This window comes from Ictidomys tridecemlineatus, chromosome 7 (assembly GCF_052094955.1).
Source record: "Ictidomys tridecemlineatus isolate mIctTri1 chromosome 7, mIctTri1.hap1, whole genome shotgun sequence".
Classification (NCBI taxonomy): domain Eukaryota; kingdom Metazoa; phylum Chordata; class Mammalia; order Rodentia; family Sciuridae; genus Ictidomys; species Ictidomys tridecemlineatus.
In genome coordinates, this window is record NC_135483.1 from 180,882,077 (window position 1) to 180,952,665 (window position 70,589).

General features: G+C 45.1%; 3 protein-coding genes and 1 long non-coding RNA gene across 4 annotated transcripts; 2 read left to right on the forward strand and 2 right to left on the reverse strand.

Moving 5' to 3' along the window:
* The first annotated feature begins 27,502 nt into the window (after positions 1 to 27,502).
* On the forward strand, positions 27,503 to 30,005 carry Cdk5r2 (cyclin dependent kinase 5 regulatory subunit 2). Its single transcript, XM_005330484.4, has one exon. The coding sequence runs from the start codon at positions 27,682 to 27,684 to the stop codon at positions 28,783 to 28,785; it is 1,104 nt and encodes a 367-aa protein (XP_005330541.1). The 5' UTR covers positions 27,503 to 27,681; the 3' UTR covers positions 28,786 to 30,005.
* Positions 30,006 to 32,467: 2,462 nt separating this feature from the next.
* Positions 32,468 to 37,523, forward strand: LOC144365345 (uncharacterized). Its single transcript, XR_013423660.1, has 5 exons — positions 32,468 to 32,652; positions 35,983 to 36,071; positions 36,230 to 36,332; positions 36,436 to 36,576; positions 37,069 to 37,523. It is a non-coding gene; the product is annotated as an uncharacterized LOC144365345 (long non-coding RNA).
* A 10,286-nt stretch (positions 37,524 to 47,809) lies between these two features.
* Fev (FEV transcription factor, ETS family member) lies at positions 47,810 to 52,431 on the reverse strand. The gene is made up of 3 exons (XM_078018027.1): positions 51,858 to 52,431; positions 51,067 to 51,141; positions 47,810 to 48,960 (listed from the first exon to the last, which is right to left on the reverse strand). Exons 1-3 carry the CDS (start codon positions 51,907 to 51,909, stop codon positions 48,374 to 48,376), a joined length of 714 nt encoding a protein of 237 aa, XP_077874153.1. The 5' UTR covers positions 51,910 to 52,431; the 3' UTR covers positions 47,810 to 48,373.
* A 4,018-nt stretch (positions 52,432 to 56,449) lies between these two features.
* On the reverse strand, positions 56,450 to 59,342 carry Cryba2 (crystallin beta A2). The gene is made up of 4 exons (XM_005330485.5): positions 59,170 to 59,342; positions 58,347 to 58,488; positions 57,064 to 57,206; positions 56,450 to 56,654 (listed from the first exon to the last, which is right to left on the reverse strand). Exons 1-4 carry the CDS (start codon positions 59,328 to 59,330, stop codon positions 56,507 to 56,509), a joined length of 594 nt encoding a protein of 197 aa, XP_005330542.1. The 5' UTR covers positions 59,331 to 59,342; the 3' UTR covers positions 56,450 to 56,506.
* Between the last annotated feature and the right edge of the window lie 11,247 nt (positions 59,343 to 70,589).

Below are 70,589 nucleotides of genomic sequence, written 5' to 3' on the forward strand. Positions count from 1 at the left end.
ATTGTAGGTTCTCTCTTCACATTCCTAATTGTATCCTTTGCTGTGCAGAAGCTTTTTAATTTGATGCTATCCCATTTATTAACTGTTGGCATTATTTCCTGAGTTTCAAAAATCCTATTGAGAAAGTCTTTGCCTGTGCTTAAAAGCTGGAGTGTTAACCCTATACTTTCTTCTAGGAATTGCATAGTTTTTGGTCTAATTCTGAGGTCTTGATCCATTTTGAATTGATTTTTATGCAGGGTGAGAAATAGGTTCATTTTACACATAATTTTGTAAGAGGAGGTCATGATTAGTGTCCTTTATGGAAAGGAGAAATTTGGACACACACATGCACTCAAGAATAGCATGTGAAGACTGGAATTATGCTTGTAGGGGTAAGAAAAGGGTGATCCCTGTTCTCACTGCTCAAAAGGGTTCTTCCATGATGGAAAAGCTAACATCAGGAAAGCATAGCATATTTACTTAATCAGAGTTTTGTGTGACATGGGAGCCTTTAGAATTAAGATCAAAGATACAGGGAAAGAAATTATCTGAATTTATGTTTACTTTGGGTAGAGCAGGGACAACTGTGTAGAAATGTGATTACACAAAAAGGATATGAGCCAGGCATACTAGCACATGCCTGTAATCCCAGCAACATAGGAGGATGAGGCAGAAAGATTGCAAGTTGGAGCCTAGCCTCAGCAACTTAGTGAGGCTCTAAGCAGTTTAGGGAAACCCTGTTTCAATATAAAAAATGAAAAAGGCTGGGGATGTGGCTCAGTTGTAAAGTGCCCCTGGGTTAAATCCCTAGAGACATGAGCTAATGGAAATGGACAAGTGGGAAAGAAATCCAGCAAAGCTTGTTCAGATTCTTCTTGGCTTCTCTGGTGTAACATCTCTTTCATTCTGGTATGAGGTAGGATCTCTATGAGAATAATGATATTAATTTCTTTATCACCAGATGTTATACAGATAAAGGTGGAGTAGGAGGTTAGAGTAATATTTGCAGGTTTTATGGCTTGCTTTGGAGAAGAAGATTCTAGTTTCTCTGACCTGCTTGGGGAAGAGGAATTCTAGTTTCTATGGCTTGCCTTCAAGGAGAAAGTGAGGACAAGAAGCAAGAGGGCACTAGAAGGTCAGAGAGGCACTTCACTTTCTGTGGCTTTTTTGTTTGTTTGTTTAAATACTGGGGATTGAACCTATGGACACTTTACCACTGAACTATATCCCAAGCCCTTTTTATTTTTTGAGACAGGGTCTTGCTAATTTGTTGAGGATGGCCTTAAATTTGAGGACCTCCTGCCTGCACCTCCCAAGTGGCTGGGATCATAGATGTGGACCATCACACCTATACTGAGGCTAATTCTAAGGCCTTCTAGGTTGTTTTAATTTAAAGTATTCTGTATGCCAAAGTGCCATACTTTGGGTATCATTTTCTGAGTATAACAAATGCCACAAGCCAAGGAAATATCAGAATCTGGGAAAGAATACTGAAAATATCCTCCCATAGCCATCTTTGGGGAGCCTCCCTATTGACACTTTGATTTTTGACTTTTCTATTTTTATTTTTCCTAACCAGTTTAAATTTTTTCTAGGTGCTAAGTCAAAAATCAAAGTGTCAATAGGGAGGCTCCCCAAAGTCTTTTCTATTTTTATTTTTCCTAGCCAGTTTAAATTTTTTCTATTTTTATTTTTCTTAGCCAGTTTAAATTTTTCCATTTAAATTCTTTCCCAGCTTCTGATATTTAACTCCTTTAGCAAGTTAATATACTCTCTGATACTTATTATTTTCCATTTTTAAAATTACTACAATTATCCTACTGGATGTGAAGTGGTATTTCATTTGATTTTTATGTGCATTTTCCTGATGCAAATGATGTTGATCATCCTTTCACATGCAGGTTAGCCCATATATCTTCTTTGGCTAAATGTACACTCAAATTCTTTGCTAATTTTAGAAATTGTATTACTTATCTTTTTTTTTTTTTTTTTAAAAACCACGCCACGCCCCGAATCTCATGCAAGAGACTTTTTTTTTTTTTAAGAGAGGAGAGAGGGGGGAGAGATAGAGAGAGAGAATTTATTTATTTATTTTAGTTCTGGGCGGACACAACATCTTTGTATGTGGTGCTGAGAATCGAACCCGGGCCGCACACATGCCAGGCGAGCGCGCTGCCGCTTGAGCCCCATCCCCAGCCAGTACTTATCTTTTATTATTGAATTTTAGGATGTCTTGACAAATTCTAAATAGAAGAAGTCCCTTCTTAGACATATATATTTTGTGGACTTTTCCTCCTTGCTTAGGTAGTCTTTTTACTTTCTTGGTGGAGGTCTTTTTTGTTTGTTTTTCTCCAGTGCTGGGGATGGAACCCCTCATGCATGTTAGGGAAGAGCTCTACCATTGAGTTTCAGCCTCATCCCTTGATGGGTATCTTTTGAAGCAACAAGTTTTTAATTTTGAAAAAGTGCACATTTTGTAATTATTGTTGCTTTTGTGTTTGAGTTTATATCTAGTCCCCTTCCATCTTGGTGTAGTTCAAATGTCTCTTCCTCAGGGGAGATTGCATTCCTATGATACATGTTTTTGCAAAATTATCTTTACTGGACTGGGGATGTAGCTCAGTTGCATAGGGCTTGCTTGGCATGAGTGAGGCCCTGGTCTACCCCCAGCACTGCAAAAACAAAACACAACATCCTACTTTGTGATTGTAAAGTTTTGGGTTTTATTTACCTGATAATCCTTCCCTCCAGACTATAAATTACTGAAGAGTAATTTACATTGTGCAGCAGGTATGCTCAGATTTGCTGAATGAATGGATGCTCCCCTGATCCTGTGGACCATTCCCTCCATGAAGCATTCTTCATGTAGCTTTGAGAACACCCCCAACCTGCTCCTCCTTTAGCTGTTCCTCAACTTGCTCTGCTGCTGCTTCTTCCTTGATCGTCTAGGCACAGGCCCTTGTTTCCTTTCACACTCCTTACTCTTTGCCTCCATTTCCATTAATTGACAGTTTTAGGCTAATGACTCTCAAGTCTGTTTCTTACCTAGATAGCTCTCCTTAACTGCATACCTGCATATCAAACTACCTACTGTATGCCTATATTAGAATGGCCACAGACACTTAACATGCAATATGGCTGTGACCTTATCTTCCTCTATTCTCAACCCCATCCCTGTTTATTCTTTCTCAACCTGTTGCCCCAAACCTGAAATCTGGGCATTGCCTGTTTTTGATCAGATTTCCAAGAAATAGATTTGAGGCAAGGATTAGTATGCAAGTGATTTATTAAGGGAGTGCTCCCAGGAGAGAGCAGGAAGGAAGTAGAAGAATGCCGGTCAGGGAACATGTTAAAAAAAATAAAATAAAGCAAGGGTGTGATTTTAGATCACATCCCAAGGAGGTACTTGAACTTTGTCCCACAGGGAAACAGTTACCCAGCTCCTATCAAGTTATTGTCTGGAAGAGTTTGTGTAGAATTGGTGATATTTCTTCCTTTAAATGTTGGTGGAATTCACTAGTGATGCCATCTGGTCTTGGAGTTGTGGGACGGTTTTTAGCTACATATTCAGTTTCTTGAACAGCAATAGGGCTGCACTGATCTTCTATTTCTTCTTCAGAGAGCTTTGGTGAATGATGTGCTTTAAGGAATATGCCCGTTTTGTCTAAATTGTCAATCTTATTAACATAAAGTTGCTAATCAAATTCCTTCATTAATCTTTTAATATTTTAAAATCTATTTTAATACCATCTCTTTTATTTCTAATGTTTGAAATTTATGTCTTTTCTATTTTTATTTTTCCTAGCCAGTTTGGCTAGGAAGTTTATCAATTTTATTGAAAGAAATAATTTTTAGCTTCATTGCATTTCTCTATTGTTTTTTATTTTTATTTTTCTCTATTTTTAAATTTTTCTATTGAATTTTAAATTGACTGGATCTATTTTGAGTCTATTAAATTTGAATTTTAAAAATTCTTTATTTTTAAACTATATTGATTTCTACTTTGATATTTAATATTTCCTTTTCTATTTTCAGTTTACTTATTCTTTTCATGGTTTCTTAAGCTAGAAGCTTAGATCATCAATTTGAGACCTTTCTTTTTTCCTACTGTAGGTTCTAAGTGCTATGCATTTTTTTTAAGTGTTGCTTTTAGCAGCACCCCAAATGTGTTGATATGTTTTATTTTATTTTATTCAATTTAGAATACTTTTAAACTTAACTTCCTTTTTGATTTATTTAGATGTCCCCCAAGCTATTTAGAAGCATGTTATTTAATTTTCAAATATTTGGGAGATTTCTGAGAGCTTTCTGTTAATGGTATCTAATCTAATTCTGTTGAAAAAAGACTTGAATCATTTTAGTAATAATTTTAACATTCTGGGTGTGGAAGTATATGCCTGTAATCCCAATTACTTGGGAAGCTGAAGCAGAAGGATCACAAGTTCAAGGTCAGCCTTGGCAAGTTAGTGAGATCTTGTCTCAAATAAAAAAGACTGGGGGTATATCTCAGGGGTAGAATGCCCCTGGATTCAACCCCAGTACCACAAAAAATAATTTGAATACAATTTTAATTGTCTTAGGCCCAAAATATGGCCTATATTGGTAATCATTCCATGTGTATTTGAAAAGAATATATATGCTGCTATTTTTTTATAATTAATAAATGTTAATTAGATCAAGTTGGTTGATAGTATTGTTTATATCTTCTGTAGCTTCATTAATTTCTTGCCTGCTTTTCTATCATATATTGAGAGAGGGATATTGAATCTCTGAATATAACTGTGGATTTATCTATTTCCCCTTGAAGTTCTTTCATTCTTTTGCATCATGTGTCTTGAAAATGATTTTAGATGCATAAACATTTGGGACTGTTACATTCTTTTGGTAAATTGACTCCTTTATAATTATAAAATTGTATTCTTTATTCCTATTACATTTTTTTCCTGAAGTCTATTTTATCTAATATAACCATTCTGAATTTCTTTTAGTGTTAGCATGTGTATCTTTGTTTTTTACTTTAACCTGTTTGTTTTTCCTTTAAGTAAAATACAATTGAGTTAATAAAATTCAGAGTGACAATCTATGCCATTTAATTAATTGAATTGCATTTAATGTATACTTAAAAAATAATGTTAGACTTGTTATCACCTTGCTATTTGTTTCCTATTTGTCCTACTTGTTCCCATTTCCTTTTTCTTCCTTCTTTTGGATTGAATTTTTTTATTCTACTTTATTTCCTTTACTGGTTTATTAGCTGTAAGTATTTTTGTCATTTTAGTGGTTCTGTAGGATTTATAGCACATCTTATCACAGTGTGTGTCTTCAAGTTCACTAGTCTTTTCTTTGGTAATATCTAATCTGCTAATTTCATGTGTCTAATTAACTTTTTTTTTTTTTTGGTACTGGGTATTGAGCCCAGTGTCATTTTACCACTAAGCTACATCCCCAGCTCTTTTCATTTTTTATTTTGAGACAGATTCTTGCCAAGTTGCTGAGGGCCTTGCTAAGTTGCTGCAGCTTACCTCAAATTTGTGATCCTTCTGCCTCAGCCTCCCAAGTTGCTGGGTTTACAAGTGTGTATCACCAACCCTGGTCCTAGTTAACTTTTAAACATATGGAATACAATTATAATAGATGTTTTAATATATGTCATAATTATTTAATTATATATTACAGACACACACACAAATACACATATATAATTACCAGGGATTGAACCCAGGGGTGTTTAACCACTGAGCCATATCCCTATCCCTTTTTATATTTTTATTTAGAGACAGGGTCTCACTAAATTGCTTAGGGCCTCACTAAATTTCTGAGGCTAGCTTGAACTCATGATCCTCCTGCCTCAGACTCCCTAGCTTCTGGGATTAGAGGCATGCATCACCCAGCCTGGCTTGTTTTAATATTCTTGTTGGCTAATCTTAACATCTGTGTCAGTCCTGTGTTGGTTTTCACTGATTTTTCTCCTCCTTATAGGTGGTAATTTTCTGCTTCTTTGTAACCCAGATGTGTTAACTTTCCATTGCTGTGACAAAATACCTGAGATAATTAGCTAATAAGGAGGAAAGATATATTTTGGCTCATGGTTTCAGAGGATTCAGCCCATGGTCAGTTGGCACTGTTGTTTTTGGACCTGTGACAAAACAGTAGGTACATCATTAATAGGAGCACGTGGTAGAGCAAAGCTGCTTATCCCATGACATCCAGGAAACAAAGAAAGAAGGCATCAGGGTCATAATATCTCCTTCAAGAGTGTGACCCTAATGACCAGCTTTCTTCCACTAGGCTCTACATCCTGAAGATTTCACCACCTCCCAAAGGCACCACAGGCTGGTGACTAAGCAGTTAGCATATGAGCCTTTGGGGACATTGAAGAATTAAACCATAACACCAGGCGATCTCTAATCAAACATTGTGCCAAACATTGCGAATTTTACTTTTTTGGATGCTGAATGATTTTTTTATTCCTTTAATTATGTTTGATCTTTGTTCTGGGATACAGTCAAGTTGCTTAGAAATAGTTTGATCCTTTTAAGTCTTATTTTAAGATAGACCATGAAGGAAATCTCAACAAGTTTATAGGGATAGAAATTTCTGACAAATTAAGCAAGAAATCAATAACAAAAAATAACCAGAATAATCATCAAATATTTGGAAATTAGGAAATACACTTATTTAAAAAACAACAACAAAAAATAGAACTTCATGGGTCAAAGAAGAAATCACCACAGTACTTCAAGCTAAGTGCTAATATATGGTATATCAAAAGTTGGGTAGAACTTAAAATAGTCTATTTTAATAAATGTTCAATATGCACTTGTAAAGAATATGTAGTTTTTAGCTGTTGGTGTAATAAGCATATGTCATTTAAGTCAGTTTTGTTAATCATATTTTTCAAAATCTCCTTGTGCTAATGGTTTTTATTTGTTTACTGTGTCAGTTTTTGAGAGAGCTGTATTAAAATTTTTCAGTTATAAAAATTTCTCCTTCTAACTCTGTCAGTTTTTACTATATGTGTTTTGAGGTTATGTTTTTAATTGCATATTTGGTTGAGTTTTATATTTTTCTATTAAAATTTCACTTTCATCATTATGAAATGTCTCTAACACTAATAATATATTTTTTCTTAAAGTCTATATCAGTGCAGATACACATTAGCCTGTTTTTGATGCTTTCATGTTTTTCAAAAACACCCTTTTAGTTGGGTGTGGTGGCACATACTTGTAATCTCATTGGCTCTGGATGCTGAGGCAGGAGGATCCAGAGTTCAAAGCCAGCCTCAGCAAAAGGGAGGCACTAAACAACTCAGTGAGACCCTGTCTCTAAAACAAAAAAACAGAATAGTGCTGGGGATGTGGTTCAGTGGTTGAGTGCCCCTGAGTATTCAATCCCTGGTACTACACCCTCTCCACCCCACCCTGCAAAAACCAAACACCCCCCCCTTTTTTTTTCCTTGTGATGCTGGGGATCAAACCCAGGGCCTTGTGCATGGGAGACAAACAGTCTACCAACTTAGCTTTATCCTCAGCCTGAAAAACACCCTTTTACTTTTAACCTTTCTGAATCTCTATAAAGTATGACTCTTACAAGCAGCATGTAGTTATTTTGTTTCTTGTCTAGTCTGATAACCTTTGTGTTTTAGTTGAAGTAGTTATTTGATTTATATTATTGTAATTTCTGATTCTCCAGTGTTTAAAATATTCCATTTTACTATTTGTCTCATTTGTTTTTTCTTTTTACTCTTCCTTGCTTCCTTTTCAATCAATATTTTTTCTGGTTATTTCACTTTTCTCCTTTATAACTTTGGTTATATATTTTATGATTAGTTTATTACCCTAGATACAACATGCATCCTTGACTTAATCTCCTTAAAATTAGTACTTTAGTACTTGTGCTCTTTCTAGACAGTTCAAGTACTTTAATTCTGCTTGGCACACTCCAGGGTTTCATGCTGTTGCTGACAAGTGTTTTTTCTAATATGTTATAAACCTCACAATAGATCATTTCAGTTATTACTAAAAATCACGATTCAATAAAATTTTCCTTCAAAATTTCCCTTTCCAATGCTTTCCATTCTTTCTACATTTTGCTTCTCTCTGGGAATTTGGTCCTACAGATGCTGGTTGCCTTGGTTCCTCTCCAAACATCTGTGTTTTACATTTTGTGTAGCTTTAATATTTGTTTTCAGTGGGATGGTTATTCTTATACTAGCTACTTTATCATAGCCTGAAGCAGAGCTCCATTCCTGGATTTTAAATCTTTCTGCTTAGCATATAAAATCATGTATTCACAGCTTCCTAAACAGTCAGTCATTTCAGAGCTCTGTGCCTTTGCTTATACTCTTCTTTCTTCCTGTTCTCAACATGCTCCTTGTTTCATAACTAAGACTTAATCACCCTGAAGTCTCAGCTCATGCTGACTTCTCTAAGAAGTTTTCTGGGATCCTACCTCTACACTTGCATCTTGGGTCAAGTTGTTTTATCAGTTATTGGGTTGTACTGTAATTGTTTTCCGTGGTCAATATTATCCTTAATATTGTGGATCATTTAGGGATTCCTACACCTAGTGTGTTGCGTAATTCAGTATAGGTAATTTGTCAAGTGAATGACAAGCATATTCTTTGAATGGTCTTCTTTTTAATATTTATTTATTTATTTATTAGTTCTTTGTGGAGACAACATCTTTGTTTGTATGTGGTGCTGAGGATCGAACCTGGGCCACAGGCATGCCAGGCGAGCGCGCTACTGCTTGAGCCACATCCCCAGCCCCGAATGGTCTTCTTTTTTTCTTTTTTTTAGTGCTGGGGATTGAACCCAGGCCCTGTGTATGCAAGGCAAGCACTCTACCAGCTGAGCTATATCCCCAGCCCTGGATGGTCTTCTTAAATCCTGTGTGGGTTAGGGTCCTCAGATTGTAAGGGATGGAGATTCCCCAATCCCATAGTTTTATTCTGATGATAGCAATTTATCATAAGGGTATACTCCAGAAGGAAGGTCAACATACATTTCACAAGAGCAGCTAATCCTTACATGGCCTGGGACATAATTCGAGAACTAAAGTAGTTTTGGACATGAGGTCAAATTTATGATCAGGCTATATTGTCACCCCATCATGTTCAGAGGTGCTTCAGTTCCCTGCCATTATGGTGACTCAGCACTCAGGTATTTCTTTCTTAGATTGTCCTATTCCTCCTGCTGATAGCCAAACCCTTCAGCCTCTTCCCTGAATATTTTTGTTCGTTGATTTTACTTATTCCTGAGCTTCTGTTTCCCTGTGGCCTCAGAACCTATCTCTTTGTGTAGTTAGTTGGTTTCTCGGTCTCTCATCAATTTCAGACTTCTGTGTCTCAATTTAAGCTCTATAAGAGAGCAAATCTGATTGATTCAGATGGAGAAAGCATTTGTCCCAGGCCATCTCATAGTTAGCCATTCATTCCATTCATTTAACCAATATGCATAGGCCACTGGCTCACTTCCAGATTGTTTATTAAGTAGGTGTCCCATCATGATCTAATAGGTGTGGTTGGGGACTGGAGTGGAAGGCAAGGTCACATAGTGGTCACAGCATGGAGATCTATATTTAAGAAACTTAACAAGGAACTGTGGATATGAATTCTAAACCTTTGCCCGTTGGAGGGGGGTCATTTGTTTATGCAAGGCTTTTGCCAGAAATGGTTGAAAATAATTCAAATGGAAAATTTTGGTGCTGTGGAGTGGTACTTTGTGTTGTTGCCTAGTTGCTTAAGGCTCACTGACTTGCTGAGGCTGGCTTTGAACTTGTGATCCTCCTGCCTCAGCCTCCTGAGTTGCTGGTATTATAGGGATGTACGACCGCACCCAGTTCCAGTGGATTCTTAAAGTGCTTCTCCTCTCAGTATTATTTTTAATTTCTTCTTTTAGATATACATGAAAGTAGAGTATATTTTGACATATTACACATACATGGAGTTTAACGTGTTCCAATTGGGATCCCATTCTTGTGGTTGTACATAACATGGAATTTCACTGGTGGTGTATTCATATATGAACATTGGAAAGTTTTGTCTTATTCATTCTACTGTCTTTCCTCTTCCCATCCCTCCTCCCTTCTATTTTTTCCTCTTTGTCCAATCCAATTCCTCTCAGTACTTTGATCTCTGAACCCCCAGGCAGCCAGCCATTCACATGATGCACTTTTGGAGTTTCTGTATAGGGGTGCAATTTGGCAGCTTTCAACCTGTCTGGCAGCTTCTCCTTTTTTGGTACTGGTGATTGAACCCAGGGATGTTCCACCATTGAGCTACATTTCTAGCCCTTTTTATTTTTTATTTTGAAACAGGGTCTCACTAAATTGAGCAGGCTGGCCTCAAATTTGTGATCCTGCCTCAACCTCTTGAGCAACTGGAATCATAGGCAAGTGCCACCACATCTGGGTAGCCATTGCTGCTGCTGCTTTTTTTAATACAAGCTCATCAGAGAAAAAACTAAAAGCTTGGAAGAATGTATTTGCAGTCAGGGAGCAAGAGAGCAATGCAATAGACTGTAGAATCAAGCCTTATAATGTGGAATTCACATAACCCACTCTCTGCCCACAGGAGAACTCAGACAATCCAGACTGACCGTAGAGGCTAGAAAGCTGAGAACTCTCTGGATCAAGCCATGTGGTCTCAGACCTTGTTCACACTGATGAAATTGTTCTGTCAGTGTTATCCAGAAAATTTTAAGGACTATTGTCCATTCATTCAAGAAAAACAAATATTTGTCCCTTACACTCTGTAAGGTGCTAGGGATACAACAGTGAGCAAAGCCTTTATTGACTTATGGTGTAGAGGACAATTAGCTAAGTAAGTACTAAATAGGTGTAAAATTACACTTTAGCCAAGGAAAGATATTACAGAGGAAAGACTTGTGGTGAGTAAGAGTGGTTAAGAAAAATTATCTAGAGTGGGGATCAGAGAAGGCCTACCTGACAAAATGACATTTGAGCTGACATCTGAAGATTGAGTGGGAGTTAACTAGGTGATGTGGGAAAAGAGCATTCCAGGCAGAAGGAACACTTCATACAACTGTGGTTGCAGGGAGCATAGATTATCAGGAGACCAGAATACTCAGGGAAGAAGGCCAATGTGGTTGGAGGACAGTAAGTACAGGGATTCTGGAGAGGGGTGAGGTTGGGGCATAAGCTGGAGCCACAAAGGCTAGGTCAAATATTTTTGTAATTTGTAGTATAGATTGTAATTTGTCCCCTAGTAGTCACTTTTTCTTCTTATTATTATTTTTTTTAGTATTAGAATCCTAGAGTTAGTGTCCTAGCACATGATTACCCAAATAAAGACCATTTCCCAGTTTCTTTTGCATATAGGTTAGCCCATGTGACTAAGTTTTGATCAAAGCGCTGTGAACAGAACTAAGGGCAGCTTTTCATTCCTCCAATTCTCTTCCCATTGGCTGGAATGCAGACATGATGTTAGGGGCTGGAGGGGCCATTCTAGATCATGATGAGAAGGAAGCCATATATTGAGGATGGTGAAGCATCAAGATAGAGAGGAACTGGATCCCTCTCACCATAGAGCAGTGTAGCAGCCCTGAACTATTAAACCATATGTGACACATTGTTAAACTTCTAACTTATTTGAGTCACTATTTTTGGCCTTTTAAATCAACATGTATTCTAATGACATACCATTGAATTGTTCTAGTTGACAGAATCAGATTTCCATCTCACTCTGACTGCTGTATGCAGGGTAAATGCAGCAAGATAAGTCAGAAGCCCTTGAGCCACCCACTGAAGAGGATAGCATCTAGGACATGCAAAGTTGCCATGAAGCTGTGACTAGACCCTGGTAGAACATCTTTTTCATAGTGTAGAGGGAAGAACATGGATTCTTGCCTCAGGGAGAGCTAAGTTTTATTATCAGATCCACTACTTTGTAGCTGTGTGAACTTGGGCAAGTTACTAGATATCTCTAACTTGCGTCTATAAACCCAATTTAACCCCTTTTGTCTGCTTGATCCAGATGTGGAGCAACTAAGAAAACAAATTGAGAAACAGATCTTAACCTATTTCAGTGCATCTGTGACATTGTAATATTTGCAGAATTGAAAACTTGGGACTTAATGGGCTAGAGTTCTTTTTTCGTGTGTCTGGAGTGTGATGATTAATTTTAAGACTGCCTTCAAACCTGAACTGCCAATTGGCTCTTTCCTGAGTCTCCAGCCTAATGGCTTACCCTGGTGATTATGGACTTTTCGGCCTCCATAATTACATGAGTCAATTCACAATAAACCTTTCTCTGTCTCTCCATATATGTGTGTGTGTGTGTGTGTGCGTGTGTGTGTACAGGTAGATAGATAGGCTGGAGAATCCTAAAAGGGGTTTAATTTTCTGTTGATTTATCCTATATAGAGAGCAAAGTGTACAAATGTGAAGGGCACTGCTCAATGGATTTTTACAGAGTGAACACAATTAACCACCATCCACAAGAACATTGGAATTCTGTAAAGACAGTGCATTGCTCTAAATCCCTATGTAAAAATAAACAACAATAAGATAGCAAAACTAAACCCAATGGATAACATTTACAAGCTAATTAGACTGAAAGTATTCCCAGGAACTCCAAAATACAAACAGGCAAGCATAAGGCAAAAAGACCTGCATGGTACTGCTATCTGCAGAAGAAAGCAGAGGGAAGCAGAGGGCTTCTGATGGAACCAAGAACAGGAAAACAGAAGTGACCAATAGATGTTCACGGGTCAAACTGAGAAAGCATCAGAAATCAAGCAAGGTTTGGCCTAATCCAGTTGTGGGCTAATGCAGCATCTTGCAGTAAGAACTAAAAGAAATGCAGCACTCTAGCCCTCGTGAACTCTCAACATTGACTGTCAGGGCTGTCTCCAGGACAGGATTCCATACTGAGAAGAAACTGCAAGGAAGAAAATTAGAATTGAGCAAGACAGAAACAAAAAGACAAAAGACAAGGTCCAAATGGAAATGGAGAGAGGAGCAGAACCAAAAACTTTCAGAAAACATGCTGTCATGATTTTCATTACTACATGAAAATAACAGAAGAGGGAACGCCATGAAGTTAGAAAAGCTACCCAGAACCGCATCTCCCTTTAAAGTTCAAGAAAATTAATTTCACGTAAAAGTAAGCAATAGAAAAGCATGAGGTCTAATCACAGAGTAAATTATTACAAAAGAATAAGAAGCAGAACAGTCAGGTGTAGTGGCGCATGCCTGTAATCACGGGCTTGGGAGGCTGAGGCAGGAGGTTTGCATGTTCAAAGCTAGCCTCAGCGATTTAGTGAAGCCCTAAGCAACTCAGTGAGACTCTGTTTCTAGTAAAATATAAAAAAAACGGGGAGGGGGGGTCTGGGGATGTGGCTCAGTAATTAAGTGCTCTTGGGTTCAATCCCCAGTACCAAAAAATAAAAGAAGCAGAACAATAATACCCCACAGGCACAGAAAGACATGCTCACAGAGCAGATAAAAACTGTAACCTTAACTATTTGAAAAGAAGATAAGAGACATGATAAATAATACAAGACATGAAAAAAACAACAAAAGTCAGAAAAACCTTATAACAAGGTGGACAGAAATCAGAAAACAATTAGAAATGAAAGCAAAAGTGATTCAAAATGGAAAGCCAAATTGGAAGAACATTAGAGTGAATTAGCACAGTAGATAATGTCTTAAGAAGAATAGAAGGTGAGTGAAGGAAGAAAATACTAAAAATGGAAATGAAACTTTTGAAGAGAGGGTTCAAAGAAAGAAAATTATAAATATTGAAGCTAGGCTAGTAAGACCCATCACATGGTAAGTGAAAATTCTTGAAGGAGAAAATCAAAGCAAGGGAACAGAATGGATACCATGGAGGCTTACATATTGAGGATCTGAGTCTTTGGTCCAACCACAGCAAGGCACCAAGGCCTCCTGCCCATAGACACATAATGACCTTGAACTCAAGGGCAATCAGGTCTTCAGAAGACTACAGCCCTTTCATCATAACCATTGTAAACTCACAAGAGACCCTGAAGCAGAACCATCCAGCTAAGCCTTTCTCAGATTCCTCATTTCAGAGACTATCAGATTTTTTTTTAAAATGTGTATTGTTTTAGATTACTTAGTTTCAGAGTGATTTTTATGCCACAGTAGAGAACTAATATAACTTGTATCAGAGTAACTTCTAGTAGGGGCTATTTCAAATATCCCTGCTAAGCACCTCCTAATAGATGTTTTATGGGGAAAATATGTGCATTTCTGTTGGGAATAAACCTACAGGTCACATATGTTCAGCATAAGTGAATACTGAAAAGTTTCCACAGTGCTTGTATTAAATTACACCCCTACCATCAGTGTGGGAGGGTTATTATTGCTCATATTTTCATCAATACTTGATATTTTCTGTCATTTTTATTCTAGCTTTTTTAATAGGTTTTAATTTACATTGTTCCTGATATTTATTGATTTTTACCTTTCCAAAAACTTAATAGTAGATGCTGGGTGTAGCTCAGTGATAGAGCACCTACCTAGCATGTGCAAGGAAGGCCCTGGGTGTAATCCCCGAAAACAAACAAACAAACAAACCTTAATGGCCATTTATACACTCCATCTATAAAATTGTTCGAGTCTCTTACTCATTTTAAAAGTTGAGTTGTCTTCCTGATTTATCCTTTTTATAACTCTGTAATTCTTTTTTATATCCTTAACCTGGAGTGAGTCCATATGTAATATTTCTTCTTCTCCTTTGGGTTTCCTTTTACTCTCTCAATTGTGACTTTTGATAAAGAGAAGTTAATTTTAGTATAGTCAATTTGTCAATCATTATCTCTATTGTTAGTGATTTCATGTCCTATTCAAGTAGTCTTTGCTACCCCAATCATGAAAATATCCTCCATTATCCTCAAGAAGATTTATTCAGAGCTGAGGATGTAGCTCAGTGGTAGCAAGTGTGAGACTCTGATTTTGATCCTAGCACTACAAAAAGCTTTTATCAGTCCATGACCCTTATAAAATTAATTTTTGTGTATGGTATAAGATAGAGATTAAAATTTACATGCTGGGCATGGTGGTGCATGCCTGTTAATCTCAGCAGGAGGGTTGCAAATTTGAGATCACCCTGAGTAATTTAGACATGTCTCAAAATTTAAAAAAAATACAGGAGGGCTGGGGATGTGGCTCAAGCGGTAGCACGCTCGCCTGGCATGTGTGCGGCCCGGTTTCGATCCTCAGGACCACATACCAACAAAGATGTTGTGTCCGCCGAGAACTAAGAAATAAATATTAAAAATTCTCTCTCTCTCTCTCTCTCTCTCTCTCTCTCTCTCTCTCTCTCTCTCTCTCTCTCTCTCCTCTCTCACTCTCTCTTTAAAAAAAATACAGGAAAAAAAATGAAATTTACAATTGCTTCAGCACCATTTGTTGAAAAAGATAAAAATAATCTTTCCCCAACACACTTAAGCAACACCTTTATCATAAACCAAGTCACCATAAATTCTGGGGTCTGTTCGTGGACTCTTTTGTCTCCATTTGTCTGTCTGTGAACCAATATAACACGTGTAAATACTGTGCCTTCTTTTTCTTCAATATCATATTTGTTATTTTCACCCTTGACCCCCAGACAAATTTTAGAATCAGACTGTGAATTTCTATTGAAACATCTACTGGGGCTTTAGTTAGGATTGCATTTAATCTCTGATAAATTTGGGAAAAATAATAGTCTTGAGTTTTAAGGTCCATTAACATATTTTTTTCCTCCATCTATTTAGGGTTCCTTTGATATTTTTCTCAGTAATATTTACTAGCAGCAGCAACACGCCTATGACAATGGACACATCTAACTCCCAGATTTTATTTTCTAAATCCTTCTTTCCTAACAGGAGCCGACTTCTTCAGAGAAACGGTTGGTTCCAGATCTGAGACGGGAAAACCACAAGCCTGGAATACCTTGCTATACCAGAAAATAAAGAAGTACTCAAAGAATTGTATTCATTTTGTCCAAGGGACATGGAAACTAGCTTGAAAGAGCTCCAGTGGTCAAATATGGTACAATTTTGAACACTGAAATAAAGATAGTAACAGATTATAGCACAAAGTATAAAATAGGAATCCATAAATTCATATGATATAAATAAATTAATTTAAACTCAAAATTTTATGGGGAAATGGGATATTACATGTATCAAAGGAAAAAGAGTAATGTTATGGTTGAAAAGCTAGCAGATACCGTCTTCATCAAAGTTAAAATCACCAGAAAAAGCTCATGTAATAGAGCATGCTATAATCCCAGCAACTCAGAAGACTAAGGCAGTAGAGATTTGCAAGTTTGAGACAGCAGGCCTCAGCAACTTAGTGAGACCTTGACTCACATTTTAAAACATTAAAGAGCTGGTTATGTAGTTCAGTGGTAAAAGCATCCTTGGGTTCAATCCCTAGTACCACAAACAACAGAGACCCTGTCTCTAAGTAAAATATTAAGGGAAAACATTCATTTCCTGATTTTTGATGGTTGCCTGGTGATTAGCTTAAAAAAAAAAAAAAAGTCCTTGCAATGAACTAAATGTTTATGTCCCTCCCCAGGATTTACATGTTGAGTTTGTAATAGTGGGTAGTGTCTTTGGGAGATGATTAGGTCATGAGAATGGAGTCTTCACAAATAAGAGGAGTGTTCTTATAAGAGGGGCCTCAGAGAGTTCCCCTGTTCCTTCTGCCATGTGAAGTTACAGTGAAAAATTGAAAGAGGGCCCACTGGGGCTGGAGCTGGGGCTGGGGTTCAGTGGTAGTGTACTTGCCTGGTATGTGTGAGGCACTGGGTTCGATTCTCAGCACCACATGTAAATAAATAAAATAAAGTCTATCAACAGCTAAATAAATAAATAAATAAAAAGAAAGAGGGCCCTCATAGATATGGAATGTGGTGACAGATCATAAGACTTCCCAGCCTCCAGAATAATGAGAAATAAATTTCTGTTATTTATAAGCCATCTAGTTTCTAGTGTTTTACTATAGCGGTCTAAACAGGGTTGGGAAATGTACACTAGAGTATTTGTGGGGTTACTGGGCATCATGTTAGCAACTTACTCTCAAACTGGTCAAATAAAATTTGTACTATAAAAATAAATAATAAGACTAAGGAAGCTGTAATCATTCTGGACTTGGGAGAGTGTTTATTTAGAGTGTGGTTATGTGAATCAAGGAGCACAATCCTCTTCCAGAAGGAATGAAGTCTGACCCACGAGGACCTTCCTTTGCTGTCATCATGCAGGTTCTAGCCATGAATTCCTTGAGGGTGGAGCACTACCTCTTCTTTTTTGCATCCTGGATGATGAGGTGAGTGGTTTTACTCCATCACACACTCTCACCATAGGCCTAGAGTAATGAGTCAATCAGTGTGGACTGGGACCTCCCAAACTGTGAACCATAATAAACCTTTTCTGAGGGGGATTGGGGATACAGCTTGCCTCACATGCACAAGTCCCTAGCACTACCAAAATAGATAGGTAAACAAACATTTTCTCTTTAAAGGTAATTATCTCAGTAATTTTGTTATAGTGAAGGAAAGGTGAGTGACAGATATGCTGTTCTGGTTATCTTTCTGCAGATGAAATTCAGTAGTTCAAAACAACAACCACCTTTTAATTTCTTTATTTCTTTGTGGCACTGGGAATCTAAGCCAGGGCCTCAGGCATTCCAGGTAAGCACTCTACTACTGAACTACAGCCCCAGTCCTTTTCTCCATATTTCTATTGGTACATTATAGTTGTACATAATGGTGGGATTTTGTTACATATTTGTACACAATATAACAATATAAGTTGGCCAATACCAGTCCCCAATATTTCCCTTTTTCCTCCCCTCCTTCCTCTCCCTGGTCTTTTTACTCTACAGATCTCTTTGATTTTCATGAGATCCCCTTAACCCCCACTTTTCCTTTTCTTCTTTAGTTTCCATTTATAAAAGAAAACATAACGACCCTTGACTTTCTAAATTTGGCTTATTAGCTAATGTTCTCAAGTTCCATTGATTTTCCTTCAAATGACAATTTCATTATTCTTTATGACTGAATAAAACCCATGTGTATATACACCACATTTTATTTATCATTTCATCCACTGATGGGCACCAAGGCTGGTCCCATATTTGGCTATTGTGAATTGTGCTGCTATAAATATGAACCACCTTTTTTTTTTTTTTGTCTTACAACTTGTGGCTCAGAATTTGACAGGATTTGACTGAGCAGTTTTTCTCTTCTACTAGCATCAAGTGAGGTCACTTTGTCCTGTTCCACTGGCAGGTGGGTTGGTCTGTAGGGTCCAAAATGCACCCAACAGGGGCTGGGGATGTAGCTCAGTTGGTAGAGTGCTTGCCTTGCATGCAGAAGGCCCTGGGTTCCATCCCCAGCACCAAAAACAAACAAAAAACAAAGTGGACGAACAAAATTTTCACTACCTTTCAATACTCCCACTTTGGGGATCAAGTCTTTAATAAATGGGCCTTTGAGGGACAGTTAAATCCAAATTGGAGCAATTCCCAACTAACTGTAGAGTTCCACAGAGTGGGACAGGATTTGTGGATATTGCAGAATATCCACAAACTACTTGAAAGTAAACAGCCTTGGCATTTTTAAAAAGAAGATAGAAACAAACCATGTTGTATGGGGTAATTGCAATTTGATAGAAACCCAGCAACTCTGCTGAGAAAGCTCCCAAAGGCAGTCCAGACAAGGAGTCCTGGAGTCTTAGACAACAAGAACTCTGGAACAGCTTCAAGTTCAAACCCACCCCTGCCCCTCCCCCAAGAGACGCTGTGCTAATACCCCTGAGAATAACAATGGCCACTGTGTTACCACAGTCGCCTCTTCCAGTGGTTGTGGGCAAATGTGATTCAGAAGTAGGCTGGAAGGTGAAGCATCAAATTTCATACTTGAGAGGAGCTAATCCTGAGGAATGTGACCTGGTGGCAGCCCAGAGGAAGACCTGACCTTTGCACAGGCTGGGGGGAAATGACTTTTCTCTGCCAAAGCTTTTACTTTTGAGGAAGGGTCACCAGGATCAGATGAAGAACTATGGTTTGGATCAGCTATCGTTTGGACAGGGAAGTCAGAGGAATCTAACAGTAAATGGGTCTAGAATCAGAACCCAAGAGGCAGTTAAGAGTGCTCCTCTAGCTTCAGTCATCCACTGACAGCTGGATGTAAGGGACCCCCTTCTCAGACATTGAGTCCAAACACTTCTCTGATGTTACAGGTGGATTTCCAGAGGAAAGTTTTCAGGCAGGAAATTCTACTAGGATATTTTTGCTTCCAAGTATTATATTTGCAACTCAAATTACCTTAATCTTAGGGAAAGAAAAAGTCTGGGAGTTATTTACTGGCTCATACAACTCTGTCAGGTTCAGCTGGATCCAGAGGCTAAAATCATGCTGGGAAACTGACCCTCTCTCTGCTGACTCTGTATTTCCTGTGCATTACTTCAGGTGACCTTTCTCTGTAGGGGAGTAAGACAGTGAGCAACTCAAAACTTTCCTCTCACTAGCTCAGCCACCTCAGAGGAAGGAAAACATCTCTTTTCTAACTGTTCTAGAAAAACTTGAAGAACTGAGTCTCACTGGACTGGTTTGGACTATCAGCTCATTCCTGAACCGTTGAGAGAGATCAGGATGAGATTTGGTCATTTTGAATTTACCTTTAGATTTAGGGAGGGATGAACCCCATGTAAACTACATGGATTGAGAGTGTGAGGGAAGTGGTTTCCTAAAGACAAATCAAGATATTTTTACCATGAAGTATGTGTGTGTAGGGGATCGGGGAGCTGGCTTCTTGGCTAGTAGCCACGGGTGGTACTCTCTAGAAAGACAGGTGGGCTACAGTCATTTTTCTCTTGATTTTTTTCTTACAGTAATTCCATTTTGAACCTACCCAAAGAAATCATGATTCTACCCAACTGAAGTAGAGTCAGAAATTACATAGTCACGAAATTCCCCACGTGGTTCTGCTAGGCAGAAAGGTTTAGAAGCCATTAATCTAGTGGACAATTTTTTCTCTGTTCCCTACTCAAAATCAAAAACAAGTATATGTGGAACTCTAGTTTACTAAATTAGCAATGCTTTTTACTCAAAGGAGGTCGACATAAAGAATAGTCTTTTTTTTTTTTTTTGGGTGGATACTGGGGATTGAACCAAGGGTCTTGTGCATAGGCAGCAAGCACTCTACCAACTGAGCTACATCCCCAGCCCAAGAATAGTCTTTATATTTTGAAACCAGGGAGAGGCAAGTGTAAATTAATGAACCTGTTTCAAATCCCACTCTACACCTGCCCCTAATCCTGGACAAATAAGAGGTAAACAAAGATGTTGAAGCATTAAGCTGCAGGCCCACCAGGGCTATTCACGTAAGGAATTACTCATTAATTCCTATCTCAGGAGGTAGGAATCTGTCACTGTGAGGGGGAGCTGCTGAGGACTCTACATTGGAAAAGGTGCTTAACATCACCTTGGGTTAGACAAGGAAGGACGTGGACTTGAGAGGACCCAGTACTAGGTGGAGGCACTGGACCTAAGTTAAAAATTGATGTTAATTCCCTGAGCATGAGAATTTAGGACAAGCTGGAGATGGATTAGCTGCGATGATAGAAGGTGGAGGGGGGTGGGTAGGATTAGTGGTGGCATCAAATCCCATCCTCTGTAACTGATCCTAGGGTGCTGATCATTTTATTACTACTTATTATCATTTTTTCATATCTCTATTGCTCATTCTTTGGAGGCTGTACATTCTTTGGAGGCTGGAGCCCTACCTCCCACCTTTTTGTGTTCCCACCACTTAGCCACCACTCAGGACCTTGTAGGTTATAGTTTCTCAAATAATATTTGTTCATATGAATTTTATAATTTTGCAATTCTTTTTTCCCTCCAAGGTCTTGAAAAACAGAGCTGACTCCCCAAGGAGTCTTTAGGGGAGGGGAGGGAGTCTTTTCCGGAATGAGTAGCCAGAGTATTCTTCCTGAAAAGTGGAATCAGAACTTGGGGCCAGTACAGTGCCTGGCACAGTAAAGGCACTCAGAGGGTCACAAAATTAATGAGGCCTGCAGTGGGACCAGAGAAAGGGACGCGTTTCTGAGACACTGTCAAGTCTTCATGACCTAAGGAATCAAATCAAACAACACCCCAACAGTCTGAGTTGCAGTGGTACCAGCACAGTAGCTAAGTAGAAGTAACAGCTGTAAATTTGGGTCTCAAGAACGAAACAAGTGCTGGGGATGTGGCTCAAGCGGTAGCGCCCTCACCTGGCATGTGCATGGTGCTGGGTTCAATCCTCAGCACCACATACAAATAAAGATGTTGTGTCTGCTGAAAACTAAAAAATAAATATTAATTAATAAATTTTAATTCTCTCTCTCTCTTAAAAAAAAGAACGAAACAAAAAGAAATGATAGTACCACCCTGGCTATTTAATGAAGAATGTTTTGATGAAAGAAAAATAAAAACTTACTGCCAGTGCAGTCAAGCAAACCTTTCCGGTTCTGTAAAAATACTAACAGTATAGTTTAACTAAAGTTTTGAATACGAAGCATCATACTCATGGAATATACAAGCATTGTTCCAACATTGTAAGATTAAACAAAATCTTACAATAACCCTTTGTTGATGGTCTACTTTTATAGACCTCAGAGAAATTAAGAAATTTGCTCAGAGGCCACAGCTCCTAAATGGAGGGAGTGGATTGGAACCCAGACCTGAGTGACTCCAGAAGACAACTATGAACCTTCACACTGTCTCTTTTAAAATAACAAACATTTTCTGTGCTATTTGTGAGTAAGATTTCTTCAGCCTGGTGTGGTGGCACACACCTGTAATCATAGCAACTTAGGAGGCTGAGGCAGGAGGATTGCAAGTTCGAGGCCAGCCTCAGCAACTTAATGAGGCCCTATCTCTAGTAAAATATAAAATAGGGATAGGGGGCTGGGGATGTGGCTCAAGCGGTAGCGCGCTCGCCTGGCATGCATGCGGCCCAGGTTCGATCCTCAGCACCACATACCAACAAAGATGTTGTGTCCGCCAAGAACTAAAAAATAAATATTAAAAAATTCTCTCTCTCTCTCTCTCTCTCTCTCTCTCTCTCTCTCTCCCTCTCTCTCTCTCCTCTCTCAAAAAAAGTTTTAAAAAACAAAAAGGGATAGGGATGTGGCTCAGTGGTTGAGTTCCTCTGGGTTCAATTCCCAGTACAAAAAAAAAAAAAAAAGAAAGAAAGAAAAACATTTTACTGGTCCCTCCCTTTGATAATGAAGGAATCTGGGCCAGTCAGCCTCTTGTTCAGTCCCAGGGATCAGTCCCTCTCAGGAATGAATCGTGTAAATCAAAATAAGAAATATTCTTGTGATTTATGTCTGAGTCTAGGGACCAAGTACTCTCTAGAGGTTGCTGGAGGCAGACAAAAATGGTCCTTGGAGCAGAGAAGAGATATCTGTGTGGCTTTAGGGTACAGAACTGGAGTTCTGAAAGTCTCTTTCCCCAAGAATCTTCGGGAGCCAGGTTTACAGACCTTCTTGGTATAGGTCAGGCACAGAAGCAACCTCCTAGCCCAGGACACCGCGGTGGGAAAGCAGGTGTCTCGGAGAGTCTGTGCTCACAGTGTAGAATCTGGACAGAATAAGGGACATGTGACATGAGGGCACTAGAGAAAGACCCAGTCATAGCGGCAATCTCTGGCAGCCACCTGCCTGGTTGAGATGGAAACGCTGATTCCAGCTCCAGCCCCCAGACAGGCTAAGAATATCTCAGGCGAGCAACAGCCCCCACCCCCGCCCTTCTTGATCTGCTCCTACATCTGTAGTGCTATCCTGGGCGCCAGTGAGGATATGGAGTGGGGGTGATACTTGGAGCATGGGGCGAAGGGGAGGAGGCCAAAAAGAGGCTTGATGCAGGCAGGAGAAGGTGAACTGAGAAAGGCTGGGAGGATTAGACAGAGAAAGCTGTTCTCAGGGGCAGCCAAGGAAGATGGAGGCAGGAGCTGGGCAGCTGAGGAGGAAGGTCAGAGATGAGGACTGGAGAGGGCTGGTATGGATAACTAGAAGGGAGACATAGCTCCCCTGTTCATCAAGGAAGGAATCAACTCGTGGCAGAGAAAAGGAGCCTTCAGCTCACCTCTATTGTTTCTGTTCCCTTCATTCTGCGACCTCTACCATTTTAGCATTGCTTGATCCCTTCTTTCTGCCCTGGGGCATGGCATTCCTCCTGCGTTCCTGACCCTATTCCCTGTTTCAAAGAATCTGTGTTTGGGCTCCTTAATTAAGTCCTTCTAGCAAGGAGCTTGCTATTTGCAAGGAAAGAAGTGAGAATGTGGGTGGGGTCTCCTTGCCCACAGTTAGTGGCACCTCCTTTGTCAGTATCATCTCTTTGATCACCCCTTCTCCCCACTCTCCTTTTACCTAGGGAAGGGTTCTACTCCCCTCCACCTACCTACCCAGCTCTCCTGCGGTAAGGTTCTCAGGAGAGGGAGGGAGACCTGGGCTGGTGCATATCTCCCCTTTGCACATCTCAGGAACTGAGGGTTAGGGTTAGGGGTGAGGAGCCAGAGCTGGTGAGGGTTGGGAAGTAGGATCCAAGCATCAGATGCCCAGGCTGGGTCTCCATCCTGGCTGCTTTAAGATTCTGTGTTTCCATTTGACTCTGTAGAGGCCCCTGGAGACATCAGCATAACAAATGACCAAAACCTGGGGTCTCCAGCTTTGATGTCTATGGGAAGACCCTGGACCTCAGCCTTCCCTCCTGTGCCTACCCATCTTTTAGGGCTCCTCTAAAGCCTGGAGGGACCTGGGAAGATTTCCATTACTAAGAGCCAGAGCTCCCTTCCCTCTCATCACCTGGGTTGAACTGCAGAAGTGCGGGCCTCACAGGGATGCTGTGCACACAAAGACTGAGCCTGTCAGACAGAGACAGATCAGGGAGAGCCAGACAGGGTTGGAGCTAGAGAGCCAAACAGATTGCTAGGCTAGATTCAACTTAGAATCCGAATCATTGAATTGGGAGAGACTTTAGGAATCCTCTTTCAGTTTAATTCCTGAAATGTTATTTTATTCTTTTAATATTCATTTTTGTCTGATAATAAAACTAAAATGTATAGAATCTTTGCATTTTAATATGAAGAAACAGAGGTTCAGAGAACTGAAATGACTTCCTCAAGGTCATACAACTGGGTAGCAGTGGACTAGAACTCCTTCTCCCACCCCCTAGACTGTGGCCCTTTAGAGAGGAAGGAAGGCAGTGCCAGAGGAAGGAAGAGCCGGGCTGCACTGCCTGGAGACATTCCCTTAAAAACAGGGCTCATTACCCAGGCAGGAATGTGAGGGGATCACATAAGGTGAAGCTGGTGGTGATCCTCAGGGATAAACCCTGTACTGCTATCACCTCAGTCTGGGCCTTTCAGCTCCTGGTCTGGGCCCGCAGTTGTTGCCTTGAGCCTCAGAAACAACCAGTAATCTGGACAGGGCGCTGTTCTAGATAACCTAAAGAGACAAGGGGACAGACAGGGAGCCAGGCCTCAGGAGCTTTCCCATCTAAGGGAGTCTGACATAGCCAGCTCATCCCCAAGGAGCATGCAGGAAACGGACAAGAAGCAACATCCAGACACTAACACATAAGGGGAAATCACAGCATACAGATCTTAAATATAACTCAACCAAAAAAGCACACTGGCGGGAGGGGGGTTATGGCTCAGCAATAGAGCACTTGCCTAGCATGTGCACGAGTGCTATCCTGGGTCTGATCCTCAGCACCACATAAAAATAAGGTATTATGTCCAACTACAACTAAAAAAAAAAAAATCACACTGGCAGATTGGCAGATGTGGCAGGGAAGTCATTGCCCTTCTGTAAATTCCACCTGCTCCATGAAGTCTTCCTGGTTTCACTACCTTTATCTCCTTTGGTCTCCACCCTGTAGAAGTAAAATCTCCTTCTGGCTCATCCATTAGAGCCTGCAGCTTACATATAAGAGCAATACTATTGCTCTTTGTGGATCTGTTTTAATTAGTTTGTCTTTTAAAATTCATTCCAGTGACCCAGGAGACTGAGGCAAAAGGATCACAAATTGGAGGCCAACCTCAACAACTTAGTGAGGCCCTAAGCAACTTTTTAAAAATTATTTAATTAAATTAATTATTTAATTACTATACCCCCTGTCTCAAAATAATAATTTAAAAAATGACTGGGGGTATAGTTCAATGGTAAGCACCCCAGGTTTAATACCCTGTACTCACCTCCTCCAAAAAATTCTATCCATATTCATATTGCACATCTTGGAATAGAAATCAGAGTCTGGCCCTTAATCAGGTTGTTAGGTAGCAGCTGCTGCTGAGTGTAAGAGGTTGTAGAGGCTGAAGTCAAAGCATTTGGTTCCCTCCAATAACTCTAGAAAGACTCCCTGGAGAAATGGGGATTTCAAGAACTTGACAGAAGGCAGGGTGGTAGTCTGAGAGAGAATTCTGGCCAGAGCAGGAGCTCAGAAATTGAGGAGAGAGGCATTGTGTGTGAGGCAGAAAAAGGGTCTGAGGCAGGGCAAAGCAAAGAGTGAGAAGGAGTGAGACCCCTGGAAGTACATGGTCTCGGGATCCTGAAGCAGAGGAGGCAGTTCTTGATCCTGATCAAGAGAACAATAGGAGGTCACAACAGGGCCTGGAGTGGGGGTACCATGGTGGTGATGTCCGTGGTGCTGCAGGGAAGATCTTGTTCTAAACATTACCAGCAATAGGCCTTACGTCAATGAGGGACTCCTGGGAGCAGTGCTGGGAGGACCCACGTGCCATTCAGATTCACGTGCCCAGTGTTTCTGCCAGCGCAACTCAGTCTCTGTGGGGCCTGTCCTTAACTACCGGTGAGCCAACTGTTCCTTGGGTGTCAGATAAAGGCTGACTCAGAAGGCCTTGTAGGAGGAAGTGGGGCCAATTACAGGAGTTGAAAAGAAGGAACATTTCCCTACAACTGTGGAGAGAATAAGAGATTGAGCAAGCCAGCTTGAGCTGCAAGAGAATAAAAATCAGATCCAAGAGAGCAGGAGCAATTCTGTTGAGAAGGTACACACTGGGTAGGAGTGTACAAGGAGGAGGTACAAGTCTGAGTGTGACTATGGTACTCAAGATAGCCAGGCTGCAGGATTCCAGGAGGGTGTGAATGAGTAGGGGCCGGGAAATTGATAAGAAAAGCTGGGGCTTCTGGTGGTTGGACCTGCAGCCCACAAAGATTCTGGAAAAGCCTATCTAGAATGAAACACACACACACACTTGAATGTGTGCACAAACTGATCTTCATAACTATGGATCCTTGGAGCTGTGTGGGTCCATGAGGCACATAGAGGCAACTCCAGGGACAGTTCTGAGGATTTTACCATGTAGACAGTCTTCTTTCCCCATCAGGCTCATACCCACCTCCAAGGCCATTTAAGAAAATAGAAGTCTCCTGTGTTGGGAAGCTACAGAGAGCAGACCAGGAGACGGGTGCTACAAGGCACATAGAGCTAGCTGGGCTCGGGACCTGCAGGTAAGGCCCAGAGAGTCCAAATTCCTGGACAAAGATCTGGTGGGCACTGAGGAGGGGACAGACCCAGAGAGAAATGGGTAGGACCTAACCAAACAGCCTGCAGCTGGAAGTTGGGCAGCAGGGCCTGGGCAGCAGGGCCTGTGCAGCAGGATGAAAACCCACCTCAATTTGGACTGGAGTGGAGGTTGACCAACCCTCTTAGGCCTCCTTCCACACAGGAAGCCATGTCCACTGTCCAAGCCTGATCCCAATTTTCAGCGTTTCCCCAGGGATCAATCATCCATCACCCACCCAAATGTGAATCAGTGTGTGCTGGTGGGGACAACCAGGCAAGACGAGCTGCCCAGGGACCACAGCCGCAGGCTCAGCTGCAGGGACATATTCTGAGGGTCTTGCTCCCCTGAAGCAAAGACCCCCAAGAAGGCAGACTCTGACCTGCAGGAAGTCTCATCATCGGCCAACACCCCCTCACAGGCAGAGCAATAATGTGCCTGCTGACAGTCCTTCACAGTGGCGGCGGGGGGCGCTGAATCGACCCGACGGCCAGATTGGAGAAACCAGTGCAGTGCCAAGGAGCTGGGACCCGCGCCTCTGGATGAGGGCACTCACTGCCACGCTGCCCTCCCACACATAGATGGGGGCGGGGAAAGGAAAGACTGTTCCCAAGGCTTCTCTGCTACCGCGAATCCAGTGCATCAAAACACGCTGATCCACCGCCCTAGGATTTGGAGAAGGTGGTGGGAGCAACCATTCTCCCCACGCCCTACCTCTGACCCAGAGAGGGACCCTCGAACGAAGGCCACCTCCTGCCCCTTACCCACTTTTCCCCTTCGCGTGAAAGGAAAGGACCCAGGACAGAGGGTGGGAGCTAAGGCGGGATTTGAGATTGATATCTGATATCCTATTGGTCAGAGGAGCTGCCGATCAGAAGGGCAGCTCGGTGAGGATTGGCTGCGTGAGGCGGGGCGCGGCGGGGCGAAAGAAGGGGCCTAAGGGGTGGGGCTGACGCTGCAGCTGGCGCAGCTCAGACTCTGAGCAGCCGCCGCCGAACAGCAAAGCAGCTCCTTCCCCCGCCTGTCCGCGCGCGCGGGCCGGGGCTAGGCCCCCCACCGCCGGGTCCCCCGGGGCTGCAGCAGCAGCGGCGCCGCCCGCGGTTCCCGCCGGGGCCCGGGCGCCGGCCCCGCTCTGCAGGATGGGCACGGTGCTGTCGCTTTCCCCTGCCTCCTCGGCCAAGGGCCGGAGGCCCGGCGGGTTGCCGGAGGAGAAAAAGAAGGCGCCGCCCGCGGGGGACGAGGCGCTGGGGGGCTACGGGGCGCCGCCAGTGGGCAAGGGCGGCAAAGGCGAGAGTCGGCTCAAGCGTCCGTCCGTGCTCATCTCGGCGCTCACCTGGAAGCGCCTGGTGGCCGCATCTGCCAAGAAGAAGAAAGGCAGCAAGAAGGTGACGCCCAAGCCAGCGTCCACCGGTCCTGACCCTCTAGTCCAACAACGCAACCGCGAGAACCTTCTCCGCAAGGGCCGGGACCCCCCCGACGGCGGTGGCGCTACCAAGCCCCTGGCTGTGCCAGTGCCCACAGTGCCCGCGGCTGCTGCCACCTGCGAGCCACCGTCGGGGGGCAGCGCTGCAGCCCCGCCGCCAGGATCGGGTGGAGGAAAGCCGCCGCCGCCACCACCCCCAGCCCCGCAGGCGGCGCCGCCGGTGCCTGGTGGTTCGCCGCGGAGGGTCATCGTGCAGGCGTCCACTGGCGAGCTGCTCCGCTGCCTGGGCGACTTCGTGTGTCGACGCTGCTACCGCCTCAAGGAGCTGAGCCCTGGCGAGCTGGTGGGCTGGTTCCGCGGCGTGGACCGCTCGCTGCTGCTGCAGGGTTGGCAAGACCAGGCCTTCATTACGCCCGCCAACCTGGTGTTCGTGTACCTGCTGTGCCGCGAGTCGCTGCGAGGGGACGAGCTGGCGTCGGCCGCCGAGCTGCAGGCCGCCTTCCTCACCTGCCTCTACCTCGCCTACTCCTACATGGGCAACGAGATTTCCTACCCACTCAAGCCCTTCCTCGTGGAGCCTGACAAGGAGCGCTTCTGGCAGCGTTGCCTGCGCCTCATCCAGCGGCTCAGCCCGCAGATGCTGCGGCTCAACGCCGACCCCCACTTCTTCACGCAAGTCTTTCAAGACCTCAAGAATGAGGGCGAGGCTGCCGCCGGCGCCGGGGGTCCACCGAGTGGGAGCGCGCCCACAGCTTCTTCGGCCGCCAGGGATAGCTGCGCGGCCGGAGCCAAGCACTGGACTATGAACTTGGACCGCTAGGGATACCCAGGGGCCGTGCCCGCCCCCCGCCCAAGTCTCCGACACAAACTCGGACCCCCCTCTCCCCCGCCCCCGGGACTCTCAAGCCACCGCCGGTGTTACCGCCACTCTGGGCTGGGCGGAGGAGGAGCCGCTCCTATCCCGCAGGGGAAGGTGGAGGCTAGTCACCAGAGGCCACGGTGTCTGGATTTGCTGGGCGTGGGCTGGGAATGGGGGATGAACACTGGAAGGGCACCCCAGCCTCATCCTTTCCATCTGTCAGTGTCCTTATCTCTTCATTTCTGCCGGGTTCCCTCCTTCCCTGCCGTGCGTGTCTGTTAGTCCATCTCCCCTGTTCCCCCCCCCATTTCTTCACCTTCTTTCTGTGTCTTCATCTTTCCTCCCGTCTGCACTTTCATCTCTCCCTCTACCTTTGCATTCACCGTTCCTTGGGTGTGTGTTTCCATCTCCACCTTACCCCCGTGCCTGACTGTACCCCATTGCCCCCGTTTCTCCTCCTGCACCTGTGTCCCCATCTTCCCTTCTTGATCTCTTTCTCCTTGCTCCTGTCATGTGTGAATATTTCCCCTCCTGTTTGCCTTCCCCCTCTGCTTGTATCATCTTGCAATTCTTCCCCTGACTGAGACCCCTTATCCCCCTCCCCAGATCAAAGGGACTGTTAGTTTTTAATTTGGACCAACTGAGGTGCGACAAGAAACTGCAGTCCCAGGCGACCAGATAACCACCAGAATGGCCCCTTGCCCCACCCCCACCGCCTCTCCCCACCTTTTCCAACGTGTTGCATGCCGGGAGTTGGCGGGGGATGGGGGCGTGGAGGGACTGCTGGCTTCTTTCAGGAGGCTGAGATTTGGGGCAAAATCAACCTGCGAGAACACCCCGGCGGCGATGCCTCAAGTGGGCGGGCGGCAAGAGAAAGAAAACTCTACTTATTTTGAGGGAGGGGCGTCCCTCTTCCTTATCCTTAGGTTTCTTGTTATCCCTCTCCCCTTTTAATTTATTTCACTGTTTCCGGAGGGAGGGGGGAGGGGGGTTGTTGGGCCGAGAACTGACCGAGGTGCTGAGCTGGGGAGGGACTGGAATCTTCCCGGGAGAGTACCAGGAACTGGGTTGGGCCTGGGGCCGTGTCCAAGGTGCCAATGATGCGGGCCGACGGCGCGGGCCGCACTGTCTGTCTGTCCGTCTATCCCGGAGAGAACTATAAAGCGCTGGAAGCGCCTGCACATGGTTTTGCGCCGGCCTTTCTTTGGGCCCCTGGAGGGAGGGAACGGGAGCGGAAATGGAACTGTCACTGGTAGAGCAGGAGGACCAGATATAGGGGTCTACTGGGGAAGGTCAAGTTCCTGAGAGCTGCTACCTGCTGACCCCTCCCACATCAGCTTCAATTTTACAGAATAAAGTGGGGTAGCCAAGGGTTGAGGCTGAATCCACAATTCCCATCCCAGCCTCCATCTTGTCTAACCTAGCTCCTCATAAATGCCCTGGCCACTTAGAGACAAGAGGTAAGGACAGAAGTCGTTTCCCTTCTATGAGGTGACCCCTTGAGGAAGAATTAACTAGTCACTATTGCTGCTTTTCCTTTTTCCCTACCATATAGTGGATCTAGAGTCCAGTTAGGTCGGTGTTCACCGTTCCCGAGTGGGGCCTGATGGCTACATTCAGCTACCCCACCCCCACCCACACCCCCACATATGTCCAACCCTCACCACTACTGGGCAGCTTGGAGGCTGCTTTGGTTACAAGCCCACCCAGGGCAGTCTTGGGAGGCCCATCCCTGCTTCCAACTCAGACCCTGAATCAGGGAGGCACAGAGATGAAAAGGGGAGACGAAAGCCATTCTTCAGCATTGAAACAAGAGGGAAGATGAGCTTTTGGCTTGAGATCCCTGCTCAGCCCCCATTGCCTTCTTAGCTGCAAGGCAAATGGCTAAGTGCTCTGGTTATTGTTCCAATGGCCCAAGGAGGGCCTGGCTTCAACAGAGCTCTTGAGGCTCTAACCCCGATCACCACCGTGGCCTAGAGGACCCAAAGAGAGAACCAGGAGGGGTTGGCCAAGACCAGGCCTCAGGTTCGCTGTCCGTGGTGCTGACAGGCACATTTGGGCAGGGTGGGGACTTGTATGGGCAGGAAGAGTTGGGGACTCAGTCGCTACTAGATCTTCTGGATAATTTAGAAATAGGATGTAAGGTATTTTGATGGCGAGTTACAGAAGTCTGGCCCGAGACCCCAGCAATGTCGCTTCCCACTTGCCCTCCTGGGAGATCAGGACTCGGCCTTCATCCGGCTTCGGCCCAGAGCTTTAGCACCAGGCCTGGAGCCGGAAATCCTCAGTCCAGATTTGTGAATCGAGCTGGGGGGGGGGGCGGGGGGGAGCTGGCGGAAGAGAAGGCGGGAGCAGCCGCCCATTGGCTGGAATTTGGCGCAGTCAGCGCGGTGCCGTCATCTCTCCCGGTTTCGGAGGAGGGAGGGAGGATCACTTGGGTCACTCCGCGGCTGTCGCCATAGTAACCAGACTGAGCGAGCGGGGCCGCCTCTTTACTCTCCCACTTCTGGCTAGGGAGAAACAATCCTGGTTCTCTAATTTGGAACTAGTTAGCGAGACTTGATTGAAATTTCTGAGTTAGAGGAGCCTAAAGGGAGTGATATGGAGATGGCAGAGCCCAGGCAGACCCGCATACATCCTGCCCTCCGGAGGTCTCTAAATACTGCCCCCAACCCACACATAACACCTACACCTACACACACACACACACACACACACACACACACACACACACACACACCCCTCTTGGAATCTGTGGTCTGGTACTGTGGACCCAGAATGAGAAAAAGGCCTTAAGGAATGGTGTTAATTTAAATCTCACCTTCCTTACCATGCCCCAAAGCATGAGCCACTACTTTAATCCGATTAGCTGGAAGGGACTGTAGGAGGATCAACACGGAGGAAACCCGTAAGAATTATTCTCCTGGGTCAAACTTGGTCAGAATTCTGTTTTCTCCAAGATGGTCTTTTGGGGAGGCAAAGGGAGAAAAGAGTACGTGTAGAAACAGGATAAGATGACTTTTCTTTACTGCCCTGGAGTGAACCTGGGGGAGGTGAGTCCAGGCTGGTGAGGAGGTGGTGAAGAAGGCCCAGAGTCTGGGGAGCGGGAGGAAGAATGGAGATGGAGGATGGGAGACAAAAACCCAGCTGGAGCCGTGACTCAGCACTTCCCCTCGCAAAGAGCCGGGACCACTCTTCCAGCATAGGGGCAGCCAAAGCGGGGAGGGGAGGAGAACAGGAAAATAAAAGGGTGATAACTGGTGAGCCACCCCTTTACGTGATCCGTGTGGATACATGCATTGACACATAACCAAAAGGGCACATTTTAACCCAGAGCAAACACACATGCATTTATACTGATTAAGGGTCATTCAGTCCTAATGTACTCTCATCTTCATTCTCCCCTTCCCTGTCCTGCTTCCTGGAGCAGAGGACATTTTGTCCAGAGATCCATGCTCGCCTGTCCCTAGAATACCTTGGTACTTATTGGAAAAGGAGAAATGCAAAAACTTGCGGGTGTGTGGGGTGTGTGTGTGTGTGTGTGTGGTGTGTGTGTGGGGTGTGTGTGTGTGTGTGTGTGGTGTGTGTGTGGTGTGTGTGTGTGTGTGTGTGTGTGTGTATGGGGGGGTGTTGTCATGGTAACTGTTTTGTCTGCCAGGCACGGTTCACAGCAACCAGAGCATCTGGCAGGATCCAAGAGGACATCCTATGGGTTCTGCCCACTGGGACTCTGCTTCAGACACCCAGATGGGCACCTGGGGAAATTTCTATAACAGAGCCTGTCAAAGAGCTCCTCCAGGCAGTTCACCATGATTAACTACAAGCCAGGTACAGGCACCTGACCACCTTATTCTCCCGTTAAGTGGTATTCCAGATCCCCCTTGTAAATCACAGATAACATTTACAAAGACTCAAGACAGCAGGTATTAACCCTTCAAGACCTTTTTTTTTTTTTTTAAGACAGTGACCTTCTCTCTCAGCATCTTGACACATACATGTCCTACAAAGAAAGTTATTTTTATCTACACAGGAGTGTAGATGACAGAAACTTTGTTTAGTTAGTGTGATAAAAGACTGGGTACACACTGGGCGCAGTGGTGCATGCCTGTAATCCCAGCCACAGGGGAGGCTGAGGCAGGAGGATCACAAATTCAAGTCCAGTCTGGGCAACTTAGACCCCATGTTGAAACAAAAGATAAAAAGGGCTGGGGATGTAGTGCGCCTGGGTTCAGTCCTCACTACTGAAAAAAAAGGAGAAGGAAAAAAGAAAGGAAAGAAAGAAGGGAGAGAGGGGGGAGATTGTGAATAAAATAAACTGCAGGGTACAATCCCAGAACTCAGTTTCCTTTGACTTTAAAACCTCATGAAGTTTTTAGATGCAGATATCTCAATATACTTGCAGCTAGGCTGACTTCTCTCCAGCTCCTCCTTTTATTTCTCTCAATATTCAAGGTTAACCTCTTAGTTTCTTATTTAAAACCCTCCATTCCAGTTTGGAATTTCATGTCCCCCCCATTCTTCCCACTGTCTCTTTAGCTGCTCTCAAGGTCTCTTTCTGCTTAGAAACACTGCCCATAATAATTTCCCCCCCTCTTTTTTATATTTATTTTTTAGTTATAGGTGAACACAATGTCTTTATTTTACTTTATGTGGTGCAGAGAATCGAACCCAGTGCCTCATGCATGCCAGGTGAGCACTTTACCTCTGAGCTACAACCCCAGCCCCATAATTTCTCTTCTCTTTGAGACTTTCCCCAATTTTTTTTACACCACTTACTCATAGTTTCCCGTGAATTTTTTTGAGATTTTTTTTTTTTAGTTGTTGATCGACCTTTTTCTCTTTCTTTTTTTTTTTTCCTTTGGTGGCTCTGGGGGTTAAACCCAGAACTTTGTGCATAAGAGGCAAGCACTCTATCAATTGAACTATATCCCCAGCTCCAGACCTTTATTTTGTTTATTTACATGCGGTGCTGAGAATCGAACCCGGTGCCTCACACATGCCAGGCAAGTACATTACTGCTGAACTACAACCCCAGCTCTCCTGTGATTAATATTTAGCTTTAAGTCCATAAATCTTAAAATTAGTCTATGGGTGTTTTCATATATGACAACCTAAAAGTACAGAGGGGTGATGATGAACTATACAGAAAGGAAAAGAAGTACTTCTTTACAGTACAAATTTTCTACATGCTACTCATTTAAAAAAAAAATGTGGTGGCATTCAATGATATAGTCCCAGCCACATGCCAGGCTGAGGTGGAAGTATCACTTGAGTCCAGGAGTTTGAGACTGTCTTGGGCACTAAAATGAGACTCCATCTCAAAAACAAATTTAAAAATTTACATATTATTCCAGAAAAACACAAAATATCAAGAAAAGCCAAGAAAGAAGAGTAGATTGTAGAGAACTTGTCCTATCAGATATTAAAATTGTTGTGGAGCTATGATAGATAAAATGTGTGGCCCTGATACAGTAATAGACTTACTAATAGAATAGAAAAGAGAATCCAAAACTAAATTCTGTCATAATGAGAATTTAACAGAGGAAGAAGTTCCCTTTGGAATTTTTGGGGAAAATAGATTAGTCAGTAAATGGTTTGGGTACGATAGGGTAGTCATTTAAATGAAGAAAAAAAAGGCCAAGCCCACCTCATCCCTACCCTGAAATAAATTTCGAATTGATCAAAGATTTAACTTTTAAAAAGTATAAAAGCCCTAGAGGAGAAGGCAATGTGAAAATATCTATTAATATTATAAATGTACAGATCTTTCTACTCAGAAGTCTAATTTTAACTTCTAGTGTTGATCCTAGAGAAATACTTGAATAAGTGCACAAAAAGATATGAAAAGGATTTTGTTTTACTATACTATTGTTTGGAGAGAGAAAAATTGGAATCAACCCTAAATATCTAAATATAAATATAGGGTAAGAGTGAAATATATTTGGATACATTTGATACATCCAATTTACCAAATACTCCAATAATTAGTTAGAGAGAGAGAGAAAGACTGAAATTGTTATTGACAGGAAAAATATCCAAAATATTTAACTAAATTAAAAGTCACATAACAATACATATGATACAACATCATTATGCAAAAAAGCAAAATAAAATTTCTGTGTGTATCTTGAGAAAGAGATGCATTGCAGGTCCTCTGCCTCTGAGCTACATTTCAAGCCCTTTATTTATTTTTTTTATCTTGACACAGGGTAAGTTGCTGAGGCTGGCCTCAAACTTGTGATCCTCCTGCCTTAGTCTGGGAATACAGGTGTGTACCACAACACCTGGCTCCCAATCCTTTCATAAAATTTTATGAGACAGGGTTTCACTAAATTGCCTAGGCTGCCCTGGAACTTTCGATCCTCCTGTCTCAGCCTCCTGAGTAGCTGGGATTATAGGGTGTACCACTGTGGCTGGCCACATTGCTATTGACAAGTGATTTCTGGGAAGGGACTGGGATTGATGTTGTCTGGAGGACTTCATTTGTAGAGTTTAATTTATTTATTTATTTATTTATTTTTAACTCTTTTTTTTTTTTTTTAAAGAGAGAGTGAGAGAGAGAATTTTTAATTTTTATTTTTCAGTTCTCGGCGGACACAACATCTTTGTTGGTATGTGGTGCTGAGGATCGAACCCGGGTCGCACGCATGCCAGGCGAGCGCGCTACCGCTTGAGCCACATCCCCAGCCCTGTAGAGTTTAATTTAAAAAAAAATTTTTTTTAGCTGTGGATGGACATAATACATTTATTTAATTTATTTACTTATTTTGATGTGGTGCTGAGGATCAAACCCAGTGCCTCATACTTGAGAGGCAAGGACTCTGCCACTGAGCCACAATCCCAGCCCTAGAGTTTAATTTTTTTACAATAAAATATTTTATTGTTTGTTTAGTTAGAAAACAATAATTAATATATGATCATTAATATTAGATTAAAAACTTTAAGAAAATATAAGTTGCTTATTACTATTATTGTTATTGTTGCATCTTGGGATGGGTGGAGAACATCTTTTTAAATGTAGAGAGGCCTTAGAAGAAAAAATTGAGTCATCTGATTCCATTTAAACTTTTTGTGTGTGTGTGTGTGGGGATCTTAGTATTGGGGATTGAACCCACTGAGCTACATTCCCAGTCTTTATTATTTTTCATTTTGAGACAGGATCTCACGAAGTGACTGAGGACCTCGCTAAATTTCTGAGGCTGGCCTCAAATTTGTAACCCCAGCCTCCCTAGTCACTGGGATTCCAGGTATGCACCACTACACCCAGCCCATTTAAACTTTTGAATGTCAAAAAGAAAAAAAAATTGCTCTTCATCACAAATTTGATTTATTTTCTTGTTAGCATTTGTCCCCACCTCATAAATGTTGTTACTTATTTACTTGGTATCCTCTCAATAAAAATAAGGTTGAAGGACTAGTGACAAACTGAGAGAACATATTTGCAACATGGTATACTTTTCAACAGAAAAACAACTGAAACTATGAAGACAGAATTCACAAAAATAAATGTAAGTAATTGATAAATACAGGAAAAGATATTTATCTTCATATTGACCAAGGAAATTAAGGCCAAACAGCAAATGAATTATTGCATCTCTTATCATGACAAAGGTCATCAAAATGGAAATTCCAACTGTGGGAAAAGCATGGGGAGATGAACATGCTAGTTTGGTCTCTGGAGAATACTGAACCAAAATGTGAGAGGCAGCATGTTCTTCAGCTACCACATTTCGAGAAATCAGTCCTGAACAGGTAAATGGGAAAGACCTGACATGGATGCTTATTATTACAGCTTTTTTTTTTTGGTACTGGGGATAGAAACTAGGAACATTTTGTCACTGAGCTACATCCTTAGCCCCCTTTTTTATTATTTATTTTTAAATGTTGAGACTGGGTCTTCTAAGTTGCCTCGGGCCTCTCTAAATTACTGAGGCTGACCTCAGACTTGCAGTCCTCCTGAATCAGCCTCCCAGGTTGCTGGGATTACAGGTGTATACCACCACATCCAGCATAACGTTGTTTATAATCATAAAATACTGACTACAAGAGGCTGGGGATGTGGCTCAAGCGGTAGCGCGCTCACCTGGCATACAAACACACATACAAACAAAGATGTTGTGTCTGCCGAAAACTAAAAAATAAATATTAAAAATTCTCTCTCTCTCTCTCCCTCTCTCTCTCTCTCTCTCTTTCTCTCTCTCTCTCTCTTAAAAAAATACTGGCTACAACATGAATGAACATCAGCAGGAGATTAAGTAAACTGTGGTAAGCTGGTATTTACTGGGGTATTATGAACCATTAAAAATTATACATCAGAGCCAGTTGCACGCCTGTAATCCCAGCGGCTTGGGAGGCTGAGAAGAATCTCGAGTTCAAAGCCAGCCTCAGCAATTTTGAGGCATTAAGTAAGACCCTGTCTCTAAATTTAAAAATACAAAACAGGGCTGGGGAATGTGGCTCAGTGGTCAAGTACCTCTGAATTCAATCTTCAAAAAAATATATATATATATATATCTCAGTACAGATTTGTTGATGTAACAAATGACTATGACAAAGTGAAAATAGTAGGTTGAATAGCAGGTTAAAAAACATTATAATATGATCCCTTTTCTTATTTTGTTTTATTTTAGTTTTTTAGTACTTGAGACCAAATCCAGGGCCTGGAACAAGCTAGGCAAGTCCTTTATCACAAATTATACCCAGCCTTCAAAGCTTGGTCTCTCTCTCTCTCTCTCTCTCTCTCTCTCTCTCTCTCTCTCTCTCTCTCTCTCTCTGTGTGTGTGTGTGTGTGTGTGTGTGTGTGAGAGAGAGAGAGAGAGAGAGAGAGAGAGAGAGAGAGAGAGAGAGAGAGAGAGAGAGAGAGAGAGAGAGAGAGAGAGAGAGAGAGAGAGAGAGAGAGAGAGAGAGAGAGATGCACCTTTAAACAACACTCAGATCTTGACTCAACAACCATCTCCTTCCTGATGAACTCAACTCTGCCTGCCTGACTGCTATATGGAAACAGAAAGAGACAAAGAAGGAAGGAAAGAAAGGAAGGATGGAGGGAAGAAGGAAAGGAAGATGGAGAAGAGAGAGGGCCGGGGAGGAAGAGGAAGAGGGAGTCGGGTAGTATCTGGCAAAGGAGAAGCACATCTCCAGCACTTTCCCTCCTTTCCCACACACCTTCAAAGCCTGTTTTTCTCTCTTCCAAAGCTGTTCTCAAATCCCTATGTTTTAAGAATGTCCTTTATTGGAGGCCAGGCTCCTATCTAGACCAGCAAACACGTTTATGTCTACACAGCATACGTGTGGCGGTGCATACACACACAGAGGCAGGGCCCATTGGCACACATTCTTACAGGATTCTAGACCATTTTAAGAGCACTTCTCTGTATTTTTCATAAGTGCCACAGAATATCCACTGTTCCTTATTCAAATAATAAAACTAGGGAAACTTTTCACATTAACTTGTTCATATCTTTTTATTAAGAAGTACAGTGCCTAATAATAATTCTCCATAAGTGAGAGTGGGTGTTTATTCAGGTGGCATCTGATTTCTTAGAAACAATGTTTTGATGAGCATTTATGCATTGGACTTCCCCCCATTTATCTCCTTATGGCAATGAATAAATGCACTTTAGAAAAATCACGATGTTTATCTTCAGTTGCCAATAAGTATACAACTGAATATGTATCTTTAGGACTTGACTGTGGTAACTAACTCCTTCTAGATATTTATATTCCTATTTTTCTAGATGTTCTTGTTTTATGTTGGGTTTGGGAGTTGAGTTTTTGGTATTTAAAATGAATCTGAAATTTATTCTGTATTTTTATGGTATAGCTATTTCACTCTTTAATCTATCTTGGAATTTATTTTTGAATGTCTTGAGACATAAAAATTTTCCCAAAATTAATAACAAGCTGTTTAGCCTTTGAACAGTTTTATCCCCCAGCAAATGCCATCTTATTATTTATGAAATTCACACCCATACATGGATCTGTTTCAAGGTTCTCCTCTCTTCCACTGGTCTACTTGACTATTGCTGTGCCAAACCACACCTTTAATAACTAGTTTTGCAGTATGCATATTGTTCTTTTGCTAAAATTGCCTTGTCTGTTCTTAAACATAGTCAAGAAGAACTTTAGAACCACGCCTTTCAAGTTCCATAAAATTTCTCTGGGAGTTGGATTGGGACTGCTTCACTTTTATAGATCAATTTGGAGAGTTTTAACAATTTTGCAATATTAAGTCATTTCACCTAGGAACATGCTCAGTCTCTCCATTTTTTCAGGTCTTCTTTTATGTTCCTTAGTAAAGGTTTTCTTCATATAGATGTTTTTCATTAGGTTGATCTGGGAGCAAATTTTTATTGCTGTTATAAATATCTCTTTTTTTTGAGAGAGAGAGAGAGAGAGAGAGAGAGAGAGAGAATTTTTTAATATTTATTTTTTAGTTTTCGGTGGACACAACATCTTTATTTATTTATTTTTATTTTTATGTGGTGCTGAGGATCGAACCCAGCGCCCCGCGAATGCCAGGCGAGCGGGTTACCGCTTGAGCCACATCCCCAGCCCTGTTATCAATATCTTATTCCCAATTCTTTTTTTCTTCTTTGTACAGGGTAACAAGAGAACCATAGATTTAACCTTGTTGAAGTCCTTGCTGGAATTCTATTAGTTCTAATTATTTTCCAGTTGAATCTCTTAAATTTTCTAAGCAGATAGCTTATTTTCTGTACACAAGGACATTTTAATATCTTCCTCTCTGATATTTACACATAGTATGTAATTTTTCTTGTCTTATTGTATTAACCACCATGTCCTGTACTGTGCTCAGTAGTAGCAGAGATAAAAAGATTAAGAGGAATCAAAAAGACATCCTTGCTTGTCCCTCACTTTTATGGGAATGCTTCTTATATTTTACCAACTGCTTTTATATTTGTTTTTTAAATTGAATATTCTGTGTGCATTGCCATATAGTAAATCATCTCAAATCATTTTATGGAAGAGAAAACTTAAATAAAAATTAATTATTCAAACCACCTATGCTGAGTAAAACACCAACTAAACCACATCAAACTATGTGGTCTTGGGCATGTGCAATTTAGGATGTAGGAGGGGGTGACCAAATGACCCCTGGGACTCCTTTTTCCCCCACAACATTTAGACAGTGTGATATGATACACAGAACAAGATGATCAATCAAAAATTTGAGTCTCTCTTCTGCCGTTATTCTCTCTTGATCTAATAGTTAGTTATTCAACCTCTCTGAATTTCAGGTTTGTTGTGTCAATCAAATGTCTATGATAGGAATAACAACATGACGGTTGATGTTGACAAATGTTGCTATGATAGTCAGCATTGTTAATAAATATCGATGTGGAGGCTGAAGGTATAGCTCAGTGGTAGAGCACTTGCCTCCCATGTGTGAGGCCCTGGGTTTGATCCCCAGAACCACAATAAACACATAAATACTGATGGAGGACTAAGGTACAGAGATGGATTCCTGAATGGGGCCCTGGGATCTCTGTTCAACTCAGCTTGCCCCTGAGGCAGTGGGGAGCCCTGGAGGCCGGGGCCTCCCCTGAGCTCTCCAGTGACCTGGGTGACATGTGTTTACTCCCTGCTGCCAGGCCTGGGTCCCAGTGGGACCCACGTGCCTCTCTCTGGAATGCCTTCAGCTGCTGGTATGTAGGTACTTGTGACAGTCTGGTCCAACACAGCAATATTTCTGAGTCTAGACCATTGAGTCAGCAAGCTGCCAGGCCTCTCCTGGGACTCTCCACTCCAGGGATCCCCCCAGGCCGGTTGGGACTAGCAAAGAAGAACAGCGGAGTCCTGCCTCCACAACTACTTTGTGACCAGGGTCAGGAAAAGTACATCTTGGGGCATCTAGGCCCTAAGAATGGTGTCCACACATGTGTGTGCTATTGCCTGGACTAACATCCATACAGCAGAGAGTAGTGGGAATGACCTGAGCTTGGGGCAAATCTATTCCTTCACTGCAGGACCTTGGGACTTTTTTCCCTCATCTGTCATCTAGGAATAAAGGTATCCTTTAGTATCCAAGTGGGGGTTGGTTCTAGGACCCTGCTTGGGATAACAAAATCTGCAGATACTCAAATCCTTTATATGAAATGGTGTAGCATTCACACATAGACTACATACATCCTCCCATATACTTCATTTTTATTTTTATTATTTTTTTTGTGGGGCTAGGGATTGAAGCCAGGTGTTCTACTACCAAGCTACATCTCTAGTCCTTTGTATTTAATTTTATTTTTTGGTACTGTAGATTGACCCCAGGGGTGCTTAACCACTGTGCAACATCTCCAGCCCTTTTTATTTTTTATTTTGAGACAGGGTCTTGCTAAGTTGCTTAGAGCCTCACTAAATTGCTCAGGCTGGCTTTGAACTTGCAATCCTCCTGCCTCAGTCTCCAAAGCTGTAGGGATTACTGACATGCACCACTGTGCCCAGCTTTTCATTTTATTTTTGAGGCAGGGTCTCACTTAGTTTCTGTGGCTCTCACCTAGTTGCTGAGAGTCTCAGTTGCTGACACTAGCCTCAAACTTTCGATTGTCCTGCCTCAGCCTCCCAAGTTGCTGAGATTACAGGCGTACATCACCACACCCAGCCTCCCATATATTTTAAATCATCTCTAGATTACTTCTAATACCCAACACAATGTAAATACTATGTAAATAGATGCTGTACTACATTAATTAGGGAATGACAACAAGAAAAAAGTCTGTATATGTTCGATATAGACCTTTTTTTTTCAAGATTTTTTTTTTTTTTTTTTTTTTTAGTAGTGAAATTGAACCCGTGCTAGGCAAGTGCTCTGTCACTGAGGTACATGGATGGCCTCAAACCTGCAACCTTCCTGCTCAGCCTCCCAGATAGTCGGGATTATAGGCATGTACCACTGCATCTAGCTTTCTTTTTTTTCCAAAATATTTTTGATCCATGGTTGGTTGATTCCATGGTTGTGGGGCCCATAGATATGAAGTGCCACTATTATAACACTCCCACTATTAAAGAGGCTGTCATAGCTATTAGGTGAAATCGTGTTATGGATCAGCTTTGTAAACTGTAGAGCATAAATACAAGTAGTTCTGGGTCTGATCCTTAGGTGCATGATCACAGATGTGACCATCGCACAGATGTTTGCACAGGACGGACCCAAGAATCATGTGTCAAAGTAGAAAACCAAGGGGAAAGGGTAGGGGCACTGAAGAATGATCACAGAGAAGGAGGATGAATCCTAGAGTCTACCATCAGAGCCTGGGACCCTTCCCCTCTTTTCCAATTCATCTCGCTACCCAGCAGGCCCCAGATCTCTCTCTTTGCTGCAGGATAAAAAAAGGACAGCATTGCCTAGGAACCTCCCTGACAACTCTTGCTGTGTTGCTAAGCAACTTGGCCTCCTCTTCCAGAAAGAAGAACCCAATGCTCCAGGCTTGGACTTCCAGCCTCTTTTAGCTACTTCTTCTTCTTTCAGTCTCTAAGAAGGAAGGAAATTCAAGGCAGGATGTTCTTTGACTCATGAAGGAAGAATTAGGATGCAGAATTGGAGAATTAGACTGACAGAGAAATTGTATGAGCCTGCAGGGAAGGTCCCTGCTTCTAGGCTCATCCATGTGAGGGGCAATGACAGTCATGGAGCAGCCCTCTGTGCTAGAATCTTTAGGTACATTCTCTGTCCTCAAAATAAACCGAGGAGAAGGGTCTAATCAGCATTTCTATTTTATAATGAGATCACTGAAGCTCAGAGAGAGTAACTAGCCTTCTCAGCCCCACAGAGAATAAGCTGAGATGGGATTTGAAGCCACATCCATCTGAGATCCTTACTCCACCGAGTTGTTAAAGATAAGCAGGGTCACAATGGACCACAGGAACCATTAAAATGCATTTCTCACTTTGTTATTTGTCTGGAACTCATTGTGAGTGCTGGAATTGGGAGTCTGTGCTGGGGTTGAGCTGGGTTTGGGCATTTTGATTTGCAACTTCCTGTGCCTCTCAGAATCCACATATTCTTCCATGAATATGATGGTGATCAGGGGAAAAGGGGTGGGGGAGGGACTAAAAGCTGGGCCACCGGGGTTTGAACTGCATCTCTGCCACTAGGCAGTTCTGTGATCCTAAACAAGTTATTTAACATTTGTGCATCAATTTTCCTCATCTACAGAATGGGAACAATACTAGGACCAATTCCAGAGGATTGTAAAGGCTAAGTGAACGTAAAGCTCTTTGAATAATTCTTGGCATATAAATGTTCAGTGAGTATTTATCCTTCTTATTGTTACTCCTAGGCAGCTTTAGCATATAAAGTTCTTTCATATCCATGGTGGTTAAGAGAACTCACTGCCTCTGGAATCGGGCTGGGCTCAGATCCTGCACTGCCTTTTCTCACTGTATAACTTTAGAAAAACCTTATCTCCTCTGAGCTGCAGTTTTTTCCTATGTAAAATGGGGGAAATAGCAATATAGCAATGTCTACTTCAGAAGATTGCTGAAAGATTGAGTGCAATTTGGGTATTAATCATGGTGATGTTAGTTGCTGTTACAGGAAAACCTCTTTCCTCAGTTAATAGTCCATACAATAACCATGGAAAGTTATTAGATAATGATTAATAATTAAATAATTAGAAATTTTAGATAAAATGACGATAGACTTAGAGAAAACTAAGTCTTGAAATAGTGTAGACATATTCTCAAGGTCACAGAGCCAGTATCTAGTTGAGAACTTATAATTCTAGATTCAGAATATTCCCCCTTCCCTCTTTTTTTTTTTTTTTTTTTTTGGTGGTGGTGGGTGGGGATTGAACCCAGGGGTGCTTAACCACTAAGCCACACACCCCAAGCCGTTTTTTGAAAATTTGAGATAGGGTCTTGCTAAGTTGCTGAGCCTTGTTTTGAACTTGTGGTCCTCCTCCCTCTGCCTCCCAAGTTGCTGGGATTATAGGAGTGCACCACTGCGCCCAGCAGTACGTTCTGCTCTTACTCCCCAAAGAAACAGAAGAGTCTGAGTCCAGGAGGCCAGTCCATGTGCTGATGGTTGTGATTCCATACCCAGTCAAGAGGCTGGTTCTTGGTGAAACTCACCCTGTGGGCCCAGGACAGTCTGGACTGACAAGGAAAAGTGAGTATGGCCACTGAAGGTCCTCCCCTGAGCATGCAGATTGGGACTAGAAGGGGAGGAAGCAGGAGCTTGCTTTGCTTCATTTCTATTTATTTGTCTAAGAATAGAAAACACTGATAGATGTACCAAGGTACTTACATAATCAATCTTTATAGCAACCCTATGAGGTAGGTTCTATTATTATCATATCCATTTTACAAATGAGGTCATTGAGGCACAGAGAAGTAAAGGTCACATAGCTTGTGATAGAGCCAGCACTCCAAAACCTGGGAAATGTAGCCCTTGCTCTTAACTGCCTTGCTATGCTGCCTTCATATATATGTATATATATGTGTGTGTGTGTGTGTATGAATAATTATATATATATAATTTTAGTTGTAGTTGGACACAATACCTTTATTTTATTTATTTATTTTTAAGTGGTGCTGAGGATGAAACTCAGTACCTCACACGTGCTAGGCAAATGCTCTACTGCTGATCCACAACCCCAGCTGCCTTTTGATCATAAGAATAGTATGCTAAAAAAGAAGGAAATAGCAAACAGGGTCCAGCCAGAAAGAATTCCCAGAAATAGAAAGAGTTGCAGTTGATGGGATGTTGAGCCACTTTCCTCTGGTTTTGAGACACACTGCTGAGGTTGGACATGCCACCCAAGTCAAGATATAGTCAGACCCTCACCTGCACTCCTGAGCACAGTGGTCTACTCCAAGCTTGTAGAATGCAGGTAGGAAACTAAGGCTGGCAGAAGGCAATGGGATAACTCCTGACAAGGAACAAACACATGGAGACACTTGTGAGACAAGCTGTCAATCAGTCCTTCTTAGCTAGTTGTCTTCTGTTATGACTGGACAATTAGACAGTGCATGCCTGCAATGGGGAAGTAGCAGTTCATGGTTACATGAAAAGCTCTCCAACAAGAGAGGATCTGGTGGAGTGGGAAGCACCTGAGCTCTGGGGTCCACTGCTGGGTCAGCCACTGAACTTCAAGCCTGTTTCTTCATCTGAAAATTAAGGTAATACCCCCACCTGGTAAGGTTGTAGCCAGATCAAAGGAGACACCACCTGTAGAGCATCAGCATAGGGCAGAACCTGGCACAAAGTCAGGTTCAATGAATGGGAAGGTATGCTCTGATTGTCAGCAGGCCCTCTTGACATGAATTATAAATACTTTAAGGAGCAAGCTAACATGGGTTTTGATGCATTTTAAAGTCATATCGATGGGAAGATGGCCAGGAGCACAAAGGCTCTGATAAAAAGATATCACAGCTGCCCAAGTGGATGTGTGCCTATTAGCTAATATATTAGAAAGTACTCTGCTAGCCTAGGTGGCATGGTTTCTCCATGACCTTGCAGTTCTCAGAGAGCATGAACACAGATGCCCTCTTTCTCACTTTGCCTGTTAGCAGGCCTTACTATCTTATGTGCAAGATATGGCAGGTAGGGGATGGAGCACTTGTTACTGGAGGAGCATGGTTCTGCCTGATCCTGCATGGAAGTAATCCTAAAACCAAAGTGATCAAGGGTTACTCAGGACTATGGAGAAGTGGGGAAATGTCTGGCAGGGGAAGCAGATGGCACATGTCCTAGAACAAGCCTTGAGACTATGGCCAAGTTATTTAACATCATGGGCCTTGGTTTAATTAACCTCCAAGTGGATAGAGTTGTACTGCTCAGTCTTCCTCCCTAAACTTGGAGGGGAACAATAAAACAATGGATTTAAAAACATTCTGAAAAATATGTAGTGCAGATCTATGGTTGGGGGCAGGGAAGTGAGCCATATTTTCAACAGTGACCTGAATGAGGTGATAGACAAAAGACTGAGAACTTCAGGGTATGCAAAAGGGGCTGGACCTTGAATGGAGACAGGAAGCAATGGTGGAATCAATACTTTGAAGGGCCAAGGACCAAGGGGTTCTCAGTGATGACAGGCCTGGATTGTAAGAAGCTGCATGTGGTAAGCCTTCTTTAAGGCTTGGGTCAAGACCACAGACTTAGGGCTCAGACACCATCAGAGGAGCAGGGGAGCTTCCAGAGCTAAGGCAGCCTGGGGAGAAGGATAGCCATCTTTAGGATGTTGAAGCCAAATTTGACCTAATTGATCACCTTGAACAGATAATTTCCAACCCTTGAAAAACAGTTTTGTTTGTTTTATTTTTGTTTGGAACAGAGGTGGCTTCTGATATTTTATAGAGTAGAGCTTGCAAATCTCTGGTTCAGCTTCATTATTTTAATGAGATGAGAATGGAGCCACAGAAAAGAGATATGATCTTCTGAAGGTCACATAACAAGGTAGTCGCCAAGCTGCAACTGGAACGTAGGTTTTCTGGTTTTCTGTCCTATACCCTACCCCCTGGGGCCTATAGGACATAATAGCAGGGATCCTGCTTAAACCAGAATGTGAGATGAGGAAAGCAGAATGTCATTGCATTTAAAAAGGCATAGAGAAGAGGAAGGAGATATGGCAGTTATCAATAGCGGCCTCTGTAAGGAGACTGTAGGCAATTTCCCCCATGATTCATTACATTCTTCAACCAACCAATATTTAACAGATCTTACATAAATATTTTTCAAAATTTCTATATTAACTATGTGTTATGTGGAAAACCATGAAGATGAAGTGAAAAATAAAATGAACATGGATAAAGGCTCTCTCCCTAGGTGGACATGGGTGATTGATTGTCTCTCTGGGAAGGGGCATCAGGCCCAACCCACAATTCTAATTGTCCAACCTTTCATCTGCATTTCCTTTTCCACATGGAAATCTCAACTGCCTTGTGGAGGCTCCACAAGGCATTCTCCCACCTACCAGGAGCCTTCCTTCCCAGAAGAGACATGACCCTGGGAAAGAAATACCAGGACCCTGAAGGGGGAACCAGGTGATCTCCTTAGGGTGCAGCTTTAAAGCCTGGCATCACTTCAGGAGCCTTCCTCAGGGTTGCTTTCCTCCAAGGGAAGGCATTTAAGGCCACTTCCCAGCCAATAAGTTTTGGAAAAGCTGAGAAAAGAGCATAAGGACGGCAGGCCATTGGGCACAGTATTCAGAAGAGCCTCCTAGCCAGAACGATCCACTCGACCCGCTTCCCGGACTTCCCAAGGTAGGATCTGTGATGAGGGTCAGGATTCCTCTTTTCACCCTCTTCTCTGAAGTCTGAAGGAAGTCTGGGGCCAACCTGGTCCTCTTGTTCTCAGCCTGGACAAGCACCAGAGGTTCCACCACGTGGCGCCCAAAGCTTTCACAAGTTTAGGTGTCGTGCTGGCCCACCCTACCCTCCTCTGACCAGCAGAGGGCGCGCACCACCCGCGAGAAGGAGAGGTCCCCAGCAAGCTCTGGCAGCTAGCGCAGGAGCTGGTGATAGTGAGAGCTCTTCTAAACAAAACAAAACAAAACAAAACAAAAAACCGAGGAGGCGGATCCAGAGAAAAGATAGCCACAGCTATTGGGGGCAGCGAGTGGTCTGTAAGGGGGAATGAAAGAAGGTTGGGGGAGAGATGGATAAGATGGGATGGTGGGAGAGGGAGGCAGGGAAAGTTATGAATGTGGGAAGGGGATGGGATGGAGGGGCTGGTGGAAGGTTGAGATAGGATGGAGATAAGACAAGGTAGGATGGAGGCTAGGTGAGAGGGGGGAATGTGGAATGTGTGGAAGTTGGGGTGGGATGGGGTGAGTGAAAAGCAGGGTGAGAGGTGGAGGGTGCAGAAAGGGCCCACCACCCAGCAGCTCCTCGCTCCCAGTCAGCAGCACCCAGGCTGCTGAGCTCTTCATTGGAGGCCTTTCTGCTCTGGCCTGGGCTGAGCCTCTCCCTTCTTTCCCCCTGATTGAAGGGTCCTGGTGGAGCAAAGAACAGAGAAAGGAGGCAGCAGGGAGCTTGGGAGCTTTAATGGGGGCTGGAAGGAAATAGAAACACACTGGGCCCCCTTCAGCCAGATGTGGGCTCAGAAGGAACGGGAACCACAAGTCTTGGGGATAGTGGACTTTACCAACCTTTTTGCCCGGGTCGGGGAAGAAGGAATGTAAAAGGCCTCCAGGTGCTGGGATGAGGCAGCTCCGTGGGGAAGAGAAAAACAGAAGATTTGGAACTTAAAAGGGGGGTGGTGATGAAGGGGGCTTCTAGGAACCAGAGGTGCTGGTAGAGGAGAGAAAAAGACAAGGGGCTCAGGCTTTTTAGGATCTAGAGACCTAGAAGAGAAAAATTAAAAGGAGGGTCACAGTCGGGGACAAGGGGTGAGGAGGGGCAAATCTATCATTTAAGGAGGACGAGGAGGCTTCGGAATCCTTCCCCCAGCCCGGAGCTGGTGCTGCAGGTGGAGTCAAATCTGGTTCGAGGAGCGTCGGGGAAAGCTCCGGGCTCCCTCTTTGGGCTGTGGACAGGTCTGGGCAAGGCTCTGGGCGAGTGGGAGAGGCTGCGCAGCACCCCGCCGCCCCGTCTAGTGGTAATGGCCTCCCAAATGCGAGGCTGCGGCCACCGCGCCGAAGGGCCCCGGTGGAGGTTGTAAGCCGGGACTGGGGTAGAGCGCGGCGGTGGCTGCGGCGGTGGCAGCCGGGTTCGGGCCGGGCCAGTAGGAGAATCCGGCGGGCGCGACGCCGGCCGAGGCGGCCATGAGGTTGAGTTTGGAGAGGCCGGGGAAGGGCAGCGGGGCGAGGCCTGCGGGCAGCTTGTAGAGCGCGCCGTCCTGGGCGGCGGCGGCGGCCGCGGCGGCGGCGGCGGCGGCGTGAGCGTGAGCCGGTGGCGGCTGGCAGGCCTGCGCCAGGCCCTGGAAGTCGAAGCGGTAAGCGTAGCGCTTGCCGTGCACCTTGCTCATGATGTTCTTGTCGTAGTAGTAGCGCAGGGCGCGGCTCAGCTTGTCGTAGTTCATGTTGGGCTTGCTCTTCCGCTCGCCCCAGCGCCGCGCCACCTCGTCGGGGTCTGTGAGCTTGAACTCGCCGTGGCCGCCCTCCCACGCGATGCAGCCGGCGTTGGCGCGGTCGGCCAGCAGCTCCAGCAGAAACTGCCACAGCTGGATCTGCCCGCTGCCTGTGGAGAAGGGGACGGTCAGCCCGGGGTAGAGGGGAAGGCTGGAATTGGGGGAAAGATGGGGGGAAACCAGTCCAACTCGGGGGGACCCAGAGTCGGGGAGAAAGGGTCGTGTCCAGCGGTGCCGTCGCGGGCTGCCAGAGCGACTGGTCAGGGAAGGGCCGATGGTCTCCAGCTGCTGTAGCGCTTTTGCCACGATGGAAACACGGCTTTTACTCATAGCCTCCTGGGCGGATGGTTTGGGAGAGGAAAGAGAGAGGAAGACCCTTCTCCTCCTTTGGGAGGCCAGGGTGAACCAAGGCCCTTAGCCTTATAAGGCGAGCAAGGGCCAGGTATCATTTCCTCCTCAGCTGGTCAGGGCAGAGCCTACACAACCACACCGGGCAGCCCTGCGGGGGGGGGGGGGGACTGCAGCATCTCTGTTGTGCCACGTCCAGAGATTCAGAGGGAAGGGCCAACAGGATGACCCCAGCCATTACTGTTCAAGGCCCAACCACACACCAGTGCCCACCACCCAAAGGCATACGATCAGACCCGGCCTGAGGTGTTGTGGTGGGCTTCCTTGAGACACCATGTCAGGCAGTAATGGGGACATAAATCTTGTATACTTGAGAGGAGGGGCGGACTCTAAGGCTCCCTATCCCAGCCCCCTTTAGGTAAGCAAAGCTCTGTGCTGGCAGTGCTCACCCTTTGGTCTCCTTTTTCGGATCAGGCGGGACTCCCTGTGTGGGAAGGTGCCATAATCCCCTAGGGCCTAAGGGATAGCTCTGGGGAGGGGAGATAGGACAGAAAAGCTGTTGTACTAGGCCCCAGAGTCCTCCCATTCTTGGACAATTTGTCTCCAGATTTCCGGGTCCAGGAAGTGGCCAGAAGGTTTTCCCTGAAATTCTCCAGGATTTCCTTCTCTGTCTTGGGGCCTCAAACTTGAAAAATCTTGTTATAAATCCTGCTCCCAATAAAGATATTGTGTCCAACTACAATTCAAAATAAATAAATTTTTAAAAAGGGTGGGCTGGGGTTGTGGCTCAGCGGTAGAGCACTCCCCTTGCATGTGGGAGACCCTGGGTTCGATCCTCAGCACCACATAAAAATAAATAAGTGAAATAAAGATATTGTGTCCAACTACAATTCAAAATAAATTTTTAAAAAAATCCTGCTCCCTTTTAGAATAAAACGGATTTTCCTCAAATTTGTTTGATTATTGCCTCAAATCCAGCCTGGTGAACCTCTCCTCCTTTTCAACCACTTGCTTTGATCCCCGGGGCTTCCTTCACCTGCAACTTCAACCCCAGTCCCTCCATGTCAATCCAGCAAGGAGATACCTGGCTCTGGGTGTGGCATTGAGTTTGGGGATCGGAAGCAATGGAAGGTTTGGGTTAAAATGTGCACCTGGCACCAATTGCTGAGCAACACCAGGGATTTGGAAACCAGTCCCTGTTGGGCAGTAATGTCCCCTTCCTTGGGAGAAAAAGAGGCTGCCAACCTCCATTCTGTAGGTGCTGTAACTTGGTGAGATCTAGAATGCTGATGGGTGGGTGGGGCGGGGGAGAGAAGTTGCTTGGAGGACCAGCCTCAACTTGGTATTTTAGTGGTGGGGCAGCGCCAACAGGCAAAAATGGGAGTCAACCACAATTGCACCCCCAGACTTGACCTGCAGAGATGCCGGTAAAGCAGGAAGCACCAGCAGGGTTTTGGATACCAGCAGCCTAGCCTGGAGGTGAAGTAATTTTCTGGGTCACCTTGCCAGGCTGTGCTCCAGGCTTGCCCTCCTGCTGCTGATAGCAGCCCTCAGGCCCTCAGGCCCGGTCCCCAAACCTGGAAAACTATATGCAACAGAAAAAGATCTGAGCGGCCAGGATACTTTCCACCTGTCATGGCTTACAAACAGTCCTAGGATTTAGAAAATGAAAAAGCCAAAGGCCAAAGGAATGTCTCCCCAAAGGCTTCCTTACATTCAATCCAGGACTCCAAGCTTTACAGAACCCAAAATCCACATCGCTCCCACCCTGTCCGGTGGCAGTAGCAGCCGTTTCCTTGGGGTCCATGCCGAGCCCCCATTCACTGCCCAGTATTCACTCCAACTGCCCAGTGCACTGGCCAGCTCACCTTTTTGCACCGCAGGGCTCAAAGGCCCCCAGCTCGGGCTCTTCCCTTCCTTGAAGAGACCGTCTCCGACGGGATCTGCGATAGCAAAAGAAAAGAGTCAGGCGGACCCGGGCGGAAGTTGTGGACTTGACCGAAAGGGCCCGGGGCCAAGTCTCCAGGGTCTCTAGTGTTCTGGGGGCCCGGGCCACCCAGCTCCTCCTCCGGGAGCCCGGCCCCGGCGCGTGCGGCGCAGAGCCCCTCCGTAGCGCCCAAGTCAGGAAACGCGTCCAGGAAAAAGGAAATCCGTTTTCCGAAGGGGCCGGCTGGAGCCTTATAAAGCCGAGCGGGGATTGCGCCAACTGAGCTTGGGCGAGCGGAGCCCCTCGAAGAGAAGAGGAGGGCGCTTGAGGGCCTCGCGGGTGCGAACGTTTGGAGGACCAAGGTGAGGAGCCTTGAGGGCACAGGGGCGACTCCCTGAGTCCTCGCGTGGCTAGAGCACAGAGTCCTCCACCACATGGAAGACCTCTGCTCCCCCACCAGGCTTTTCTGGGCCCCTGAACCCCGGTCTCATCCTCCTAGGCTCTCAATCGGCTCACTTCGAATCCTCTAGACCCACACCGAAACCGCAGAGTTCTCTATCTACCTTTAAGGTTCCTTGCATGTCCTAAATTGCAATCGGTCCCCCACCCTGCAATCCGAGCGTCCAGATCGCATCCTTTTCGTTTGGACCCCACAATCCCCTTCCCCAAACCCTAGCCTAGACTTCCCGCCCAGGGTCCTGGTGCCTCCAGCCTTCGGCTGGTCCCTGGTACCTGGCAGGTACATGTTGATCAGCAGGGGCTGGGAGGCGCCGCTCTGTCTCATCGCTGCCGGGGACTGGGCGGTGGGAGATGGGGGGGCGGGGAAGGGGGGCGCGTCAGGCTTTGCGCTTCGGGGGCACCGATCCCCGCCCGAGGCGACAGTGGGTGACAGAGAGGAAAAGACTGCGCCGGGTCCGGCAGGGCCTGGCGGGAGGGGGCAGCCCGGGGTGTGGCGGGGGTAGGGGTGGGGGTGGGGGTCCTGGAGCGATGATCCCAGCTATGGTGCGGCTTGGAACCCTCCGGTCCCCGCGCGGGCAGGGGCCGCAATTTCCGTTTTAATTAAAGTGCGGCCGCCTCGGCCCCCCGGACCCCGCCCCCGCCCCTCTTATCTTCCCATCGCAATAAAGTCTCCAACGCGCCCTGCCACAGCCAAGCGCACCCGGCAGCCCCCCGCGTCCCGCAGCCCGGGAGACGCGCGGGGGATGGGCCCTGGCCTCAAGCTCCGAAGGGGGCAGCCAGCGCGTTTCTTTTCCGCCTCCCGATTCTGCAAACAGTGGAGGGACAGGGTACCTGTCCCTCTTGGGACCCCCAGACCACAGCCCCCTCCCCAGAGCCTTTCTTCCAGCCCGCTCCCGCCCCTCTTATTGCTCACTCTCCTTTCCTCTCCTCCCCCTACCCCCACCCGGGTTCCCGTCTCCAGGCTGCGTTATCTGCATCTTCACTTTTAAATTTCCGCTTCCCTCCCTCTCGCCTGTCGCTGCGCTCCCGGCCTTGCAGCCGTTGCTCCCTTTATCTCTGCCCACCCCCGCGCCTTCTCCCTCCTCCTCGTCTCCCACTCTCTGCTCTTCCCTGGAGACCCGATCCCCTTCCCTGTCTCCCCTTGCTTTCACCGGTTTCCTGCCTTTCTGTGGTCCCAAGCTTCAGGCGGGTCGCTGGGGCATCTCCCTTGGCAACTTCTCCTGGATTACCCTCTCCTTTCCCTCCCCCCCCCTTTCTAGGTCTCCCCTTGCCGTCTAGTCTCTGCCTGGTTTCTGTCCTGCTCCCATCTCCCTTCCATTTCCTTTTTCTCACCTCTCCTTTTCTTATCCATTCACTTTCTGCAAATTGGTTGTGGCTGGGTCTACTCCAGAGACACTGAAAGTCTATGCTGGCTTTTCTTGGTTGACTCCCGACTGCCCCTTCCACTTCCCCCTACAACTACTTCTCTCCCATCCTTATCCATTCTCTGTCATCCCAGTTTGTCCCCCAGCCCCACTTCCACTATCACTCCCATGCTAATTAACCCTGAACCAGGCTGTAGCAGTACAAGTGTCAAGATAGAACTGGCTGGGCATGATGGCACATGCCTGTAATCTTAGCGGCTCAGGAGGCTGAGGCAGGAGGATCCTGAGTTCAAAGCCAGCCTCAGCAATGGTGAGGCACTAAGCAACTCAGTGAGATCCTGTCTCTAAATAAACTACAAAAATAGGGCTGGGGATGTGGTTCAGTGATCCAGTGCCCCTGAGTTCAATTCTGGTACCGCCTCCGCCTCCCCCAAAAAGATAGGAAGGTGCACTGTACATGGCATCTCCTAGCTTGTGCAAAGAAGCTAATGTGGTTCTCTGGTAGTCTAGGGTTTCTGGGTACCTCTGGGACTTCCTGGCTCTGAAGGAGGAGACTAAAGAGGGATTCTAGCCGAATGAAGATGGGACCCTGGGTCAGAAGCACACTTCTGTGGCCACTGACAGAATTAGTTTATGGACCCTGGTCCTAGGCTACCTGTTTGAGGATGGCTGGGTTTCTGCAGTGCCCTGTACCTGTGCTTATTTGTTATAACTGCTGGAGTGTTCACTTTTGCTAGTAAATGGTACAAAGGAGCCAGAGAGGACTGTGGGAGGGCAGAGTCTTGGGGAGAATATGGAGGATCCCAGACCTCAGGGAATCCTAGGAAGATGGGGATAGGGGATTCAGGACATGTAAAACAGAATCTGGTGGAGCAAAGGGAGGGATTGGGGTGTTTCCTGGGGATGAAACTCTCAACTCTACAGGAGAAGAGGACTTGAAGATAGGGCCAAGACCACAAGACCTATTGTTACTGCTTTCCCCAACCACTATTGACAAAAGACAACAAGGAACAGAAGGAAAGAGCTGGGAGATCTGGGAGGCATCAAGGTTCACCCACTTAATATTCTTAGCAGGAGGCAGAGGCAGAAGGAAGAGGCATTCAGGGGATCTACCCAGACAAACCAGCTCTGAACTAGGCAAAGATCAGCAGTGTAGGCTTTGTTCCCAGCCTGACCAAAATCTTGGGTGTTGACAGGTGGGACACTGGCAAAAATTTGTGTGTAGAAGGGTAGTTTCTCCCTCTTCACCTGGGTCTTGACCTCCTCTATCCTGTCCTGCTGCCAGTGCAGTCAGGGTTTAAGCCAGCGGAGAGTACTTGGTGGGTTCTGTTCTACCCTGCTCCTACATGGCTGGTAAGTGGTGGTGATAAGTGCTCCTACATGGTGCTGGTAAGTCTTCTTAAGCCCCCACTCCCTAATCGCGAATGGATGTGGGGAGCAAAGCCTGAATCCTCAGTCCAGGAAAACCTAAAAGATCCATGCTGGTGAAGGCTGCAGCGATATTACCTTCACCAGCTTCTTCAGTATACACAAACCAGTGCCTTGTTCATGTTCCTGCTCATGGTCCTGAAGCCATGTTGTTGATTCTCCCCAATGACTACAGAACCCCCTGGATGGAGGGCAGCTCAGTTAAGTACAGGCACCCAGATCTCCCTTTTTTCCCATGGCTCACTCTGGGAAGCAGGCTGCTGGATTCTGAAGCCAATTTATATGGGGTTCTAGGTTCAACCCCTGGTACCCTCCCGTCCTGTTTGTGTGACTCTGGAAGCAGCCACATAACCCCTGCACTGTACTTTTGTCTTCTTATCTATAAAGTGGGAATTATAATACTTGCATATAGAATTAATAGTTTTATATAAGATAATCTATGTGAAGTGTATAGATGAGGTTCTATACTTCTACCCATTATTACTATTATCATTCCTCAAGGGGAGGGGAGGAGTCTTGACCATCCAGGAACCTCACACTTGTCCGAGGCCCATAGAAGTTTAGGGTTCTGCTGACACCTGAGGAGTTAGCATACAGTTCACATCAACCTCCACTTGGCCTGGATTTTACATTATGAGCCTGTGTTCAAAGCCTGGTTTTGTCATCAAGTAAATGAGTGATTTCATCAAATCTCAGGTCCTTCATTAGTGAAACAGATGAAAAATAGAGGGTATTAAGAGGATTCAGATGCAACAGGGGCCACAAACTCTAGAAGCCACTCAGGTGTAAAGCAGAATCCATACCCCACCTATAAGTTTGTCCTTTAGTGCCCCAACCCAAAGACTCATAAGGGGCAAGGGTAGGAGGGCCCTACATGGACTACCCCAATACTCTTTCATAATTCCACAAACCTTTTCAGGGGTTTCCCATTGCATTCATACACCAGTCCCTTGAGACACAAGAGGCAGGGACCAATAGCCTCAGTTTATGAGAAGGGAACAGAGGCTCATGGATGCTGTGTGATTTGGCTCCAAATATTTTGACTTTTGTCCAGGTTTTTTTCCAAAGGAGCAATTTCCCGACTTTGCACAGTCCAGATTCAAGTCAGACTGCTCTCCAATATCACCCTGCCTTGTTTGGGCTCTGGGGTGCCCCTCCCCACTAGGGGCTGGACAACAGGAGAATCCATGCAGGAGAAGCTGAGAGGAGTTCAAAGAGCCTCAGAAAGTTCTGCTTTTGTGGAGGAAGGGATACCACTAACTGTTGCAAAGGAGTCACTGGAGGAAAACCACACTGGAGCTAGCATCTCTGATGGCTGCTGCCATACTCAACCCTGTAGTGACTGTGAGTTTCTGCCACTTATCCTAAAACTGAGTTGCTGAGGCTGACTTTGAACTTGTAATCCTTCTGCCTCAGCCTACAGAATCACTGGGATTACAGGCATATGCCATCATGCCCAGTTTCTCCCAGAGCTCAATGACTGAGGGACACTCTAGTTCAGGGGTCCTCTGTTAATTATTCAAAGGGCCTGGGGCTGGGTCCAGCCCTCTCACTAATTCCTGTCTTGAGAATGCAGGAAAGGAGACTATTGAAGGAGGCTGGTAGTGTTCTCTGGCTAGGTGGGGAACCAGGGTGAAGATAATGGCTGAAGAGATAAAGAGTGGGTGCTCAAGAGAAACCAACAGAACTTCCACATAGTCTTAAGGAAATTCTGCCTTGTGTGGTGGTACCTGGTCCCGAGTGTGGGTAGAGGTTGAAATCTAGCTAAAAGCCCTGCTGTGGGGGTATATCCACACCATCCAGAGGATGACAAGTGTGCCCCCGGGTTTGCAGTCCCCTGACCCACCCTGGTAGGACTTTATCAATAAGAGGTATGAGAATGTATTTGACAGGATCCCCACAACTCTTACCAGCATCTTCTCAGCCCCCCAATGCCTACCCACATCTACCCTAAGCCCAATTATGCTTGATAGTCCAGGATCCTGGGGCTGAGGGGAGGATCAGTTTGTAGCCCTCAGAGGGTGATGATGGAGATCACAAAGGAAGACACCAAGAAGGAGGCAAGAGGAGCAGGCAGGTTCAGGATTCTTTATTGACGGCCCTCTGAGGAGGTGGCTGGGGCTGTAGAACCTAGTGCTGGATTCTCCGAATGGACTGCAGCTGCCCAGTGTGGGCCTGTGTGCCAAATTCGCTGTAGTTACGGAACTCCCCACTATGTTGGTCCCGCTCTAGTACGTACTGGTAGCCTCGGTAGCCTGGGTACTGGTAGGCCACCCACCTAAGCCAGTGAGGAAACCCTGGTGAGTAGGATCTGCTCCTGCCAGGACCCATGCCCTCCACTAGTTCCCTTTCCATCTCCCAGCACCCTCCTCTCAGCTGCAAAACTAGTGCTTAACTTTCCCTCCCTGGATCTCTTTCCTGCCCCCGCCCCCCACTGCTCTGGGTCTTCCTATCACTTGTCCCATCCAGTCTTCTATTCCCAACCTCCATTGCCTCCTGCTCTTGCTCGCCCTCGTTGTTCTGCTGGCTCCCATTCTTCACTCCCTCCTTCCTCCATCCACCCCTTTACTTCCTCTTGCCTCAGGTCCCCATGTCTCTTAGAGCCCCCACTACTTTTCCCCATCTCCTCCTTGATTCCCACTGCCTCCTTGTTCTTCCCACTTTGCCTGTTCAGTTCCAGGACTCACGCTCCAGAGCTGACTTTGAGGGAACCCACGTCCTTGCTGGCCCAACCCATGGAGGGCAGGGAGGGATAGTCATCGCTGAGTTCAAATTTGCAGCCCTGGAAGTTGTCCCCCTCAAATAGTGTCACACGGCTGTCGCTGTGGTTCTGAAGCACAAGAAGGGGGATAGAGAGATCAGCCCCCTGAAAAGGTGTTGATGAATACACCCTCAGCTCCATTTCCCCCATCCCCTGCCCAACACAAGCTGACTCTATGAACACTCCCAGAATTCACTCCTTCAGCTCCCTGGCAGTCTGACAAGCTGGGATGCTCAGAGGCCCCACATGGCCCCTCCTGTGGCTTTGGACTGATGAGACTTGTGTATATGGGGGAGGTCCCCAGGGACCTTTTCAGATCAGGGGTAAGGACATCTTGTGACATAAGCCTGTTTTTTTTTGTTGTTGTTGTTGTTTTTAGGAAAATCAGAGGTCCTAAAAGAAGTCTGGCCCACTAATCAAAGTAGTTCCCTAAAGGCTTCACTAATTACCCAACCCCCTGCCCAGCATCCTGGATGCAACCTCTCTCAAGGCAAGGCCCAGCTAATCAGTGCTAGATGGCAGAGGCAGAACAGACAGGCCAGGGCCTCAGTGTTTGTTACCTCTTGGCTTCCCTAGTGCCAGGGTCTTCCCCCTATAGTGCTCCTCAGCCTCTTGAAACAGAGAGCTGGACTGGGCTATGTCCTGTGCCCTCCACCCCCAGCTCCAAGCTGTACCAGTACCTAAGTCAACACGGATGGAAATCGAGGTCCTCCTCCCCAGTGTATTTGATTAATTATGCCCCCCCCAACACAGAGACACATACTGAGACTGACCTTCTCATCCTTGATCCCTGGACTGATTTCTAGTCTCATCTCCAAGTTAACCCTTTGTAACCTTGAGAATTCACATTGTCCCTCTGAACCTTATCTCCACAACTGCATATGGAACTAAGAATAGCTGCCCCAACCACACAGGGCTATGTGATGACAGAGGTTCTCGCTCACAGTAATGGACTGGATATGAAGAACCAGGGCGCACAGGACTGGCAAGCCTCGACGCTGTCCGTGGTGCTGATTAACAGGCATCTGGTGCCCCAGTTCCAATGTTCAGAGACCCTTCTGGGTCTAGTTCCCTCTGGTTCCATTACCACCTATCTGGGAATGTGTTTCCACACCCCGCACAAGCGCGAATGCCCCTTCCGGGCCGCCGCGGTGGGGCCAGGGCCTGGAGCCAGGAAGCAGGAGATGAGGGGAAGTGGGCTGTGCTCACCGCGCAGAGCACTGGCCGGAAGGACAGCAGCTGGTTGCTGTGGTGGCCACTGCTGCCACTCCAGGCGCTCCAGCGAGGATAGTCTCCCTTCTCCAGAATGAACTGCTGTCCCTGGAAGTCAGGGTACTCGAAGCCTACCCATCTGGAAAAGGAGAGGGGGAACTAGGGGGCATCTGCCCAGCTTCACTCCTTCCTCCCCTTCCCTTTTTTTGCTGCGGATGAAAAGAAGAAACCCAATCTCTTTCTCCAACCCCTTGCAGGAATTCAGCCTCTCTTGAAAACCTCCAAACTGGCAGCTATCTGGGGTTTGTGGGACCCAGGCTTCCCACTCAGGGCACCCCAGGTTGAAAGGAATTTTTTAGGTTACAAAGATCATCCGCCCAAGCACTCCTACCTCAAGGATTTCGGGACCTGCATAGAGAAGCACGGATCGGTCTCACTTTCCCAAAAGCCCCAGGCTGGGGTCTCTAGGAGACTGGGGTGGGATCACCCGAAGGGATTTGGTTTATTTTGTTAAAGTGCAGAGCTATATAATTTTGTTCAGACAAAAGAAGTGGGAAGGATATAACTACAATGGAAATTTCGCTGGCGTTGGGGCTGGTTCCAATGATTGCTTCTTGCCTTTTTCTCTTTAGGGCATGAGGACACAACTCTCCCACGATTTGTCTTGTGTCGGGGTCCGGAGTTTCGGAGAGGCCGAGGGATTTCCCATGTTGGTGTCTCTCCCCCAGAGTTTACAGGGGTGGAGGCTGAGATCCCAGGATTCGTGCTTGGGAGGGGAACCTGGCATCCCCTCAACCCAGCCCAGACGGAGATCACTCACGCTCCGTTCTCCACTTTGACCGAGCGCACCCTGCGTAGGCCTCCGCGCTCGCTGATGTTTGCACAGTCGCTCAGCAGTTGACAGCGACGGCCCTGGAAGTCTTCCTCATCCCAGAGCGTGAGACAGGCGGGCGCCGGGCCCGGCGCGGGGGCGCTGCTCATGCTGCTGCGGACAGGAAGGATGGGACCATGCACTCAGCTCTTGAGAGCCCCTCTGTCTAACCAGAGCTTGCCCAACCCGGGTAGCATGTGAAGGACCCCGGGGCTGGATCGGGGCTGCCAGGGGCTGTCCCTCCTCTCGCCCTCCCCCACCCCAGCATAGGGTATTCACCGGGTGGGTGAGCGCAGCACGCGAGGCAAATGCAGAGGCTGCGCGCGTGCCTGGCGCGCGGGCCTTTATACTCAGGCCGGGTCCCCGCCTGGCTCCCTCTCCCAGGGGTGGGGGACCTGAGTCAGCAGACAGGCTGCGGTCTGCCCTGGTTTTCCCTGGGGAGCCGAGGCCTTTCCCGAAGCCGGGGAATCTGGCCCCAGTCCCAGGGGATTACAACAGAAAGTGCTGAGGTGCACATCGCGCCCCTGCCGGAGCCGGGCTGACTCTGCGCTTTCTTTCTTTCCGGCCCGGGCCAGGCAGGGCGCACTCAACCTCGGGGTAAAACGCAGGATCCCTGGCTCAGACCCTCAGGCATGAAGGTACCAGGCCTGCTTGTGGCCTCCGGCTAAGATCGCACTGGAGCTGATGCACCACGCACTTCCCAAGGTCTAAATTCAAGGTCTAAATTCCACCTCTTCTTCAGCTCTAGGTCGTAACCTTTTTTGGTTGATGCTAAGGCGAAGGTGAAGAAGGCTCTCCTCAAATGACTCGTCTCACGCACCTCAGTCTTCCTTCCCCTGGAGGAACAATCTATCAGAGTCCCTTTCCTTCTAAGCACATTTTCCAGATCCCTGGCCAAGCGCTTTCGGAGTTTTCTCGCTCTCAGAGATCAGGAGGAGGTGACCAGGACTCACCACAAGGCGGCGCTAACTCAGGAAACAAGAACCTCCCCCAAGGATGCGAGTTTAGGAATAACAGTAACCCAGGGACCCCTCCTGGTTGACTGTGGTAGGATAACTGTGGTAGGAGATAGAACATCTCGACCTTACCTCCCCGCCACAACCAGATCCTCGACGCTGAGGGCACAGAGCTCTAGGGTGTGGAGCTAAGGTCGTGATGGATGATGGCCTGCCTGAAAGCTAGGCAATATTATTATTGAGCGCTCAGTTCAGGCCAGGAGCTCTGCCCAGGCTTCCCCTTGTGTGGTCTCAGCGAAATTCTAACACTGACCAGAAGGGGTGGGCGCTGTTACAGTCCAGCATTTTCCAAAGGAAGAAGCAGAGTCCCAGAAGAGGTTCAGGACTTGGTCAAAGGGTCACAGCTGAGGGTGACTCAGCTGAGATGTGAACCTGAGTTTCCATTAGAGTGAAGGTTCTAGCTCTTGCCCACACAATCCTAGTGCCATGTGAGGTGGGGAGAGGGGAAAAAGGAGACAAGGACAGGTAAAAGGCTTGGACCCTCAAGGGGTAGCTCCAAGGAGTATTTCCTCACCACCTGTAGCAGAATTTCCTAACCACCGTAGCTGTTAAGGAGACACAAAGGTTTCTTGCAAAATTGTGTTTCTTAATGGTGGTGGTGGTGGTGGTGGGTATTCTGGCAGAAGAGTGAAGGGTGAGTGTGAAGGGAGCTAATAATTTTATTGCTCCTGTGAGCCAAGTGCTTCCTTTATAGACCTGCAGCAACTCAAAGAGGTCAGTTTGCATGAGGAAACAGGCTCAAGGAGGTACAGGGCCAAATTCACATACACGAGGAATAGAAAACTCAGTGGCCCATTTTCAGATTATAGCATTCAGCCTTAATTGGGATGTAAGATCCAGTCATAGCCATTTTAACTGTAGCTCTTCCCTCTACCCTCCTCATTGTAAAAACTAGCCAATTTTGTAAATTGTACACCCAAGCTTCTCCTCTCAGAGCAAAGGGCAGTGCTGCATTAGGGATAAAAACAGGTGGACTGTCCTCCCAAGTGTGCTTGCTTGCTAGACTTGTTTGGTGGCATGCCCTCTGCAGAAGTAAAGTTTGCCTTGCTGAGCATGTGTTGATTCTTTGCAGCACCCTGTATGTCTAACAATTTTGGTGCTCAATGTGGGGCTCCGTACCTTGCTAGAGGGTTATGACGACGACTCCCTCCTCAGAGGAGAGGAGTCCTGCTGCCCTGTTGCAGCACTTAGGTGTGGAGGAGGCATCCTTCAGTCCCTGTGGCCCACAATGGACCCAAAACCAAAAGTGGATCTTCAACACAGAGAAAGGGCCCAAGCAAGCACCTCGGTGACCAGGTAACTCCATGCTGGACCAAGGTAGGAAAATCTATTATTAAGAAAGAAGTACTTCCTTGGTGGTCAGCACATCCCTCAGCACACCCCTAAGGTTATATAAATGTGACTGAGCTGTGAGTGCAAGAAACTTCCAGAATGGATAGGGGACCATCCGAAATGAGGGACCACACCCAGGAGAGCAGGATGGGGACACACAGTACAAGAAACCTCCAGTGGGGAGGCTGAGCCTCGAAATAAGAAAACTCTATAAGGGAAGACACAGGAATTCCCCCAGATAGCCCTCTAGGCCCTATGAGAGAGAATTTTTTTTTTAATATTTATTTTTTAGTTCTCGGCGGACACAACATCTTTGTTGGTATGTGGTGCTGAGGATCGAACCCGGGCCGGACGCATGCCAGGCGAGCGCACTACCTCTTGAGCCACATCCCCAGCCCAGCCCTCTAGGCCCTATGTTCAAATACTGGAAAGATAGTCCTAGGAAGAAAGGAAAAAAGAAATCAAGGATGATAAAATACTGTTTCATTTGGTCTCATGGCACACAGGAAATTTGGGGATACTGTAAAAATCTGTGACAGACTCTATTTTGATTTCTAAAAGGTTAAATCTGATAGTTCTTTTGTCTCCTATCTGTAGGGAATTAATCAATAAACCCTTGTTTCCTGTTTTATATATATATATATATATATATATATATATATATATATATATGCACACCCTGTATTGTATGTTGTGTCTACATAAGTGCTTGTGTCTCTATCAGTTACATAATACAAAATTAGCATATGAATAAATGAATGCTTATAAATTAAAAAAATGGTTCTAAATGTCTTTCAGTTCATATGACTTAAATGGGTTAAGTAGATATGAGTAAAGAGGTCTTAGATTATGAATCCACAGGTTTTCTAGGTAGCCAGCCAATCAAGAGAGCATTGATTTCTATAAAATATTTAAAGTATAATGTCTGGGGTTTTTTTAAAGGATTTTTTTTCATTGGCAGGAATAACTAATTTAAAGTGTTAACTATACTTGGTTTTCTTGGGTAACTTAAGTTTAAAATGTGTAAATGATTTTTAACATTAATAGGATTAATCTTCATAAATGTGTTTTTATAAGTTGTTGATAAATGGGAAAACAGTTTAAGACTGCTTTGTTTTGAGTCTTCACTGAAAGCTAGGTTATAAAGAGCTAAAATTCTAACAGGTATTGAAAGGGTAAAAGAAACTGAAGTTAAAATATAAAGGACCAGGTATTGTTAAGTTTCTAAGCTACACTCAAAGCCTGAAACTCCTGTAGCTGTTAAGACAATTCCCAGGACTGCCCATTAGATATGTGTAGGAAATCCCCCTGACCACTTAGTTGCTTAACAACTTGGGCCCAGTGCAGCTCAGCACGTAGGCACCTCAGGGCCTAAACCAATCAGTTTGAATGTATACCCCGCTTTAGGACTGACCTATCACCCCCGCCCAACCTGTTCCCGTCAATGAATGTACTAATCATGTTTGAGAATTGTTGTTCGATTTTCCCCCGCCTCATGATGATTTGCTCTGATGTATGCAAAGCCCCCACCCTCCCCAAAAAGTATACTTAAGCACTGCTTAACCCCTGCTCTGGGCTCTTGGCTGCTCTCCCTTCTGGAGTGAGCACGGAGCCCCAGTGTGCTGGATCTGCAATAAACCCCCTTTTGCTGTTGCATGAGTCGGTCTCTTGGTGGTCTCTTCCTCCGTCTCGCCAGTCCCTTACAGTATAATTCTATATGCAAAGAGCACAAAAATTTCAGCTGTGTTTTAAGTACTGTGAAACAGATTTTTACCTCATTAAAAAAAGAGTGATTTAGGGTTTGGGGTTGTAGCTCAATGGCAGATAACTTGCCTTGCATGTGTGAGGCACTGGGTTCAAAACTCACACCACATAAATATAAATAAATAAAGATATTGTGTCCATATACAACTAAAAAATTTTTTTTAAAAAAAGGAGTGATTTTGCTGGTGGGACTGCAAATTGGTGCAACCAATTTGGAAAGCAATATGGAGATTCCTTGGAAAACTGGGAATGGAACCACCATTTGACCCTCTTCTTGGACTATACTCAAAAGATCTAAAAACGGCATACTACAGGGACACAGCCACATCAATGTTTATAGCAGCACAATTCACAATAGCTAGTCTGTGGAGCCAACCTAGATGTCCTTCAATGGATGAATGGAAAAAAAAATGTGGCATTTATATACAATGGAATATTACTCAGCACTAAAAAATAACAAGATCATGGCATTTATAGGGAAATGGATGGCATTAGAGCAGATTATGCTAAGTGAAGTTAGCCAGTCCCAAAAAAACAAATGTCGAATGTCTTCTCTGAGATAAGGGAGGTGATTCAAAAAGGGATAGGGAGGAAGAGCATGAGAAGAAAATTACCTCTAGATAGGGAAGAGAGATGGGAGGGAAAGGGAGGGAGAAGGGGAATTGCATGGAAGAGGGAAGGAGACCCCCTTTGTTATACAGAATACAGGTATGACAATGTGAGGAGAAAAAAAGAAAAAATGGGTCACATTAGATAGGGTAGAGAGATGTGATGGGAGGAAAGGGGAAGGAGTGAATGGAAGGACAACAGAATAAAATAGACATTATTATTGCTGTATGTATATACATGACTGCATGACCAATGTGATTCTGCAACCTGTACATTCAGAAAAATGAGAAATTATACCCCATCTGATTCAAATGTATGAATTGTCAAGATCATTGTACTTTCATGTGTAACTAATTAAAACAAATTAAAAAAAGAAAAAAGAAAAAAAAGGAGTGATTTGTCTAAATTCAGAAATTTCATAAGGATTGTTTCAGAACGTACATTTAAGAAAGGGCCTGAAACCAGAAAAGAGATAGAAGAAAGTTATAGGTATGGAAATATATTTTAGTATGAAAAGTTAGAGGGAATGGTAAAGAAATATTCTCATGCTAAAGTCCAAAATGAAAGAGAAAACAAAACTAAGGATGCAAACAAGCTGTAGAATGTCTGAGTAAGTTGCAAAAGGGTTGTGGAAGGTAAATCTCAAAAAGCTTTCGTATGTGATTAAGTTGTCTATAAACAGCATAGTCCAAGTTATTCAAGGTTCCCCCCCCCACAAGGTTAACCTTTAATATGCAAATTCTCTATTTAGAAACAATAAGGGCTCCTTAAAACATTGATCTGCTCTTATCAAAAGAATTTCCTGTGTATGTTAGGTTTTATTACTTAGGGAAACTAAGTATTTAAGGGATTAGGGTTTGTACCTGTTTACAAATATACAAGCTTTTTAAAATGTAAAGCTTAACAGCATTTAATCAAGTTGGTATTCTCCAAATTAAAATTGTCCATAGCAATAGTCTCTTTCAGATTTATATGGAAATAACCAATTTGGTTGGCATTTATGTCATTTAATGTTTTGTAACTGGATAAAGATAACCTGTGGGACTGGGGTTGTGACTCAGCTATAAAGCGCTTGCCTAGCACGTATAAGGCCCTGGGTTCGATCCTCAGCAACATAGAGGTAAATAAATAAAACAAAGGTATTGTGTTCAACTACAACTAAAAAATAAATATTTTCAAAAAAGATAACTTGTTATCAATAAGATATATATGTATATATATGTAATTTATATATATTATAATTTATATTTTATATATATATTTTTTCTGTTGCTCTTTTCACTGGGATGAGGATTTAAACATATTTTGAAAGGTAACCAGGAGAGTCTGATTTGTTTTCTGTTTGATTAATGTTTCAGATGTAATATATTATGTTAACTGAAGTTAAGATGGATTCAGGAATAATATGTGAGAACTTTGTAAATGATACTTAAGAAAGAGACAAATATCACCTTCAGAAATAAAGCACTTTACCTAAGATCTGTCAAGAATCCTACCTTACCTGAGATAAGGCTCTGTCTTTCACCCTACTCCATGGTTTAGGATGGCTCCAAAGTAGGCCAGAATTATAAGCACATTCACAGTTATGTTCAAAAGATATAGATATATATATATTTTTGTGTTACTGTGATCTCAAAATAAGCAATGGATATAATACACAGCTGAGGGTTTGGAATTATAAAAATTATGTTTCCTGGTTCATAGCTATTATAAAAACTGAGTGAGTTTTTGCTCTTATTAATTTTATTTTGTATTTTCCTTGTAAAACTTTACAACTGTTGCCTGTTAGTGTTTTGCAGAAACAATGCTTCTAACAGAACAACCTCAGTTAATTTGAGAAAATAAACCATCACTTATAGGACAGAGAGGATATAAAGCTGACTTCTAGTACTGATACCCCTATTAAATTGAAGGAGTAACTATAAAATTATAGGCATTGAAATTAAAACCCAGTACTTCTATTTCAAGACTGGTGAAATGGACATGCTGGGTGTTTAAAACCAAAACATGGAGATCAAAGTTAAGGAAATAAAAGGGCCAAGGAAAAAGCAGCCAGCATTTTGGTCCTTGCCCTCTTAGGTTGGCCAGAATCCAGGGAATCATGGGGACCCGTCTAAGGGCCCTGCAACTCCTGTGAGTCACAGGACCTCCCAATCAGGGGGATTGAGAGGACCCTAGAGAACAGGAAGCCACCCAGTGCACATTCTGCAAAGAGGAGGGTCATTGGAGAGGGGAATGTCCCTGATGATTCCAAGGGAAGCCACATGGGTCAGAAAGGCCCTCACACTTCCTGGCAGATGATATAACTGGTAGAGGAAAAGCTAAAGGAGCTAAGAGGCTTCTCACAAGTTCCCAAGAATGATCCCTGACAAATCTCAGCTGACTATAACAGTAGATAGGGAAAAGGCCAATTTTGTCCAACTTGGTCTTAAACACCTGGCAGAAGAGTATAACCAAAACGTAGCCTTTAATGGACATCTAAAAGATGGGACAATGATTCTTTTAATGTTACCTGAGATGTACATTTGTGACAGCCCTCTTGAAAAGAAATTAAACTGGGAGGTTATAAAGGAAGGGTTTTTATACAGGGTGCCTGACAAATGTCGCAAAAAGTTCTATCAGAGCCAAAACTTTGTTCTGAGTCTATTTGAGATCTGTGTTTCTTTTTCTGGTATGAGTATTATAGTTGCTGCTCAGACTCCTCTTCTGGAGTTTGCAGTTCATCACTTCCAGCCTCGCCACTTGATTTTAATCAGGATGTGGAAAGAAGACAAGCTTCAACAGAACTGAAAAGGACCTTACCAAGTGCTCCTGGTCCCTGGCATGGCTATCCAAACTGCTGAAAAGAGGAGAGCTCATTTGCATGGACAGTTTCCACCTCAGAAAGTGAATATACCTAGGATGAATGGCAATACCAAAGGGTACAAGAACAAAAGTGAGAAGGAAGCCAAAAGGTATAAAAAGAAAAGGCGGGGGGAGGGGTTGTGAGGAAATAGAAAGTCCCATGGTCCATTTTCAGAATAGAGTATTTAGCCTTAATTGGGATGTAAGATCCAATCTTAGCCATCTTAACTATAACCCTTCCTTTTGCCCTCCCCGTTTTAAAAACTGGCCAATCTTGTAGATTTTAACCCAAGCTTCTATCAGAGCCAGGGGCAGGGCTGCACTAGACACAAAAACAAGCGAACTGCCCTTCCAAGTGTGCTTGCTTGCTGCACTTTGGTAGCGCACCCTTCTGCAGAAGTAAAGTTGGCCTTGTTAAACTGCTTCTTAGCGGTGTTTGATTCCTTGCAGCACCCCAGTATCTCTAACACATAAGTAGCCAGTTCTGAGAGCAAGAGCAGAACTAAGTCAAAAATAAAAACAAATCAAAAACCAAAGCCAGGGCTCTGCCACTACTTTGACCCAACTCCTGTGACCAAAAGGACTCCACAAAAGGGCAGATGTGATTGTTCCAGTTTCTGGAAGCCCATGATGCCAGCTTCTATCCTTTTTCACAACTTGCTAAGTCCATTCCCACTTCAGGGCCTTTGCACTGGAGAGGGAAATTGCTGTTCCCTTTCCCTGGATTATCTTTTTTTTTTTTTTTAAGAGAGAATGATAGAGGAGAGAGAGAGAGAGAGAGAGAGAGAGAGAGAGAGAGAGAATTTTTAATATTTATTTTTTAGTTCTCGGCAGACACAACATCTTTGTTGGTATGTGGTGGTGAGGATCGAACCCGGGCCACACGCATGCCAGGTGAGTGCGCTACCGCTTGAGCCACATCCCGAGCCCCTTCCCTGGATTATCTTAGTCACAAGATTTTGTCCTTGTAGCTCCTCTGTCACCTCCTGGGTGATGCTTTTCCTGGCACTGTTACCATCCCCTACATCACCATGTTTTCTCCCTAGTGTCTATCACTCTGTCAACATACCTTTTTCATTTTGTGTTTGTTTATAGGTGTACAAATGTCTGTCTTACTAGTAAGAGTGTAAGCTCTACTCAAAGGGGCAGGGACAGTGTATGTCTTGTTCTTTGTTGTTATCCTCAAATGTGGCACAATTCTGGATACATAGTAGACACTCAATGAAACCTGTTGAGTAAATAGCAAGATGGTCAGGTGTGGGCCAAATGTCCATGGGGAAAACAGGGTAGAGGAAATTCTCCAGTAGGAGCAGGGCGTGGATGGTTTGCCCATCCTGCTAACCTCCTCACTCCTGAAGTCCTGGGTTACTGAGAACGGGGTTCTGGGTGCTGGATCTCTCTTTTCACTCATGAAAAATTGCTGTCAGATGTATAACTATAATGCACAATAAAAAAAATGTGGAAAGATTCAAGAAAAGAAGAAAAATTGCTTTCAGGGCTCATATTCATGAAGAGGAGTGTCCTAGAACTGGGCATGGAGGTGGAGTCCAAGTCAGAAGGATGGGGATCAGAGAAGGGACAATCACCACTAGGTCTGATTCAGTCCCTGGAGAGGGTAAGACAAACACAAATGGGATATAATTTTCCTCAAGCTACAAGTATAATCCAAACTACAGAATGAGACAATAGCGAGTTCTGGAGCTTTGATGTCCCAGCCTCTGATTTCAGTTTCACAAGCCTGGGTGAAGGCCAGGATGAGGCGTGAGCAGTTAGATCTCTCACTTTCTCTCCTTCAATAAACAATTCTGGATTCTGCCACCAGAGGGCGCAGCCAGGTCACGCTGGGCCAAAAGCAGGCTCAGGCGATGGGGCGGGGGAGTTGGTGGGTCGCTGAGGTTGGGAGGGGCCAGTGGGGCTGGTGGCGAATGCGTCAGGCTGTGCGTCTGCGCTGTCGGTGACGCGGGCCTAGAGTGTTAGCCCCGAGGCTCTGTTTGCTCTGCGGCCAGGGTCTGGACATGCCGCTGAGGAACCGGCTCCACCTGGGGTTGGGGGCAGTCCAGGTGTTGGTAGATGACAGTATCCCTTAGGAGGGGTTTGTGTGTGCGTGGGTGTGTCTGTGGGTCGGGGAGCGGGCGGGGCCAGGTAGCAGCTTAGAGCCGGGTCAGAATTAGACATCCATCTGGGATTTGGAGCGGGGCCATTTGGGGTGTGTGAGAAGCCCCCCATCCCATTCCAGTTGGCAGCTCTAATCTTGGTACCAGCCAGCTTCTCCGCTTCTGCCCTCTCTGTACCTTGATTTTCTCTTCCGGAAAATATGTAGGCCCCTCCATCCCACCCTTGGCTTTTAGTTCTATCCACAACCAGCTTTTTAAAAAATGTGCACACCACATGTCCAACATCACCTACAGCCACTGGTCCAGAAGAACTTTCAGGGTCCCACATACCCCGAGACCCCTCCCCTGGCTTTAGGGCTCTCAGGAATTACCACCCCGAGGTGCCCGAATGGGACTGTGGGAGCTCATCCTGTGCTGTGGAACCCTCGGGTCTCCTCCTTTCCCGACCAGGCTGGTCCAGCCGGGTCCCTCAGCCTCCCCCTTGGGTCCCCTCCCAGCCCAGCAGCTGTTCCTGTTTGTTTTCCCAGATCAGCTGTGCTCAGAGCTTCCTGAAGGATGGATGCCCAGGTGGCTTTGTTTGCCAGCTCAGCACCATCACTCCTACCTCCTCCAAGACTTGGCCTTTGGGCATGGACGGGAGTTAACTGCCCCCCAACATCCTCTGATTTATACTTCAGAGAGATCCCAGGACTGAACAGGGATCTCATCACCCTCAGAGAACCCAACTCACTCTGAGCCCATCTAGCTCTTCATCTCGTTCCTATTGGAACCTTTGGATCCCACAGAGAAATCTAAGGATCCTGCCATGCCACACCCCAACCCTTGATTCTGCCAAAACACTCATCCCACACAAACTATTAAGACCTCACAGAGAAATCCTAAGATTTGAATCCCCTCAGCAAGGCTCTCAGATTCCAACCAGACACCCATCCCACATTAGGGACATACAGATTCTACAGAGAAACCCTCAGACTCAACCCTGAGCTCCCACTCAGGTTTCCATCCCAGGAAAAGGGCCTGAGAAACCCCAGAGAAGTGACACCTCCCCCAAGTAGAGAGCCCCTCCCACGAATAGCTCAGCTTTTCAGTACTGCTGGGCCGCTTAGTGGTGCTGGTGGCCAATGTCTTTTTCCTCAAAGTAGTCTGCTCCCACCCCTTCCCCTCATTTCCCTGGGAAATCATCCAGGGCTTTGGAGACTGAAGATGCAAATTCTGTGAATGTTGCCTGCTGCCACCCTGGTCCCATCACCAGCCCCTCCTTTCTAGCCTGGCTTCTCTAGTCCCCGCCCCACCCCAGGTCTGAAACAGGCAGATGAACTCCTTCCCTGGGGCTGTGCAAGGTTGGTCTCCTGGGAGACAGAGATAACTCAGTGCAGAAACCAGCCCAGATCAGGCCGACTCTGGAGGGAGCCCCGCCTAGCCAGATCCATGGTCCCCTCCCACCAGAAGCGGAGCCCCTCTTCCCTGCCGCTCAGTAGGGTTGGAGATCTGGCCACCATCCAAGGAGATGGGAAGCAGCCACTGCCTGTTCACCCAGACACAAGGTCACAGGGCTGCAGGGAGGGGGCACATAACACACACCTTCGAAATCAGATGGAGACAGAGCCATCCATAGTTACAGGCACACGGATAAGATACCACACGTTTCACACGTGAACAGCCTTGTTCTAGGATTCTGTAGATAGACACT

Excerpts from the sequence above, each read along its gene's own strand:
- Cdk5r2 (XM_005330484.4), top strand. The coding sequence starts at position 27,682 with ATGGGCACGGTGCTGTCGCTTTCCCCTGCCTCCTCGGCCAAGGGCCGG.
- Fev (XM_078018027.1), bottom strand. The coding sequence starts at position 51,909 with ATGAGACAGAGCGGCGCCTCCCAGCCCCTGCTGATCAACATGTACCTG. Across the intron at positions 51,142-51,857 it reads GATCAACATGTACCTGCCAG|ATCCCGTCGGAGACGGTCTC; the intron begins GTACCAGGGACC and ends TTGCTATCGCAG. Across the intron at positions 48,961-51,066 it reads GAGCCCTGCGGTGCAAAAAG|GCAGCGGGCAGATCCAGCTG; the intron begins GTGAGCTGGCCA and ends CCTTCTCCACAG.
- Cryba2 (XM_005330485.5), bottom strand. The coding sequence starts at position 59,330 with ATGAGCAGCGCCCCCGCGCCGGGCCCGGCGCCCGCCTGTCTCACGCTC. Across the intron at positions 58,489-59,169 it reads GTCAAAGTGGAGAACGGAGC|ATGGGTAGGCTTCGAGTACC; the intron begins GTGAGTGATCTC and ends CTCCTTTTCCAG. Across the intron at positions 57,207-58,346 it reads TCCGGCCAGTGCTCTGCGCG|AACCACAGCGACAGCCGTGT; the intron begins GTGAGCACAGCC and ends CTTGTGCTTCAG.